Source organism: Talpa europaea, assembly GCF_964194135.1.
Source record: "Talpa europaea genome assembly, chromosome: 6".
Lineage (NCBI taxonomy): Eukaryota > Metazoa > Chordata > Mammalia > Eulipotyphla > Talpidae > Talpa > Talpa europaea.
Window position 1 is genome coordinate 95,294,506 of NC_140072.1, and position 72,089 is coordinate 95,366,594.

Consider the following 72,089-nt stretch of genomic DNA (forward strand, 5'->3'; position numbering starts at 1 on the left):
AAGATACTGCTGACTAGGTAACATACTTTAAAACAACACTGACAAACACAAGTTAAAAGAGAAGCCATTCCACTGAAATCTGTTTACAGAAGTTTATAACATGGGTGTGAATTGGCTATTCAAGCTCAGTGAGCCCTGGGTGGATCTGAAGTACAGGCTGCTGGAATCTGAATAGACACTGGACTAGGCAGAGCTGTGACATAGCCACTTAACCTTGATTATAGTGTCTTAAAGACCGCAGAGATCATGTGTTCAACTGCTTTTCCTTCTGTGTGTCTGTGGGCCACTGCTGCCTGTAGCAGAATCTGGATTAGGTTATAGCCTGTTTGTTGGTGTTTGGGTGTTGATAGTTCCAGGTACAGTCACAATCAAACTACAATTCCTAGAATAAACCTAGCTTGTATTTCTAATTGAAAGAAGATTCAGCCCTAGAATATGAATCAAAATTCAAATTTGTTTTATAAGCAATGTAACTCTTTTTTGACTAAGGATCACTGGTTGAATGGGACCTTAAATTGGAGGGATTTTTCACCCTGTATGTATTTCCCTCCCTCTATGCTTTTGCTGGGAATAAAATGGACATTTCAGTTTTATGTATAATTCTGGTAACTGATTTTTGCAACTTTCTAGAACTTTGAATAACATTTAGAGCGGTTATTTTCTTTTGTATCTTTAGTGGAACTGTATCTGTACTTCAAGTATAGTTTTAGTTGATTCTTTTTTATTTTATATATTTTTTACATCATTTTTCCTTTTTACACAATGTATGCATTTTCATCTTGGTTTGAGTCCCCGTAAAATTCCCACCACCCTTGTTTTGATCCTATTCCCCTTTCTCCCCCCCGTAGTGTGTCTCTGGTTTATAGTTGCCTGTTGATTTTGATTTTTACCTTATTATTATAATACCGTGCTCCAGCAGGGGACAGCAGCTGATCCTTAGGAGTAATGTCTGACTTGAATTATCTCTTCTGGGCTCCTGCCCTCTGAATTCCTCCTGGGAGCACACCTCCTTTGCCTCCTCACTTCCTGGAGTGTGGCTTAGTGCTCAGAAGGATTTGTTACCTGAACCACTAAGACACTTCTTGTTTTCTTAAACTCATTTCCTTATTATCTTCTTGGCATCAGTGAGGAAAGGCATATTGCATGTTGCATAAGTACAAAAAAGATTTTTTAAAAAAGCTGTACTTAGTTTTGTGACCAGAGTATTCATTGCCTGTAATTTTTTTCCCTATAATTTCATTGTTCTTCTGTTTTTTTAGCCCTTTGTTTCTGAACCTTTTTTTTAATCACAAGGAAATAATATAAAGAATTTATTCTCATTGTATGCTCTTGTATGCTCAAGGCCATTTGATTTAGAAAAATCATTCATAATCTGTTGTTCATGTGTAATGCATGGCTTTTTCATAATTTCTCACATATTTTCTCATGGTGATATCAGAAAGGAAAAACTTTCTTCCTCCCTCTTACGTTCTTTCCTTGGGGGTGTATGAATTAAACAAACACACACACACAAATATTAGTAAGAACAGGCAGATTTTTATTCATGTAAATAAATGGGAGTTCACAAAAAAAAATGTGTGACTAGAGAAAATAGAATTGGGGGCGGGGAGGTAGAGAAGAACACTTCTGGGAAAACAAGTGACTTTCAGTAAAAATAAATGGGTCTGTAGCAAAATAGATGAGAGAGAGATCATCATTTTTGTGATAACGTCTGTTTAAGTGTAGTTAAACGTCTGTTTAATCTCCTGTCAAGTGATTATTAAGTCTTTACTGGCTGGAAGAAAGAGAATCCTATCCCAAGAGAGGGGATTTTGGACAACGGGAGTTCCTTTGGGAGGCTCTGCTTTCAGGTAGATAAGAGAGCTCAGGAAAAAAAAAAAAAAAAAAAAGCCTATTCTTAAATACCTTCAGCTCAAAACAGTTTTTATTGACAACGCTACATCATGGATCCATTACGACTTGCATTGACTATAGTGTTCCAGACAGTAATTATCAGCAGATAGCAAGTTAAGTGGTGATTGCTAGAACCCATTTTCTTTTAAGCAGAGATGACTTAATATAATGGGAAAATGGGGTATAGTGGTGCAGAAATTAGACCCATATTTCAATGTCTCTGCTGTTGCTAATTGTCCATGACACTTTACTTTTGTAGGTCTCAGGTTTTCCTAATTTGAAAAATAATGGTGGTGAAGAATCTGTCAGTCCCTTCTTGCCTCCTTTGCTCTTCATCAGAATTTGCATGGTATATGGTCTTAGTGAACAGTGTAGGCACATCAGATTGGAAATTACTGAGCCTGCATTTCAGGTCTTGGGTGCCAATAATTGGCAAGAAGCAGCTTCTTGGGCCTGTTCTCATGGGCAGAGGACACAATGGTGCATCAGTTGCGCTGATTGTCTTCATTCAGGCCAGGGTGGCCTGCTGTCTGCCCTGCAGTCACATGACTTCTCTGGTTATTATACTTCTCTTTGTGCCCCTTCCTGTTTTTATTTTTATATTATTTAAAAATAACCTATAAGGATAGAAGAACTGAAGGCACCCAGGCCTGGCCCACAAGCAAGCCACTGGTGTCTGTTACATACTCTGCAACATCTTATCTTTGCTTCCTCCCTTAGATCTGTGCAACAGCCCTCGGGGCCCAGATTTGAGGGGACCGTTGAGAGAGGGGTTATCTCCAAAGGATGGTTTTCAGTGGCTTTTAAGGGCAATAATTAACTGTGACTTCTAAGGACTGTCTTGCCATTGTCTCATCCTCTTAAGGATCCATTCATTATTGCCCTGTGAACAGCTGCAGAACCAAATGCTCAGAGGTTAAGTAACCTGCTTGTGGTTACAAAGCTTGTTAGTGGCCCAGGCAGACTTATACAGAGTTGTCACCATTTCAAACCTCATGTTTTTTTCCTAGTACATTGCCTTGCCTTTGAAAATTTTTTTAGAAATAAAAAAGATTCCATTGTGTAGATATACCACATCTTATTCAGCAATCAAACTTATGTCATTTGCAGCAACATGGATGGAGCTGGAAGGGACTGTGTGTGCTCAATGAAATAAGTCCGAAGGAAAGAGAAAAATATCAGATGGTTTCACTTATAGGAGGATCACAGGGAATAAAAAACAAGGGATCAAGAAAAAAAAAGGACAAAAATAGCAGGCAAACTATAAATCCTAGACATTAGGCAGGGAAGGGCGAGGGAGAAAGACCAAAACATGGGAAGGAGGAGCACAGGGAGACTATGGTGAAGGTTCACGGGTGTCTCCATGGTGGTAATTTTATGGGGATTACACCTGAGAGTGTACTATAAATAAATATAAATTTTTAAAAAAGAAATAAAAAGCAGCTACTTTAGCACCATAAACTCTCAGAAGTGCTGTGGAATAGTTGATTCTGAAACCATGAAAGTTTAGCTGAGACTGTCCAAGCTCATACAGCCACTTAGTAACCTGAGCTACTTCTTTGAATCCCACTTCAGTGCTCTTTCTCTCTCTTCCCATCAGACTTCACTTGAGTCTCTGTTAGGCCCTAACAACCCAGACTTAATCTTCTTAAAGCACCTACTATTTTTAAATGTTGTTGAAAGGGAACACCCTAAGTAGAATTGTATAGCGTTGCACATTCATTTTTTTCTACTGACAGGCCTGCGTTTCCACTGTTATTATGTAGGTTTTGGTGACACCTACCATAGCTAAAAGTTCTTTTTATTAACTCTCAGTGGGGCTGACTTTCTTAATCCCTTATCAGAACTTCTCACTGGCCACCAAATAACACCATTTAAATTGTGGTCTTAATTCAATCTCCAACTAAAGATAGATTTACTTGCTAATCTACATTTCAATTATGTCTTTCTGTTATACAAATAACATTAAAATAAGTGAATCAAAAAGTCTTGAATCTGGGCTGAGGAAGTAGGAGGGAATATGTAATCATTATAATACCTGCCTGAGTATTGGTGCTCACCTAACTTGTTCACATTTGAAAAGGTTGTTACTGAGGAATCCTGGAGGCGGAGCTCATCCCAGGAGGAAGATCGGGCTGAGGCTCAGAGGATCACCAAGCGGAGATGGGGTTCAGCAAGAAGGTCAAGGCCTCGACCACTCTCTGACTATGGCCAGTTGGTCAGCCGAAGTTTATCTATTCCTGAAGACTCAATTGCTGTGGACCCCCAAAAAGAAGACATTGTGGATGGTGACCACCAGCCAAGCATGGCCTCTTCTGACCCTGCACACCAGAGTGCTGCCGGGGGCTACCCCAAAGGAGGCCGGAGGAGACGGCCCATCTCTGTGATAGGCGGGGTCAGCTTCTATGCAAAGAGCCAGACAGAGGAAATAGAGACTCTTCTGACTCAAGTAAGATCTGGGGTGATTTTACCCAAGCCAACAGCCCTCCAGCTTCCTGGCCTTTGTTCTCCTGCTGCAAACTAAACAGGAAGCTGCTTTCCTTTCTCTTCCCTGACGAAGATGACGCATCTGCTCTGAGCCTTTCTTCTTGACTTTGCTTGAAAACATGCATGAATCAAAACTAACCGTCTGACATTTGGATGCCTTTTACTAATCTTCTATCTTTCCTGAAATCTTGAATTGTGTGTAACTAGTTTGCTGTTTGTTCTAAATCATCTGAGATTTGAAGACGGGGGAAAGTAACAGTGCATATTTAGTGGACTTCTTGAAAGAAGGAATTCTTGAAAGTGTCATCATGGTTAAAATGTATTGGTAAGAAGAAAATAAAGTAGAAATCACTTCTTAGGGGATAAGGAAATAGTTTTTTTCCTACCATTTTTTTCAAGTTGAAGCTTTACAACTGCTTTGACAATAGATTAAAGTCTTAGTATTCTTCTTTCAGTGCCTTTTAGTAATTCAACAAGTATTTACCAAGTACCCAGAGATCACTTGGAGGATACAAAATATTCAGAAAAAGGTTGTGTTCAGAAGGTGTGTGTAATGTTTGGGGAGGCTAACACCCCATCCACCGTCAGATGTTCACAGAAATAGTATATGAGAAAGAGCCCAACTTCCATTTTTTAAACTTGCTAGCTAATACCATAAATAACCCATAAAATACTCTTGAAAGGGAATTGTCATTGGACTATATGTTTGCATTGTCCCTATAAAGCCCATCTTGTTTCCTTGCTTAGAGCAAGTGCTCAAGAACATCTTGCGATTAAGTTGAATTTTTAAGGTAAAAACAAATTAAGCAGAAGAATGCCATGAACTTTCTGTTGTAAGATGCATTTTCCTGCTAGGAAAAAATGCTGAGCTAGAGCAAACTGTAACTGTTTTAACTCAAAGCAGTATAGGGAAGATCTAAAGCACCTTATCTCATTTCAAAGCATCAAAAAGGAGTAGAGTAAGATAATTTTCTGCACTGTGAGCTAATTTAGGGAATTGGCTAGGAAGATTCTAAGAAAAGCTAAGGAAAGCATGAACCAACTTGGCATTCAGTGCAGTTATAAGAATGGTTCATAACGAAAATCAAAAAAGCATATAGGTGACTCTAAAAAGACCTACTTAAATTTGTGAAAAACCAGTCTTCTTTTCAGCAAAACTCAATTGTCACGTTAGTTTAACTGAACAAGAACCGTATTCCACAAATACTAATTGATGCCTGCCTGTGGATGAGTCAAAGGAGGCTGGAGTCCAGCAGGGCCACTAGCACTGACTGATTCCTGTCTAGGCTGCTGCTGGGAACACATCTTCTTAACCTTCTGACCCGCATCTTTGTGAGAAATCCACCACTTGCTAAATTTGCTTTTCCTCTTCAATGCTTTTCTTTCACTGGGTGTTACCTTCCAGTGTGTGTCACTGACAAATAACTTGAAATGTTATGTTATGAGCTAAGAGCCAGTGAGTTGAAATTTCTAGAATAACAGCATGAAGCATTTGACATGATTTGGAGAAACCTGTTCACATCTGTGAGTGGTTTTGAGGTGAGAATGCCGAGCCCCTAATAGCTGTATGTGTGAGGAGCTCGCAGGGCTGCCACTTCCTGGCATCTTCTTACAGCCTTTTGCTTTCCTTTTTTTAGCCGGCAGCCAGGCCACCTGTGCCAGCTCACCAGGTGCCGCCCTACAAGGCTGTTTCTGCCCGATTCCGGCCGTTCACCTTTTCCCAGAGCACCCCTATTGGACTGGACCGTGTGGGACGCCGGCGGCAAATGAGAGCATCCAACAGTGAGTCTCCTATACTCCATGTTGGGATGTGGGGGGAGGCCTCTGATAGACTGGTGTGGAGTCAGTCATTTAACTGTTTTCAGTTGATTTGCAACTTTCTGCTTGTCTCTGATCGTGGTGCTGTTTGCCTGAATATGAGGGAGGCTCTTCTCAGTAGCAGCTCATGCAGGCGTGGGCTTGTCATCAACTGTCCAGGTTGCTGTTTCGCTGTATCTGGTGACCCTAAGAGAAATTTGTCCCTCTCTTGGTGTCCATGTACCTAAGGTCCTGCAGGTGAAATCCATCTAAGCCCCAAGGTCCAGATATTTACCTTAAGTTTTCTAAGTTCTTGCTGGGTATTCACCAACATGGTTTTGAACACCAGAGAAAGGTTTATTTAATGTAGTAGATAATAATCTGTCAGTACAAGTTCTTAAAAATGAAAGTCTTCCCTTCTGCCTGTCAGTGTCACTCAGCAGTAGCACAGCCCAGCATATACACTGGATGAAAATACAAGTGAATTGAACACTTAGTGTGTGGTCATGCTACCCTGTGTGCTCTGATGAAGTAACTCATCAGCCTTATCAATATACCGGATGGACACTATTGTTTTCCTCATGTTACAGATAAGAAAGCCCATATGTAAATGGGTGAAATAACTTAATTCACTCACCTGAGAAATAGCAGAAATAGGATTTAAGTCTATAAAACCTATCAAATAGCATTTCAGTTCGGCCCATATTTTTAATCTAAAAACTATGATGATTCTCTTTTGAAAAGTAGCAGACTACTGATGATTATAACTTCAATGGCTGCATTTACTGCCTTATGTTTAAAATCAATATTGAGTGGTGACAGAGAGATGAACTGGGCCTGAGAGGTCTGGGTTCTGAGTTCTGGTTCCTGCTCTGCTGCTAGCTGACAGTACGGACAAGTTCTCCATGTGTAGGTGGTAACTGAAGCATTAAGGATGGATGGGATTTAAATAATTTTGTTTCACATAGAGCTTCCATATGATCCAGCAATTCCACTCCTAGGTCTTTACCCAAAGGACACAGAATCATCCATTCCAAAGAACACCTGCACCCCTATGTTTATAGCAGCACTATTTACAATAGCTAAGCTTTGGAAACAGCCCAAATGCCCAAAAATAGATGACTGGATCAAGAAGATGTGGTACATATATACCATGGAATATTACTCAGCATTCAAAAAAGATAAACACATGCAATTTGCAGCAACATGGATGACGCTGGAAGGGATCATGCTCAGTGAAATAAGCCAAAAAGAAAAAAGAAAAATACCGGATGGTCTCACTCATAGCAGGGATCTAGAAAACTTAAATAAGGTACCAGGAAAATGAATAACTATAAGAAAGTGAAAATCAAAATCAACAAAAACTATGAACCAGAGACACTTTTTGGGGGGTGGGGGGCGGGAGGGGAGGGATTGGGGTCAGAATAGAGGGGGGGCTGCAATTGTATGGGGAATATAAAAATAAAATTTATTATTTAAAAAAAAATAATTTTGTTTCAAAAGTCTTGAAAGGGTTGGATAGTGTCACTTGGAGAATACTTACATTTCAGGGAAACTAGGAAGGGGAAATAAAGATGGCCGGGAGAAGGGAAAGAGATCATGGTGGTGTAGAGTCACGTGGTCAAGGGAGGAATTTTTAAAGACATATTCAAAAAGTATGGTGGTTGGTCATCAAAAATGATGGCAAGGTCGCTGATGGATTCTGACGAAAAAATTGTTGTTCTCACAGGTAGTGAAAGGTCAGAGAGTTGGTGAACAGTGAAGAATGGGGAGGAACTGTTAGCACTCCGAATAGTGTTGGCATGGTTTCCAACTCACATCGTATGTTAGGAATCAAGGTTAGACTCTTCATCAAAGCGGTGAGAAGAAAATGGAAAATTAGATGCCAAGTAGACTTTGAGAAAATTTCTTGTCTGTTCAGCTGAACAGGCTGGACACCCCAGAATCAAACTGCTCAGAGGCCCACAGGTCATTAGCTCTCGTGTGTTCCTTTAGTCTCACCTTTGCGCCTGTCACTTCAGCAGGCCAGGCTTCCATGCATTCTTTTGTCAGTTACTGATCATGTTCAAGTCTTATGTTACAAACTTTCCCTATTACCATTGGAATAAAGCTGCAGTTCCTTAAGGAGGTACACAGTTTTTTTTTCCTGCAAATCTTGATTACTTTCCCTCTTTCTTTCATGTTTGCTCACCATTCATTCTTCTCTCCGTCCTCTCTATGCTTTCATACTCCCTGTGTTTTTGGTTATCTTACTCCTTTGCCTAGAATTTTCTCCCTTCCCTTTACCATGTCAACATAATTTCCATTCAAAATTCGAAACTCTTTCCCCTGATGGCAAAGTAAATTATTGTCATCCTTTTGCAAAGTAGTTAAGCCGTGTCTCATGTTCATCCTCTCTAACCCTGTCCTCAACTTCTAGTGATGTATTTTGAGAAAATTATCTAAAAGGAAAAAAACCTACCTGTATAAAATGTTCTTCATATTATTTTGATAACACAAAAGGTGAGGAATGTAAATGTTCAGTTGTAATAAAATAGGAAGTTGAATTGTTACATGAATGACTACTTCTAAACAGTTTACAACATAATTAGGAAAACCACGTAGCAATATGAAAAATAGCTGTACTTTTAAAGTGAGATAAAAGGAGGAAATAAAGCCATATGTGCTTGTCTTGCTAAGGTTGCCAAAACAAAATGCCAAAACTGGGTATCTTAACCAACAGAAACTTATTATGTCAGTTATGAAGGCTGGTAGCTGAAATCAGGGTGGCAGCATGGCTTCCCAGAGCCACGTGGGAGAATCACTGCTACCCTCTCTCTAGTTCTGGTTTCTCAGGTAACCTGTGTCTTGGCATGTAGATGTATTACCCTTGCCTCTGCCTTCACTTTAACAGGGTGTTCACACTGTCAGATTGAATTAGGACCCACCCTAATGACCTCATCTTAACTTAATCATACACTAAAACTTTATTTCCAAATAAGGTCTGAGGGTTAGGATTTCAGCATCATTTTGGAGGGCATAATTTAAGCAATGATGTGTAAATGACTGAAGCCATATACAGCGTGTATACATACCGTCAAAAACTTTTAAAAGGATGTATTAAAATGGGGCAAAAAAACTTGTGTCATTAAGGCAGTAAGACTGTAATGACACAACCCCACAACATACAAACAGTTAACAGTTTATTTCTGTAACAGTGTTTTATTTTGATTTTAGTGTTCTTTTATTGAGAAGCAACAAAAACTAACTCTGATTAGCTTAAAGAAATTTGTTGGAAGGATGTTAGGTTCTCGCAGAATTGATGGAATGTCTGGGGAACCAGGCTAGGAAATGGATGGCCATTAGGCTTGCTCCTAGGGGCAGAAAGGCATCAAGGTGAGCAGGTAGCAGGAAGATATCACAGGGACTGAGGGATGGCAAACCAACCCTATCCTTTGTCATTCACTAAGGGGTCCGATTCCCAGGATAGAGGATTCCATGCTCAAAGCTTAGGTGATAAGATCCACCTCTTGATGGCCCTGAACAGGTGGAAGGATTGGGTGCCTCCAGGGACCTCTTACTTTGTGTATTAGGGAGGCAGGAGCATGGATTTCCTGCCTACTAGATTGAATACATGGGGGAAAGACATTCTGCCAGAAGAATCCAGAAATTCTAGTAGATTTTCTATTCTACTAGAAATAGAAGTAGGTTTTTAATTTTTCTAATTTTATGTAGTTTTTACATCATTTGTCATTTTTGAACAATGTATTTTCATCTTAGTTATAGTCCCCATACAATTCCCACCCCCCCTTGTTTTTTTTTTTTTCTCCAAAGCTTTTTATTTTTTTTATTTTTTTTTTTTTATAAATTTTATTGTTATATTCCCCATACAATTGCAGCCCCCCCATTCTGACCCCAATCCCTCCCCTCCCGCCCGTCACCCCCCTAAAAGTGTCTCTGGTTCATAGTTTTTTGTTGATTTTGATTTTCACTTTCTTATAGTTATTCATTTTCCTGGTACCTTATTTAAGTTTTCTAGATTCCTGCTATGAGTGAGACCATCCGGTATTTTTCTTTTTCTTTTTGGCTTATTTCGCTGAGCATGATCCCTTCCAGCGCCATCCATGTTGCTGCAAATTGCGTGTGTTTATCTTTTTTGAATGCTGAGTAATATTCCATGGTATATATGTACCACATCTTCTTGATCCAGTCATCTATTTTTGGGCATTTGGGTTGTTTCCAAAGCTTAGCTATTGTAAACAGTGCTGCTATAAACATAGGGGTGCAGGTGTTCTTTGGAATTGATGTTTCTGTGTCCTTTGGGTAAATACCTAGGAGTGGAATTGCTGGATCATATGGAAGCTCTATGTTTAGTAGGTCCAGAAATCTCCACACAGCTCTCCACAGTGGCTGGACCAGTTTGCACTCCCACCAACAGTGCAGAAGAGTTCCTTTTTCTCCACACCCTCGCCAGCATTTGTTGTTGCTAGTTTTTTTAATATGTGCCATTCTCACTGGTGTAAGATGGTATCTCATGGTAGTTTTGATTTGCATTTCCCTGATGGCAAGTGATGTTGAACATTTTTTCATATGCCTGTTGGCCATTTGCATTTCCTCTTCAGAGAAGTTTCTTTTTAGCTCTTCTGCCCATTTTTTGACTGGATTATTTTCTTTGTTGTTGTTGAGTCTCATCAGCTCTTTGCAGATTTTTGTGATCATTCCTTTATCATTAGTGTTGGGTGCAAAAATGTTCTCCCAGTTGGTGGGGTTTCTCTTTGTTTTTGTTATTGTCTCTTTTGCTGTGCAGAAGCTCTTTAATTTGATGTAGTCCCAGCTGTTTATCTTTGCCTTCACTATCACTGCTTTGGGTGATGTGTCTGTAAAGATGTCTTTGATGTGCAGATCACGTAGTGTTTCGCCTATATTTCCTTCTATATATTTTATGGTTTCAGGTCTTATGTCTAGTTCTTTAATCCATTTTGAGTTGACTTTTGTGTATGGTGTGAGGTAGTGGTCAAGCTTCATTCTTTTGCATGTAGTGACCCAGTTTTCCCAGCACCATTTATTGAACAAACTTTCTTTGCTCCAATGCATAGTCTTTGCTCCTTTGTCAAAGATTAGTTGACCATAAATCTGTGGGTTTATTTCTGGATTTTCTATTCAATTCCATTGGTCTGTATGTCTGTTCTTGTTCCAATACCATGCAGTTTTGATGATTATGGCTTTGTAGTATAGTTTGAAGTCTGGGAGTGTAATGCCTCCATTCCCTTCTTTTTTTTTCAGGAGAGCTTTGGCTATTCCCCCCCCTTGTTTTGAACCTACTCCCCCACCCCCCTGTAGTGTGTCTGTGGTTTATAGTTGCTTGTTGATGTTGATTTTTACTTTATTATAATTAGTCCTTTTTCCTGGTCCCTTATTTAGGTTTTCTAAATTCCTGCTATGAATAAGACCATCTGGTATTTTTCTTTTTCTTTCTGGCTTATTTTACTGAGCATGATCCCTTCCAGTTCCATCCATGTTGTCGCAAATTGCATGAGTTTATCTTTTTTGACTGCTGAGTAATATTCCATTGTGTATATGTACCACATCTTCTTGATCCAGTTATGTATTTTTGGGCATTTGGGTTGTTTCTATGGCTTAGCTATTGTAAGTAGTGCTGCTGTAAACATAGAGGTGCAGGTGCCCTTTTGAATTGATGATTCTGTGTCCTTTGGGTAAATACCTAGGAGTGGAATTGCTGGATCATATGAAAGCTCCATCTTTAGCAGGTTGAGGAATCTCCACACAGCTTTCTGTAGTGGTTGGACCAGTTTGCACTCCCACCAGCAGTGCAAGAGAGTTCCTTTTCTCCACATCCTCACCAACATTTGTTGTAGTTGGTTTTTTTAATATGTGCCATTCTCACTGTGTAAGATGGTATCTCATTGTGGTTTTGATTTGCATTTCCCTGATTACAAGTGATGTTGAACATTTTTTCATATGCCTGTTGACCATTTGCATTTCCTCTTTGGAGAAGTTTCTTTTTAGCTCTGCTGCCTATTTTTTGATTGGATTATTTACTTTGTTTTTGTTGAGTCTCATCAGCTCTTTGTAGATTTTTGTGATCAGTCCTTTATTAGTGTTGTGTGCAAAAATTTTCTCCCAATTGGTGGGGTGTCTCTTTGTTTTAGTTACTGTCTCTTATGCTATACAGAAGCTCTTTAATTTGATGTAGTCCCAGCTGTTTATCTTAGCCTTCACTATCACTGCTTTGGGTGATGTATCTTTAAAGATGTTACTGAGGTGTATGTCATGTAGTGTTTCACCTCTATTTCCTTAGAAATAGAAGTAGGTTTTGGGTAGGTCCTCCATTTGTTCATTTGAATTGATTGATTCATTAATGATTACCATTTGCGAGGTGATAACAGTGGACAGAACAGTCCCTAAAATCACTTACATTCTAGTGAGGGGATAATAGATTAACAAGTAGCTATATTACATGCCAGGTTGCACTACAAAGAAAATAGAGCTGGACATTTGTTTGCAAAATAACAGTATTCTAACATGACGCACCTATCACATGAGTAGTTCAAAAACACTCATTCCTCTGGAAGACAGCCCAAAGGTTCACCAGTTTCTGCAGACATATCCAAGCCTGGGACTCTGAGTATATCCATTGCTTCTCCAGTTTTGTTGTAATCCCTTTTCAATGTTTATAACCGCAGGTAAATTTAAGCAGCACACACTTCTCCTAATGCATGTGGAGGTGTTACAAACATTCACTATTAAGGTTTCTGAGCTGACAGTGCTCCTAGCTGGTTAGAGTTGTCATGGTTCCCTTTATTTCCCTCTCTTAGCCAGCAATCAGTCAATCCACAAAATTGGTAGGAACATCAGCTATCAGCCAGACACTATTTTTACTCCTTGAGATACAGCAGAGAATAAAGCATCACAAAGAGTATAGGTTCTGGCATTTAAGCAGTTTCAGTAACTGAAATTATCTCAGGCACTAATAGAATTATCTCAGGCACTAATGATTGCTCTGGAGAAGATGAACATGGGTGATGTGGAGGAGCGTGAATTAGGAATCTGGTGGAACAGAGAGTAACCTCTTTGAGGAGGGAACACTGGCACCCAGACTTTAAAGATGAGCAGGAGGTAAGATAATGAGGTGGAAGAGGTCCCAGCAGAAGGAATATTAGATGCCCAAATTTAGGTTGGAAGTTGATGTGTGAGTGAGAGGGCCCTGGTGTCTGGGCTGAGGAAACGTAGTGGGAGAACAGAGGTTGGGCTGTGTCTAAATAGAGAGGGCACTGAGGCCATGAGAAGGAGTTAGGATTACTTTAAGTGCAATGAGAAGCCACTGCTAGCAGGGAAATGATAGATTCATACTTTAAAGAAGAAGAACAAGTTGGGGAGAGAAAAGGCAGAAGAAAGGAGACTGATATGAAGGTTATTGCATTTGTTCAGTCGAGAAGTGATGGTGGTGACTACAAAAGACTACAGAAGTCATTGGGTGCTCATTTCCCAGCGCTCAGGGAGGAGAAAATGGCCAGCTCTAATTCTGTGGGGGCAGTGCTGTGAATTCCAGGGGAAGTACTTCTCCTTCGGGCAACTAAATTCAGTTTTGACAGAGCAGAGTTACTAGAGGGGAAGAAAAGCATTTGCAAATGTGTTATTAAGAAGTCATAAGAAGGGGTCTCCCCGGGGGGTGAAGCAGGTTGAGCACAGCACTGTGAAGTTGTCTGCAGCCTCTGCAGCGCAGGTTCAATTCCAGGCTGGCCAGGGAGATTCCCACATGGCACTGCAGACCTCTCCTGCCTCGCCCGCTGCCCCCCTCAGCAGTGCTTTCGGTCCGTCTGCCTGTTCTGCTCCCCGTTCTCTTGCTGGTGAATCTTCTCACCCTCCCGCACCTCTAGCCTGTACCTCAGCCATTACATAAATAAAAAATAAATCTTAAAAAAAAGTCATAAGAAGCAACCCTTGTATTTTGCTGACCCTTTGCTTCTGGGCCCATGAGTTCTGATGGGTGATGAGCATCGCCTTATCAGGCACTGACTTAGAACACCTGGCCCATCCAGGGTGGTAGTACATGTGTCCCCATGCTTCCCTTATAACTTTGGATTCATTAGGCCATTCTGTTTGCCCCCATGCTTTTTTGCATGATGGTCAGTGAGATAACACCAGTGACACTAGTGGGCTCTTGCCTATCACTGTACTTTCCTCACTGGGGAATTCTTAGATAGAAGTAGTGTGTGAAATGCCATAGCAGCAGAGGTAAGACAGAAGGAAAACAAATCCATATCTGGAGTAAATCTCTTTTTCAGTAAGATCAGCACCTCCTCTGTTATGAAAAGGGTCCATTGTAATCAACTTTCCACAAGCAACTATCTGGTTCCTTGATGGAACCATATCATTAACTTCGTTGAGGGGACACCCTGTGGTTTAGCCTGGACTTGGCATCCATTTCTGCCACATGGCTTTTTTTTTTAACCCACTGAATAAGCATCAAGATGACTAGGAATGAAGATTAAACATTTACCAACAAAATGTTCACACAATTATTAAATGGCCTCTTTTGCAGTAGGAGTCACATAGGACACAACTAGGCACTTACATGGGACAAAGGATTTCCTCATATTCTTGACTATATTCTGCTATATCGTAATCATACTTCTTCTCCAAACCAGTCTGTTACTCATTTTGTTCTTTCCAAATCCCTTAAAGCCAAACCATTTGATCATAACATTCGTCCATACAAGTCAAAGCCTTCCTGCAGCCATCTCTCCTTTCAGTCTGAAGAACTAGATAGATCATTCTTTAGATTTTACCACTGGGGGATTTCCCTTTCCTGGGGTTCCCCATTACTAGATAAATAGTGGAATATCCCCCTTGGAAGGTGAGAACAAAGAGTTATAAAAGTAGGATACTGACATACTGACCACAGGTTACCTGGCTTCTGCATTATAAAAACCCTGAGTCTGGGACCCACTTGATTTGGGAGTGTGACAAGGGACCTTATTGTCTATTGTGGTGGTCAAGTCAGGCTTCTGCTCAGCAGATTTGGAGATTTCCTACTACATGAATCAAGTAATTCTTAAACAGAGTTACTCACAGCTTTGTTCATAGGAATGGTATAGAACATGCAGGTCAGACCAAATCCTAGAAGCTGGCCCTGCTGTCTGGGCTAAACACTCCTCATTTTTCCTGTAGCTAATGCCCCACCTTAATCTTAATCTAGAGAAATTAGCCATACATTGCTTATTAAAGTTACTGCTATTTCATCATCTGGTTTGAGAGTGATGGCCCAGAGGAGGGTGAGCGCATGACAGGACCAGGCCCCAATTTTCTGTTTCCCAGTCTTGCTTCCTTCCTTTCCATATACTAAGACCAAGCCTTTAAGTACCTCTTAGGAATAGGAAGTGCAGTTCTGGGTCCAGGTTTACATCCCATCCAAGCGCTGGAATGTCACCCAGCTTCATGCCCTATTTGTTGAATGCAAAATCTCTGGTAGATACCACCAAGTGGATAAATTTGTTTTATTCTACATTATGTTTGGTAAATGTTCTGTGTGAACCTTGTTTGGATTCTGATACCAACAAAGCAACTTTAAAAAGATCATTTTGAGGCAAGTGGGGAAATTTTCACATACAGTGACATCAAGGAATTATAGTTAATTTGTTCATTGGGATAATGGTTGTGTAGTAATTTTGAAGTCCTTATATGTTAGGGGACATACTGAAGTGTTTTTTGCAAGAAATGATATGGTGGGAAATCTTTGAAAAAAAATTCAGAATATTGATGTTGTGAATTCACGTGTTAATATCTCTACTTTTGTATTTGAAATTTTCTGTCGTAAGAATTTTTTAATAATAAAAATGCCCTCTTCCCTGATCAAGTGCTCTGAGAACCTCCAAGTCAAGAAATGCCCACAAAATATTCTCAAACTGTACGAACTTGAATATTAGCTATTACTTTTTCCCCAGAAATGAGACCTACTCCTTTTAGGTATAAGTGAGCATTCCCTTTTCAGAACTTTGCAGCACTAACTGTGCTCTTTTCTACCACTATTACTTCTCTCTTGCCTTATATTTGCATTTGTATTTGTCCTATCTTTTTACTAGCTCACATTCAGTGAAAGGTGACGTGGAGCACTCCATGGTAATGTTTATAGACCGTGTGGCTGTGGTACTTAAAATGAATCCTGATAGTGAAACAATAGAATCGAGATAGTGAATCACTTATAATTACTTTTATGAAGTTCATGGATGAGAAGCTACCTGCCAGACCATAAAGTCCTGATTGATTAACTGTTGATTGTATTTGTATTCCTTCCCTTACCCTGGGTCTTAGCAAGCATGCCTGCACTGTGAAAACTCTGAAGGAATTATCTTTGCTGCCTTTTGCTTTCTTCTATGAAACTTTCTTTTATATCAAAGGCAATGTGTTCCATACCAGCCTACTTGTGCTCCTAATTTTTCCATTCTTACTCTGGGTTCCTTTTATGGTTTTCAAAATTCTTTCATATTATCTACTCATTCTTCTCTTTCTATTTATTTATCCCATCCCTGGAGTCCATATTAGTCTGCTAGTATGATATAAACCAAGTGATTATCTTAATTTTGTCCTAGAAAGGAGAACATCCAGTTTTCATACTTGAGTGCAATCTTTATGAGTCAGAAGCAAAGAACCACAGCATGCCTATACACTGAAATCAGTAAATTTGGGTTTACCATTAAAAATATACAGTTAAGTCTGCAATGGCATTGATAGGTTCTTGGAAACTGTGACATTAAACAAAAGGACATGTATTAGAAACCAGTTACTTGAATGATGTTGTTTTGTTCAAAGTCATCTGGGATTCTTTGTTTCCTCATCAATTTTGTAATGAAACAATGTTATTTGAGGACTTACCATATATCAGTTACACTTTTAAAAGTCTGTTTAGTACTATATTTGAGCATTTTGTAATAATGCCAGACAAGAGAGGAGAGAAAAGGGCAAGGCTAGGTAATAATAATTGCTAAATATGAAAAATAGAAAATTTTCTGAAGATATAAATATGATGAGTGGACTTGATTAGACATTTTGAGTCTTTTTAAAAATTTTCTAAATTATTCAAATAATTGCTTAATTTGATTTGTAAAATATTTATATCTCTCTATGGCTTACATAGTCACTTTTTGCAGGCGAGAATGAAGAATCAAATAAAGCCAGTCTAGCTCTCTAGTGAGCTAGGCCAGGATTTCACAGTCTTCAGCAGAATGATGTAATAATTTAAGTTGCTAGTGACAGTGTTGTAAATCTTAACTACCTAGTCACTTTTTCATTAGGAAACAATAAAAAACTAGTCATTAAAGGCAATGTGTGAGTGTCACCCCACCTGCAATTAATATTGCTTCCCCTGTACATATCCATGTGGAGAAACCTGTCCATGCTTTTGCCAGGTCAGGAGATGAAGACTAGAGCACATCCTAGTTAGCGCTTGGTAACCTCAGTCAACACACCTTTTCAGGTGGACCCATTGGCTTTTACAATTTTGATTAACAGCGGCAAGCGGCCATAGGCATTGGCTCCTGCCCACTGTCTTAACGTCTGGACAGCCACCTCCAGGGCTTCTCCACGCAGAGGTGAGTGCTGGTCTTTTCAGGAGCAGGGAGTCTTGGGGTGCCTAGTGGGCAGTGTGCTGGGGTGTACCTCGCGGGAACACCAGACGCCCAAGTTGCTAGAGCCAGTGATAAGGCAAAAGGTCTAAGAGGAAACACGCAACAGGGTATTCTCTTAGGGGACTCTAGATGGACACTTCATCTCTTCCAAGCCCAGCACTCCAGGGCCGCCACCGGCCCGGGCGGTGACCCGCAGGGGAGCGGTTGCTGGGAGCGGCCTCTGCCCGCGTGCCCCACCGTGCGCTGGAGCGCTGCCCGCCAACGGCCGCCCCGCAGCAGCTACAGGAACATCTTGCTTTCATCAGGTAACTGCTTCTTACACCGATTTAAGGTTGGTTTTTCTAACGAAAAAGACAGTGTATGGAGACACTTTCCACTGTTGTTAATTCCCCGTAGTTTCAAAATATAATTTTGGGGGGTGGGGGAGGGGGTGGTGACTCGGGGGTGATATTTTTTTCCAGTCTCCAGCTCCTGTTGCTTCAGTTTGATTTTATACTGTAATATATGCATTGTCCAGAAACAGGAAAAAAATTCCTCATGTATGTATTAACTTGCCCCACTTAGGAGCTAATATGTGTTGTAAAAGTGAGTTTATTCAACTCTATTATGAAGTTAATAAACTTATTATACAGAAATTGTATAGAACTTGCCATTAGGACTTAATGGAGCGGTGGTGTTTTTAGGAAATGTCCACAATCCTCTAAAACCTTTCTGAGTTGAGTTTTAAATATGCTCTTGGTTTAGCAGATATAGAATATTCCCAATTATAAGTGAGGCACTATGTAGGTGGCGATGAGGAAGCCAGAGACTCTTCTCATAAAACTTTGAATATGGTACAGTGCCTTGCAACAATATATGGGTTAGGTGTAAATGGAAAGCATGTAAATCAGAATCAGAGACTTCCTGGAGAAAAAGACATCAAAGCCAAGATTTGAAGGATGGGTGGGGAGTTAGATGAAATTGTTCATAAGGATGGGTGATTTCAGGAGGAGGAAACAACATAAAAAAATGGTGGAAGCTAGAAAAAGGAGAGTACATTTGAGAAACCCATTGGTTGAAACCCATTAAGCTGTCTGATGTTGAAAAACTAGGGATCAGAGTAGCCCAACAGAAACACTGTTAGCCCACACACACAGGCTTACCAGATCAAGATGGCCTCCAAGGGCAGAGTGAGGCCTTGTCACTCAAGCTCAGTGTTGCCTGCTTTAGTGACTGCTCACTGAATGAGCTGCATTCTTATCAGGAGCCAAGGGCATGACCCCAAATCTGTTTTTGACAGATGTAGTTATTATAATTAATGAAACATTTAGATTTATAAACAAATGAAATGTAATAAGAGACTGAAAAGCAACTCATGTCTATGAAAACTGAATGAAATACTTTAGAGAGACTCAATGATAAAAGTGAACTGCTTTTTCAACTTTTTTTTTTTTTTTTGGTACTATTAGATGAGAATTGACAGCTGTAGAAATGATAAAATTTGGAAATCTGTACTCAGAATGCTTCGCATGTGTGTCTGGTTATTACTGGACTGTACTTTAAAGAAGCCAGAACTGGAAGTTACAGATGGCATATTTTGGGGGTGGCCTGTGCAATAAACAATGCAGAGTTCCAGTCATATGAAGTATTTGAAGACCTCTGCTCCTAATACATAGCTGTTGTACCTTTCTGTGATTTAAATTGAAATGTTTATCATACGAATGCATTGTCCACTGTGGACTTTTAGGCATCCTGGTCAGCCCTAGTAGTCACAGCTGGATTAAATGAAGGAAGGGGTTGAAGTGTTGAGAGGCTAGACGAGATATCAGACTACTATGGATATTATGAAGGAGTCTGCCCTTTCAAGATCTCCTGTTAAGGAATTTAGACTTCATTCTGGGGACAACTAGGAGCTACTCATGGGTTGTAAGTGGAGCGGTAACCAGATTTGCATTTTAGAGAGATCTTTAGCTAGATTGTAGACCTGCCTAGAGAATTTTGTTGCTTAATCAAGTGGACAGGAACTAGGAACAGTAGTGCTGAAGATGTGAAAACTTGAGGATCAAGCTAATTATCTGGATGTCTTGGGCACCAACACCTAGATGGAAGGCTTAGGAGGAAGGACCACAAATGGATTTTGTTCCCTTCCATGCATATTGAGTTGGGGTGCAGATGGAACTTCTACATGGAAATGTCATCATGACACCCTTGATCTTAAGGGTCTGATATTGAAGAGGGAAACACAAACTAGAGGTTAAGATTTGGGATTAATCAGCTACCGGATGGTTGTTCTTAAAACTATAGGAAGAAATGCTATCATCCAGGGTATGTGTGAAAACTGAGAAAAGGACCACCACTACTTAGGGACCATAAATAAAATGAAACTCCCATGGAAAATGAATGGCCAGATAGTTAAGTGGTGTCCCAGATGTCACAGGAAGCCCCACAGGATAGAGTGGTCAACAATGTTAGATTTGACCAGAGTTAATTTGGGGACTGAAAAATATCCTTTGGCTTTAGTAACAAGAAGCTTATTGAACTTGACAAAGCGGTTTCAGTTCACTGGTTGGGAAGAGCCAGAATCTAGTGGGAGAGTAACTGCCAGGGAGGCAGTTGTGAGGAAAATCAAGATGTGAAATTTTAGCGTGAAGATAATTTATCAGTTTTACTTATCTGTGTTGGTTTTCTTTTTTTTTAATTAAAGATTTATTTATGCATACAAGAACTGGGATACAGGCCAGAGGTGCAGGGGGTGAGAGGATCCACCAGAGACAGAGTGGGGAACAGAACAGGCAGACCGACTGAAATACACTGCTGAGGGGAGTAGCAGGGAAGCCAGGAGAGATCTGCACCATGTGGGTAGCTCCATGGCTGGCTGGGGATCGAACTCATGCTGCAGAGGATGCAGATAGCTTCATAGTGCTGTGCTTAACCCCTTGTGCCACCAGGGAGGCCCTGTGTTGGTGGTCTGATTTTATAGCTGAGGCTTTACCGTAAATGCCAGTACTAATTAAAAACAATTTGTTTTGCTCTCATATTAAAAAAAAAAATGTTTTGGCTTTATAGTAGATGAAACTCATTGATATGTTTATTTTTATAAAATATTTTTAACAAAATGTTAATTATATATCAGAAAACTCTGTTCCTTGATTTAAAGTTGATATAATAGCCCAACATTTAGGAAGAAGAAAATTTAAACTCTTGCAATGAAACTAATAAATTTATTACAATGCTTAGTTTTCACTTAGTCAAAACAAGGTATTTTTCCCTTTTGGCCTAATTTTTATTTTAAAAAACCCTACTTCTAATTTGTGGCACACAAAAAAATTCAGCCCACTGATAATTTGGTTACAAGCAGATCACAATATATTTTTTTTCCTACCTGTGAAAGAGAGAAGAAAGCATGAGGAATTATTGGTAACTAGAACTAATGATTCACAAAAGGAAGGGGACTCATCTATTTATTCTGGCACTGTTCTAATTGTTTTCCTGAAAGTTAATTTTCTTACTAAAAAAAAAGATAATTGAATCTGAATCCTGTTCACTAACTATATGACCTTGGAAAAGTTACTTAACCTCACATTTTAATGCCCTATTAATAATAGGGACTGTGTGAGAACGACCTGGAACACAGCAAGCACACAGTAAACTAGCAGCTTATTATTACAAAGATTGAAAGGGAAGCATTAATTTTGCAGTGACAAGGATGAACAGTTGGCCAGAGTTCCTCTGACTTACTGATTTAACTACACCAACCAGTGGCTTTGCCTTAGACAAGTCACTTAATGTAATGAGTAAAGCCCTGGAGCACCAGGAGTCTATATGGAACAGTATTGTTTATTGTACAAGTGTAGATTAAACAAATTGAAAATACATGAGAAATCATGTTATTAGGGAAATTAGAAACTCGACTAAATCTTTTCTGTTCATTCTCTTGCCCCAAAATTTCAGGCATTATCTAATGATTTTCCAAAGTACCCAACAGGCACTAAATTATTTTGTTAAAAGGTAAGAAAGAAAAGCAGTAGCAGATGATGGGGGTGTGTATATGTGTAAGGACTTTGAAATTGCTTTAAGGACATCAAAAAGCCTTTTTGTCTGATCTCTTACTGTTGGGATTATCTCTTTCTGGGTCTATTTTTCAGAAGTTTTCTTTCAATACAGAATCAGAAAATAAAAAATCAGATCTCATTTGCTTAGCACCTATTGAGAGCAATAGCACGCCCGCAGTTCTCAGGAAAGGTGGGTTGAGGCATTCATTGGTGACAAAGACTGATGATTGTTAGGTATGAATGCACGTGTGTTGTCTAGTTTCTTTTGCTTTTTCCTACCGTGCTTTATAGTCTTAATACCAAGGAACCTTGGGTGTTGGATGTATTTACTTTTGAAATGAGAAGATTCAGTTAGTTTGCCTTGAGTAAAACTTTTCCTGACTGATAACACTGTGCACAGTAAAATTACTCTCTTCTGATCATGCCCTGGGACTGTGGATTCCAGTCAGAAGAATGAAGAAATTATGAAAGGGAACAAATTTTGTAGACATGGACTAGACTGTTTGAAACAATGTTTCCTGCAAGGCTAAGAGAGTGTATTAGTTCCAATGGCAGTTTTCTTAGCTGGCATTTTATGCCTATCACTGCCTATAATCAAGATTTTTAAAGAGGAACATACTGTTCTAGTTCCTGTTTCAGAAAAACACTGTAAGTATTTAACACTTTTCCAGCAAACTCTTGAGATTATCTTCTAACAGTTAAAATCTTCTCCTTTCTAAAACTTGTGTTTGTCCAGATTTTTCTAAGCTTGACAGCTAAGAGGTAAAAAGTCTTTAAAATATCAGGTGTCTAAAACTAAGTTTCAGAAATTGGATTTTAAAAGGAAAGGAAAGTATTAAAAGTCAGAAAAAAGGAGAAGAGATCTAAACATCTAAGTGTATGCTGTACACATTGCTGGTCTTACAGACGAGGAAGTCAGGGTTTAAAAATACTCTTATCACTTACTTGATCAACTAAGTAAATTTTAAGTCATAGGTAGTGGAGCTGACATTCTAACCAGACTGACATGAGCACAGATTGTGTCTCACTTTTTATCACCCACGTGCTATGCCTTTCTATCATAAAATACAAATTATGTATGTGCACAAAAGTATACCTGTTTGGCAATTTTTACACCATGCCCTCATGAAACTAATGTTCTATATCAATTATATCCTAGTTTTTTTAAAAAAGATCACACCCTGATAATTGTCTTTTATTAAACTAAGAAGTAAAATTCATCTAGTATAATGATTTTGCTTGTTATTTTGAAACATGATCAGTATGAAGGATTTGAAGAAAAGTTAGAGATAAAATATATTGACCTTTAAAGAGTGGAAAATCCACATGTGCTTACAGAGGACAGGAAAAGTGGCAGCCTTAAAATTGATGGCATCTTATCTTTTTAAAATTAATTTTATTTTTGTTTCTAAAGTAATCTGAAAGTTTTGGCCAGTGCGCAGGATGAGTTTCATTTGGAGCCATTTTGGATAGGAGGGGGCATGGAGTAGGAGTAAATGACAGAAAATTTCATTCAAACCACTGAGAGCACATTTCACATGCTCTCTGTGTTCAGTGTTCAGTCCACATTACCCATTTGAGAAGCCAAAATTCTAAAGTTACAAAGAGATACTTTTTCGTTCCCTCTGTGTGCAAGGTGCTTCTCATCTGCTTCTTCTAACTGGGCTCCATTTCCTGTGTGCACTCTGTAAGTAGGTCCTCCCCTTCTGTGGTAAGTAGTCTGACTGCTGCTGAATGTTTCAGTTAAGACTTAGGTTGAGCTGCCTTAGCTATGCTGAACAGGCAGCATGCTGAAGTATTGCCCGCAACTGTATGTGCTAGAAAATGTCATGTTAGATGTTATTTAAATGCCTGTGTTATATTTTTCATGCCTCTGGGAACTCACTTAATCTGTGACCTGTAGATGAATAATCCATTCAGAATAGAAGGATCACTCAATACTCATTTATGCAAATGGTCTAGGGAATACTGGTATGAAAAACTGATAGCAAATGTAGCAGAGCATTTCCTGTTAAGGAACCCCCCACTCAGCTTTAGGAACATTAGCCAGCTATCAACCACAGGGAACAGAGAACTAATGTGCATAGTTCTTTGCTGTGTTACTCTTCATTCTGGGTGGTCATTGCTCATATGAAGTTTGGATTAAGGCTCAGTCCAGCCAGAGATGAGGGACTCCCTGGTTCTTGGCTGATGTGGTTTCTATCTTTGAGGGCATTTTTGTAAAACTGACCGTGGTGCTGTGCGAAAGAATAGCATTATTTTCTCTTCTGGTACCTTCTTCGTAATGGCACTCTATCCAGAAGCTAACTGGGACATCAAGTAACTGGGATAATCCTGGATTAAGGGCATCTCTGTACTATACAGGGAGGTTGCTGCTTTGGTGAGGCAGCAGCAGCTAGAAACTTTGGTTGCTAGCAAATAAACAATGCTGGTACTCTTTCTGCACAAAATAGAAGGTGGTCAGTCATATAAAACATTACCGTATTGTACTTAAAATAAGAAGAAATGAGAAATTGGGAGCTGAGTGGAACCTTAGTGGCCTCCTAATCAACCTCAAGAAACAATCCTGGGGCCTCCCCGGTGGCGCAGCGGTTAAGCGCTGGGTTGCAAAGCTGCCCGCAGCCTCTGCAGCGCCGGTTCGATCCCCAGCTGCTCCCCAGCCACCAGAGGAAGGTCCCACATGGCGCTCAGACCTCTCCTGCCACCCGCTGCTCCCCTCAGCAGTGTACTTCGTTCCTTCTGCCTGCTCTGCTCTCCACTCTGGCTCTGGTGAATTCTCTCACCCTCCCCGCACTCTGACTGTACCCAGTCAGAGTATAAATAAATAAATCTTTAAAAAAAAAATGAAAACAAAAGAAAAGAAAAGAAACAATCCTGACGAGGTCAAGTTATGACCACTGGTTTGCGTTTGTGGCGTCGCTACTAACTTCCCCAATAGTTTCATGGCATTTCTTTTCTACGTGTATGTATGTAAATATAATCTGAATTTTAGGGTTACTTTTTTGAAAATAATTTTAATTTCTGTATCTACAAAATAAAATTAATCGGAACATCCTATGTTTTCAACTTTTATCCTCTCAGATGTCTAAATGTTTGATATTAATACATGATTTGGAATTCTCTGCTCTCCTTGTGGGACTAATGCCTTTGCTTAATAAGCCTTTCAGTGTTGCCAGTAATCAGTGTTTGTAACTTCCCAGTCCTGAGCATGTGGTGTAGTGGTTTCTTATCTAAGGAGAATAGATTAACATGTGGGGGGGATGGAATAAGGTTTAAGATTTCTGTCAACTATGCTGAAGATTTTAGTTGCAGTATTCTTTATTGATCTGGTAAATAGAGGAACTAATCACTAAAACGTTTTTAAAAACTTAAAAGTCAAACCGCTGTAGGGTCTTCCAGAAATGTTTCATAAGGGTTGCTGGATCTGTATCTTTTGGAAGATCCTTCATTAAAATTCAGGTTTTGTTTATTTTCTTTTTTCCTTTTTATCTTTATTTTGTTTTGAGTGTGCAGCAAAGTCAGTTTATTTAGTGAATGCCTTTGGTTTACGATCCTAAAATCCCAAGGAAATTAATCTGGTGCTGACCCTATTTCTGACCCTATTTCTGGATTTAGAAAAAGTCCTTGGGAAACAACTATTCTTTGTACCCGCTACCAATGAAAATGAAAGTGACCAAATAGACTGTTAAGACAATATTAAAGAAATGTAGCAAAAAGATTTTTTTCTTTTAAAATCTTTTAATTTAACTCAACTTTAAGAAAATGAAAACACTCTGGATTTTATTTGCCTCCTGGTGGGATTTCTGTTTTGTTAAACAAAATTCCCACCAGAATTAATTACTACTTTTCACTGCTTTGTATGTTTCACCTCTTCATTTTACCCATTTGTTCCATGGTCTTCTTTAGTTTGAATTGATGGGAAAAGTGTGTTAGCCTTCAAGATGTTGCTTCAAAGCAAAGTTTCTTGAATTGCTTCGAACAACATTTCTCAAACATGAATTTCCATTGGAATGCTCTCAATTTTGTTCAAACCTAGGTGTTGAGTCCACAGTTCTGGGTGGGATTGGAGACTTCCCTTCTTACCAGCAACCAGGTCATGCTAGTGCTGCCGGCCCGTGGGCCATAGAGTAACAAGGCCCTTAAGACACTTTCTGTGAGGTAGTAATATATAGCACTGTAAACAGAAAGTTTTGTGGTCATGTAAGATCGGGAAATTCTGTGTTAAACAAGGCTATCCAGATGTCGTTATTTGTCCTTCTTTGAGCCTGTGGTTACTAATATATCCTGGGGATTTCTAAAAGTTAGGTAGCAGTGTTTGTTTTTGTTGTGTTTTTTTTTTTTTTTTAACTATTCATGGACCATATTAAGCAGCTAGTACTAAACAGTTGGAAATACTAAGGAAAGTTTACCTTATAGAGAATGATCTGCTTTGGAAAAAAATTTCAAGATGTTATTCAAGTCCATTATTTAATTAAATATCTACCACCTTTATCCAGAAAAGATATGACCCTAGTGAATGAATTATGCGTTAATCATTTAAAACTTGTGAGTTTTACAACTATGAACCAGAGACACTCTATAGGGGGTGGGGGGCGGGGAGGGGAGGGATTGGGGTCAAAATAAGGGGGTTGCAATTGTATGGGGAATATAAAAATAAAATTTATAATAATTAATTAATTAATTAAAAATAAAACTTGTGAGTTTTAAACATCAAAAATATCTTTAAATGAAAGAGTTGAAGCCAACCTGGTTTTATGGATCTGTGTGCCCACACATGAATGGGCATACATGTATGCTTGTGGATTATTGATGCCATGAGTTCCTCAGGAAACTTTCCTTAGCTGGATTTAAGGGTGGGATACCCAAGTCAATAGAAATAGTCACAAATTTTCAAAGGTAAAAAGAGCCTGTCATACAGCATATTGCCATTTACAATATAGTAGCACCCTGTCAGTTTGGGCATTGTAACTGATCATATAAACGACTATTGAGTCTGTGCTGTGAATTCTATGGGAACTAGCACACTGTTACTGACCTCAGTTGTTTCAGAGTAGATTAATGCCTAGTAAAGTAACATATTGCTCTAAACATTTTATGATACATGCTAAATCACCCAATGAGGATTATTGGTACCCTACTAACCCCCACTCTACAGATGGAAAACTGGGCTACCTACAGATTTGTAATCTTTCCCTAATGTATCTCTGCTAGAGGAGACTGCGAATCCAGGCTCTCTGACGTCAAAGCCCATTACAGTAAAGCATTCACTCGCTATCTGGCACTATTATTATTTAACCAGCATTTATTGAGGGGTTACCATGTGATCACTACTTTGCATGTACTGTCTCATTGTTCATGAAGTTAAAAAGGCAATGTTTTCCTGTTACAAGGACATGGAAGGAAGCATACTGTTAGCAATTGTTGTTTCACCATATAAAAGCCTTGCTTGTTGTAGATAACTTGGAAAAAATGGGAAAGTGTTGAGGAAATAAATAAACCATATGTCATCTAGGGAAATTGTTTTTTTACTTTTCTTCACTTTAGATAATATGTACTTTATATAAGGAAAATTTTACATACTACTTTCGTATAGTGAAATGTATACTTATTTATTTTTAAATAAAAGCCGTCTTTTAAAGTGATTTACAGATAGCACAATGCTGTAACAGTTAACATAATGCTATATAATAACTCAAATTTTTGTCATGCCATAGTGTAAAATACCAACTCCTTTTTTGAACTCTGTGAACTCTGCTATTTCTCCTGTAAAACAGATAGCTTTTTAAAAGCTTTCTGAAAGTCTAACTCAAGCTTTGGGGTTGTAATTAAAAGTAGTGAATGCATTTTCTACCGCCTTCATTGAAGGCTCTTGATCACACCTGAGACACCGGGTTTGGTATGTGTTGGTTTTGCCTTAGTTTAGAATTTCCTCCCTGCTGTCCACTGTGATGTGTGGGGCTGCTAACCTCAGCTGCACTGAACTGTGAGTGAGCTGTCAGTATCTGAGCAGGCTCCGCGGGAGTGCACACAGCGCCCCAGCAGTGAATAAGCGATTTCTGCAGTTTCCGTCACTGAGAGCCTGTGAGACGCTCTGTGATGCTCAGTCACACCCCAGTCCGCCTCTGAACGTGGCTGCTTTTTAAAGAGAAGGATGGTAGCTAGAAGGGAAATAGCAAGATTTTGGAGCCTGGAAAGCCTTCACATGGGTATGTGTGCAGAGAATAAATTATTCTCTCTTGGCAATGCTGGTTATTTGACTCTTTGCTTTTCAAGTTGCACTGCTGTCTCTAAACAGCTTCTTGTCAAATGTAAATACATATATGACAGCTCATTTTTCCTAGTGTAGTGTCCTAAGGGTTGTGGTCATAGTATATTAAAGAAATTGGCTTTTATTTATGGTGCAGCAGTTAGTATGAAATAGAAAATAATAAGAATCAAGCACGGGCTATCTGTTAGGAGTCACGGATCTGGTTTTTATTGTGCTGGTATTTGCTTCTATTACATGAAATTCCTTTATGCAAGGGTTTATTGTTGGGGTGTATAAAATTGTTCCTTGCTAATATGGGGTGTGTAAGGTTTCAGGATAGTAACTGATTTTTGAGAAATGCTATGTACTGTTTTTAAAGTGGCATTTACCCAGTGTTCACTTTTTGCACGGTTATTCATCTCATTCTTTTCACCATTTTTGTGAGTATTGTCAACCAGACAAGTTCCCATTTAAATGTGGAAGAGTTGCAATATAAATTGTTATCCGTAAAGTCTTAAAAATAAGAGAAAAGACACTTTGAATTTTTGCTGACTCCTGCGCATGGATACAATTGGGTGCTTTTGCAAAGTCTTGTTTCTGTGTTTACCTTAAGTCAGTGCCAGTAACTCACTGAAATGAATGAGAATTGTAGATAGACAGCTTAGAGGGCCGCCTTGGGCCTCCCTGGAGCCTCCCTGGAGCCACGCAGTTTGTGTTGGTGCTTCTTGCTTGTTTGATTGGTTTTCTGTGCTGGCTGAAAGCAGACAGGGATGTGGTTAAGACTTCTATATCTGGATTTAAAAAAACAAGACCAGCTTGTACTTTGTCTCAGTAATGAAACTTTGAAAAAAGAGAAAAAAGTTGTCTGGTGATTTGTGCACCAGACATGCATTCACAAACCTAGGACCTGCGTGTCTACATGAGGCATGGTGGTCCCAGTGTTCAACAGGGTGGGAGCTACAGTGGAGTGTGGAGGAGTGTTGGCTCTCTCCTGAGCTCCCATGGATGTATCGTCAAGTTTATCACAGCCAGGCAGGCAGAGTCCCAAGAGGGAGAGCAGAGGCGGGGGGGTGGTGGTAATGGTAGCTCCGTTGTCCTGCGGCTCCTCCCTCCACATTCCTCCACTTTCGGGCTTGGTTCCTGGTCCTTCCCACACACGCGCAAAGGCCATGGGGAGGTCTGAGCCAGCCTCAGCTCTGGGTTGAACGCTGTCCACGTAACGAAAGAGACCCAACATATCACTTCTTCTGTCCATGATGTCCCATTCGGGCTTCCAGCTCCAGCCCTACCGTCACTGGTCACTCCGTGTCCTTTGCACCGGCTGTGAAGAGAAAGAAGCAGTTCTCAGTGCCTCCTTGGCTGGCAATACTGTTGGATCTGCTCTCTTCCTTCCCTGAACATTCACTGATGTCCCAAAGACTGTGTGTGACAACTAGAAATGGCAGCACAGGCAGTACTCAATCAACTTTAACTGATACACAGCCTAAAGTATAGAACCTGCTAAGTGGTGGGCTCTGTTTTAAGATCTTTGACTGGGCAAGATCAGAGAGAAGGGGTTTGGTGCCCTGAGTGACCGACAGCAGGGTGTGGGGGCGGGGAGGGTGGTTGTCAGGTGTGGTTCTGTGGGTGTGAGCTCAGTGACCAAGAAAGAGGCAGGTTCACATTGGACCGGACAGATCTGGGTTTGAATTCCAGCCTGCCAATTGGGAACAGTTAATTAACCTCTCTGAGCCACAATTTCCTCCTCTATAAATGGACAGTAATAATTCCAGAATGCTTATGAGGCTCAATGAGATGATTTACAAGTGCTTAGCGTAGTGCCTGGTATATGCTTAAGTTCACTGCAGGGATGTGGTGACACCAGAGGATTCCCTCCCATTCCGCCCCTGACCAGAAGGGTTCCTGCTCAGAGTTGTATAGCCAGCCATCAAGGCAGCTGGAAACTGCTAGGGAGCATCCAAATAAAGGACAGAGACCCAGTACATAGGCCATAGGTGGCAGCTGGAATGGTCAGGGGAAATCCATGGTCAGAGCCACAAAACCAAGGCAGAACAGCAACTTGCTGAGAAAACAGACTGCACAGGATGATCCAAAGGTAGAACCTGAGGACTCTCGACAAGTCACTAAATCCCAGGTCTGAGTTGGTCAGGGGACAGAGGACAAGCTTCTGGAATAGATGGGAGTTGAGCTGTTGGTCAGGGACTTTGGTCATTCTGCTCCAGGGGAGGGTGGAGACAGGAGGGCCTCCTAGCCTAGCCCCCCCGACGCCCACAGACTTTTATGTGAATGCTACAGGTGTATATGACACAGCTGTAGGTAATGAGTTAGCTTTAATATGAAAGAAGAGAAAATTATTTGGAAGTAGCTTAAAATGAAACTTTTATTAAGCCGTCGGTAGGAACAAAAGCTACTTTTAGGAGTTTAGTGTAAATAAAGTTCAGTCACCTGCTCCTCTCACTGCAGAAGTCAAAAGTAGCCCCAAGTTAAACAGAGAAGTAAAATCTCCATTCAGAAGACCCTTAGACATTATAAAAGATTATTGATGAAGACCTACATGTCCATTTCTAGGTACCCTTTTTAGGATCTTATCAATGTATTTAAAGGATTAAAAATATATAGAAAATAGTTTGAATGTCTAGATTTGGCATTATCTTGACTTCTTTGACAGTAACAATTAAAAATTCTAGAATATAAGATGTTTTGTACTTAAATTCAATCAGCTATCATTGACAAACATGTTCTTTGTCCCTGAGAAAGTGTGATAATGACAGATTGTTTCTGCAGAGGAGAACTTCAGTCTGGGAGCCTATCACCAGGATGTGAGAGCTTGAAGGCCATTAATTTTATTGGGTGGGATAGTTGCCCCAGGTGGAGAGACCAGAATTGACCAAAGAATTTTCTCCTTTTTTTTCAAGTATGGGGAACATGCAAAAGGCTAAAGCAGAGATTGTCAATCAGCGAGATCAGACTCTTGCCCTCCAACTTGTGACAGGCTTCATGGACAGGCAGATTTTGTACATTCAGACAAAATCTGAGCGTGAAAGTTTAAAGTACATTTAGCCTTCGGTTCCAGCAGTTCCCACATTTAGCCAAGTGTCAGAATCACTTGGGGAATTTTTGAAAATACATTCTTAGCATATATCCCAAGCTTGCCTGCCCGATCTCTGGAACCTGGTCCAGTGGTCCTTTGTGATTGGATGCCATCAGCCCCAGATGTTTGGGCACCACTGCAGAGGTACAGCACATTTTGCCATTGTAGGTCACCCCGCTGTGGGCCAGTTTCATTTCCTCTGTCCATCTCCACGCCTTGAGAGACACTGTTGGTGACCATAGTGTGGGCCCAAACCTGCGTATAGTTCTGAACACAAGCTGCCTGCCTGCCTCTGTTTGTGTTAACATTTTTAAGATGGGAAGTGAATGGCTTATCTCACTCCTGAGGAAGTCTGACTGATTCGCAGGAGGTTTTCTAAAATGTTTTGAACAGATTATTCTGAAGGTGGGAATTTCCCTGAAGTCACTCAGGTTTTTAACAAGGGGAAATCCCCACAGAGGCTACAGTGGCTGGGAAAGGAGTGGGGCTCACTGGGGAGCCAGTGTCGGTGATTGCCCAGCCCATCGTGAAGATGGTGACACCTTCCCGGCAAGGGCCTGACTGTGAAACACACTGCGTTACTAAACACCTTCCTTTTATTTAACAAAACATTCAACAGCCACCCTGTCACCTGCCCCTCACCACCTGTGAGACAGGTAAGAAAGGTGGCATTTTTTTTCCTTTACCAGTGAGAAAACAAGGCTCAGAGAGGTTGATTCTAAGGTGGCCTAACTGGGACCCTAAGCAAAATTTTTGAACAGCTGGTTCAGGGCTTTTCAAATTCTTGGATTCTGATCACCAGCCCTTCACTGCAAAAATAAGCCAGACTGAAAGGAGGCTTGTTGTATGTTAACATACAAGCAACATACAACAAGCATATAATACTCCCACCAGGATGTGTACTATTTTATTTCGGTGTATGCAAATAAATTTCCTATGGGGAGTCCATGTGTTTTGGCATGTGTTACAAGATAGTTGTCCATTGTTGTTGAGGTCTGATATTTCTTGTCGTTAAAACTCACCTTTAGAATCAGTTGTCAGGTTTCTTCCCTCCACAAATGTAAAGTCTAAGTTCAATCAGAAGACTATCTGTTCCTCTCTAGAGAAGTGTGAAAACTAATATCGGCCTTATAAAAAACTTACATTGAGTTTGTGACAGTTTCTGCTGATTTTTTTTTTTTTAAAAAGCCATCTCCTCTATAGATAAGTTGTTTCCAGTTCTAAAGCTGTGTCTGGCCAGGCCTGGCCATGTGGACTGGGAGTGACCTCCGCTAATAGCTGCAGCTGGAGAGTTGATCTATTCACCCTGGACATAAAGATTTGGAGAGGATAAGAATTCAGAACCTGCATCTTAAAATATGACTGTAGAAGGAGCATGGCTGGTAAAGGGATAGATGAGCCACAGGAGGAAGGTGGCCCCCGTACAATGCCCAGGACGACAGCCTTCCCAGAAGGATGTCAACTGTGATGATTAAACAAGAATACTGCAAATTCATTTTGTATGTATTTGGAATATTTGTACATATTTATTCTATGGAAATACATATTTATTCTATGGAAAAGGTACGCTGTCTCCAAAATGTCCCTAGCCAGAGGTATGTGCTGAAAAACCAGTGTGCAGAGCTTTTGGATGATAGAGGGTATCTTATTTATTTGACTGCAGCTTTAAGAAGTGCTATGGAGGGCCTCCCCGGTGGCGCAGCGGTTGAGCGCTGGGTTGCGAAGCTCCCCACGGCCTCTGCGGCGCCAGTTCGATCCCCGGCTGCTCCCAGGCCACAGGAGGAGGGTCCCACATGGTGCACAGACTTCTCCTGCCACCCACTGCTCCCCTCAGCAGTGCACTTCAGTCCTTCTGCCTGCTCTGCTCCCTGCTCTGGCTCTGGTGAATTCTCTCACCCTCCCGCGCTTCTGACTGTACCCAGTGCATGTATAAACAAACAAATAAATAAATACATGGAAAAAAAAAGATTTATTTAAAAAAAAAAAGTGCTATGGAAAGAGAACACATTCTATTGGCTCTCATTATCGTATCTAGGAGTTTGGAATTTTAAAAGTGATTTCAATTCACAACAGTCTTTGCTCCATATAGATAGATATGCAGATATATATATATATATATATATATATATAAAATAGATTATATAATATATATATATATATAAAATAGATTATTCCACCTTAAAAAGAAAGAGGATTCCGATGTCTGCATGGACTTCCAGGGCATTGTGTTATGTAAAATAAGCCTGTTAGCAATGAAATATCTGAAGTATCAAAATCAAGGAAACACAGTAGAAAGGCTATTGCCAAGGAATGGGAGGAGGAAAGAGGGAGGATTAGGATGTAATGGATATAAAGTTTCAGTTTTGAAAGATGGAAGCTTTCTGGAGATAGGCTACACAATAACATGAATATACTTAACTCTTCTGAAATGTGTGCTTTGACCTTGTCAAAGCAGTTAATGTTATTTCTTTTTTCACAGAGAGAGAAATTAAATTTACTCTTTATTTTTGCTATATTCATTTAATACTGCCAAAGCATGTTTTGAAAATTAAATGTAGTTCTACATCATGCAAAATTCCCTTAAATAAGAAGTCAGCATTGTTCATCTCAATGTATAGCCTTAAAGATTTGAGGTCATTGAGGCTAAGTAATATTACAGTTACTTAGTGGGCAAGTGGTCATGCGTGTGAAGAGCCTGTGGTGGTTTACAGAGGTGGCACTCAGGCCTGTGGTTTGGGCGATCGTGGTGAGGTCTACCCAGCACAGGTGGAGTGTGGCTTTGACACTCCTGAGGAGGAAGCTTGTGTTAGTGGCGCATAGTCGGATTACAGAAGGCCTCGAAATACTGCAGAAGAATTCTGTCATGTGCACTAGATAACTACTATGTAGTTTCTTGTGGAAAGGATGAAACCACTATTTTAAGTAATTTAAGTAAGTACCATGGGGTGTCTTGGAGGGGTATGTGGGGCAGGAGGCAAGAAGACTTGCTGGGAACATGCACTAGGTAGAGGCAGGGCTGAATGTGGAATGTGAGGCAGGAAGAGCTAGCACTGTGTAGTCCAGCTAACCATCAGGCTTCTGGAATGCTTAGTTCCCCACCCATAAACAATTTACAGTTGAGTTGAAAAGCATTTATTGGGTGCCTTCTGTGCCAGGTCTTATGCTCAGCACTGGGAACACTTAGAAATATGCTGTCCCTTCCCTAAAGGGAGTTCTAAGAAGGGGAACATATATGTAAAAATAGTGAGTGTAGGGGAACAATAGAAAACTGCTAAGCACAGATAGGGCATCAGAATACAGCATTAAAACCCCTCCCATCTAAACACCAGATAGGGAAAAACCCCACTCCATAAAATGCATGTAGATTATATATAGGACAGGAACACAACGAGTCATCAATTTAGGGGGCATTTCAAAGTCATGGACGCGGACAAGGTTGGGAAGGAAAGGATAAAATAAAAAAAAACCCAATCAGATATCTGCAGACCCAGCTGGGAATAGGGATCAAGAGTTAGGGAAAAAAGGTGACCAGTAGGAATAGGGGATCAGTAAACAATCTACTGTCCAGAATGATGTGGAAATACTAAATTTTGGGTATTGATCTATTTTTATCATTCAAGAAATTTTTTAATATTAAAGTAGTTTTGTCTTATCCCCAATAACAAGGTAACTCTGGACGACACAGCAACATCCAGTGGGGGTCTGGTAAGGAGACTTCTACTTTCCTCTTCTGTAAATTGGGGGAACTAATACCTGCTATGGTGCATCCCTCCTGTGGATTATATGAGCTGATAACCCCAACCCACCCCCACAAGCACATACACAGAAGTGCCAGGCACATTATCAGAGCCCTATGAAATAATGCTGAGCTTCTGTAATGTTTTTCAGTTTAAAGTGCTTATTTCATCGTTTCATTTGAGACCCACAGAAACCTAATAATACTTATATGTTGAGAATTTACAAACAACCCTGTAAGATGGATATTTATTAGCCACCTTTAATGTGTTAAAAAAAAAAAAAAAACTAAGAAGGGAACTTTACCAAGGAGCTACAATAAAATAAAATATAAAACAAAAAATGTGCTGCACTTTTATTTGAGGGAGATCTGTCTGACCCCCAGGCTCTGCTCTCAGTCTTCTGTATTTCTGTCCCTCCCCCCTCATCCAGCCAGCAGATGTGTACCGAGTGTGCGGGAGAGCCAGGAAGGGGTCTGGGTACTAGGAATAGAGTTAAGAATAATGCAGACTGAAGCCATTGCCTCAGTGAAGCTTACCTGTGGGAGGCAGAGAATAAACAAAATAGACTGTGGTAATGCTGTGGAGAAAAATAAAGAGGAAAGTGGGGGTAGAGTTGTCAGTTTTCAATGGGATGGTCAAGGAAGGGCTTACTGAGAGTGTGTGCTTGGGGCCGAGGGTTAGGAGGCATAAGAAGCAACCTGCCCTCAGGAGCAGGCACCTGGCATGTAAAGCCAGAAGCCACCTGGGTCTGGGCTGAGTGAGTGGGAGACAGAGTCTGTCAGTGGGGAGAAGGGGGTGTTCTTCAATGACCAGGCTTTGTCCCCTGTGGATGATTTGGAGCTGCGGAGAGACATGATCTAAGTTTGAATTGATATTGGGGCTGTGATAGGAAGACTGGTGAGGGACTGCTGGAAAGACCAGGTCCAGGATGCCTCCACGGGAGAGTCAGGATTCACTGATGAATTGAACATGGGATAAAAGAGGCAAAAGAAAACCAGTGATCTCTGAATAAACTTGCAAAGTGACTCCCTTTTTGCAGATGGGTAAAGTGAGGTGGGAAGAGGAGAAGTGACTTAAGTGACTTTACTCCAAGGTCATGGAGCTGGAAAATTAGTAAAACTAGGACATCAGCACAAATATTTTATACCAAATTCCCTAGATGGTCCTTTGTGCACATTACATTGCTCCCTCCCTAGAACTCCTGACACACCTCACTTACTTAACCCTCCAGAAGGCCAGGTTGGCAGACTCCAGAATGTAGAACCAACCATCTTTGCTCCTACAGTGCCCATTGATGATGGTCCAGCTCATCCATAACATTGGAACATTCACTGTTGCAATCTTTCTCGTGAGGCACCTCAGCCAGAGCTATTTCTCTATTTATGACAGCAACTCCAAGACCATCCAGTATGTGAAAGACTACATCTATTTCCAGAGAATTCTAATGGAATCCTTTTTTTATTTTCTTTTTTTATTAGACTCGTGTAAATTGTGCGTTTGTACATTATTATACTGGCTTTTCCTCCCTTTGCTGATTTTCATAATAGCAACCAGATCAAGTGGTAAAGAATTTTTCCTGGGAAAACACTGGTGATTGGGTCTTTGAAGGGAAAAAGTGTTATTTTTCAGAGCTTTGCTGGGGAAGGAGGCGGAAATACTGTTGTTTTACTGAGCTTCACTTCTTTTGGCTCAGCCACAGCTGAAATATGATAAGGAGAAATGCCATAGGTGCCAGGCTGTGCCAGATCAGTACTTGCTGAAATGTGAAGATTCCTGCCACTTTGGGACCCCTGAAACACCAAGGATTTGTATATGTTCTCACCAGGAACGCCAGAACATTTCAGCTGTTAACTAGTTCTGTTGGGTACAGTGGACTCAGAAGCTGCTCTAACACTGGTTAGAGAAACTTGGTGTTGCTTCCTTTGAAGTTTAATAAGAAAAATTCCTGCATGTGCAAAAAATTTATATTTGCTTCCTCAAGACTGCACCCCACTCACACACACACAAGGTAAGGGCACCAGATTAGGAGGACACCGCGCTGTCTGCATGTTAGCACACTGGCCACAACCTCAGGAGGCGGAAATCACCACAAGCCATCTACCTCATATACAGGCTCGAGCAACTCCCCAGGCAGGATGGCCTGACCCCCTCAAGACCCATATCTCCCAGCATTGGGCCACAGTTGCACTGCCAGCCTGCACTCCCAAGGAAGCTCCCCTGAGAGAGGGCCCTGATTGGTGGTATCACACTCTATTGGAGACACACTCTCCCCTGCACATCCACCGGCCTGCAGTACCCTGACCACGTGCTACCTCCCTTCCTCCATGAATCGGTTACAAGCTGAGGCTTAGCAGGTAGCATAGGGTCTGGAGAGCTTTTCTCTGCGGCTTAAACTTTGTGGTCAGGTCCAGGAACATCCCTCCCCTGCAATCCCTTGTCTGAGGGAGCTCATGTTCATTTTCACCTCTGAAGACAGAGGCCCAGTTTTCCTGAATAGACTGGGTATGGGAATAGGAGGAAGCCAGGGACACCATGTATCAGTGCCCAGGACCCACTGTCCTGCCAGACCTCCAACTCAGCCTTGTCAGTTCACCGCACATTCACTAACTTTCCCCCTGTGCAGTCCACCATCCCAGGTGGTGGGGAAGATGACCTTTTTACCTACCTGGGAGAAATCTGCAGGCAGATGGTATGGCTCACCACACAAGTGCCACTGTAAGAGTAAGCCTGCTCCACAGGGCTCACTCAGAGTCTTTGAAGGGAAGTCACTGCAGAGGGGCCACCCCAGGCCTCTGAAAAGCATATGTAAAGCATGGCCAGCTTTATCCAGGGCTCAGCTTGGAAGACAGGCTTCAGGGGCGGAGGTGGGCCTGCCTGTGCAGACTTGCTCCCAAACTCCCCAGCACCTTACTTCACGTGCTCTGGTAGCTCTGTGGTTTTGTTTACCTGTCTTGACTGACTTCATCATTCATAATCATTTCTGCTTAGTGAGGAAAACTTAATCCAGTGCATGAAATATGATCATATAGCTTCTTTTCTCAGTGTTTATTACTGCCACCAACCTGACACCCACCCATAGCCTTCATTGTTTTAGGCTCTGTTTACAGAATGTGTTGTCTTTAAAAAGTTACCACAACAGCTTGGCTGAAGTGACGAAAGGAGGGGAGGAGCACTGTGGACAGCAGGGCTGGGGCCATGGTCTAGACTATAGGTGTGTTTGTCTGAATAGCAGCTGTCCGCATGGGGTGGCCTGTGAATATAATATGCACATCAGATTGTGAAGACTTAGCATAAAATAGAGACTAGGAAACATCTCATTTTTTTTCAAAGTTAAATTTAGAAAGTAGACCTGTCTTCTGTGGGTGATGTTATTACAAATTGAGCTTTATAAATCCTTGAAAATAGCAAGGGCAGACAGCACTCTCCCCCTGCCATCTCTAGCCAACCCTTTATCCTTACGACCGCACTGAATTAACTTTTTTGTTACTTCTTAGTAGCACTCCAAAAGAACAATCCCATTGCTTTTTCTAGTCCTTGAGCCCCCACCCCCATCCCAGCCCTCAGTATCCTCCACATTTCCTTTCTAATCTAATCTCTTTTTTTTGAAGATTTATTTTTATTTATTTGTGTCTACAAGAACTGGGGTGTAGGCCAGAGGTGCAGGGAGGGGGGCGGTTGGAGGATTCACCAGAGACAGAGTGGGGAACAGAACAGGCAGATTGACTGAAATACACTGCTGAGGGGAGCAGCGGGTGAGGCAGGAGAGGTCTGCTGCGCCACGTGGGTAGCTCCCTGGTTCGGGATTGAACTGGGGCACTTGGGTTGTTTCCTTAGTTTAGCTACAGTAAATAATGCTGCAGTAAACATGGAAGTGCAAGCTTCCTTTCAAATTCATGTTTTTGAATTTTTTTGGATTGATGCCTTGGAGTGGAAGTACTGGGTCGAATGGGAGACACAACCATACTGCTTTCCCTCAAGGCTGGACCAGTTTGCATTCCCGCCGGCAGTGTAGGAGGGTTCCCTTTTCTCCGCATCCTCACCAGCACTTGTTTCTGGTCTTTTCAGGGTAGGCCATCCTCACAGGTGTGAGGTGGGATCTCATTGTGGTTTTGATTACATTTGTCTAATAGTAAGTGATGGTGAACATTTCTTCATGTGCCTGCTGGACGTTTAAATGTCTTCTTTGGAGAAGTATCTGTTTAGTTCATTTGCTGATTTTTGGATTGGGTTATTTGCTTTGTTTTTTGTAGAACTTTATGAGTTCTTTGTATATCTTTGATGTCAGTCCTTTCTCAGATGTATGGTGTGTCAATATTTTCTCCCATTCGGTAAAGCAAAAGATCTCTTTTGGTAAAAATTCTGTAGAATTCTTAGTTCTGATTATGTGAGTTTCAATCCATATGTGTGTTTGTGTGTGTGTGTGTGTGTGTGTGTGTGTACACAGACCAATTAGAAAGAATGACTATATATTTTGACTTACTATATTGTAGGGATTATTTGATTTAAATTGTATTAATGCCTTACAAGTCAAAGATGGAAATAGATCACTTTTTAAAAAATGATTATATTTTTCATTTTCTTTTATTCTTCATATCTAGCAACACATTCCTTAGAAACATTGTAATTTATATTTGCATTTTTGATATTCAGCTAAGTTGCAACAGTTCACCCAATATCCTAACTCATAAAGTAACACTGTGTTTGACATTGACAATGTTCTGAAATGTCCCTTACTCTTTTAATGTTTACTGAACTACTCCTGTTCTTCTTAACATCCATTGCATCCATTGCTACCTTTAAATTAGTAATAGATCACAGACATTTTCTAATGATTACTTTCCCATGGGGATGTGATCTCAAAGGTTAATTAGTTTGTCATTATAAATTTTTTGTAAGCTGTGCCTTCTAAACTATAACATCACTTTCTCTTCTTCTTTTTTTTTTTTTTCAGTTTCATCAGATGGCGGTACTGAATCTTCTGCCTTAGTGGATGACAACGGCAGTGAGGAGGACTATAGTTATGAAGACCTTTGTCAGGCCAACCCCAGATACCTCCAGCCAGGCGGGGAGCAGCTGGCCATCAACGAGGTACTGGACTCCCTCATAACAGTGGTGAAATATTGGATCCCTGATTTTCAGGGTCCAGTGTCACTTTAGACTTTGCTCTCTAGTATACTCTAAAACATAGAGCTCTAATTCGAAAAACAGACTCTAGTTGGTTTTTGTAGCATTTTCAGAGACAATATATGTTAAGTTTTTCAGGTAGCTGAAGATCATCCCATTAAGTAGTATAAACAGCAGTTTAATGTGTGGGTCCTTCCCTTCAGTTTATGAAATGCTCTCCCACCCATTAGCTCCTGCAAACCTCGTAAGTGATTTAAGAGACCAGTGTTATTGTCCACAATTTTAATAAGAGGGTTGTGTAACTTTTTAGTAAATGATAGCTGGAATTAACCATTTATTTCTCACTACAAATCTGGTGTGCTTTCTACCAGTCTGTATCTTCAGCCCTTTCTATGGAAGTCTTTCTAAAAGGTCCTGCTAGTGTTTGGTGTTCTTGAACAGTGTATATGGAATATAACTTCTAGTGAGTTAGTGTACCATTCATACCACCATCTTTTGCTCTGGAATATGATTCTGTCCCTGGTTGCTGAGGAGACCTGCAATCAATCTTCTGCCCCATGGCCAACAAACCAATGAGCAGTTTCTGTTCTTTACCTTTTTAATTAATGGTTAATATCCAGGGATCTTGCTGTGTTCTCCTTAATTGTATTAACCTTTAAAGTTAGATACAAAGCTTATTCAGATTGTAAATAATGAAGAGTAAGTTCTGACAAAGCTGTGAGGGCCTTGCAGTAAAGCGTGTCTATATGGCACAACTTACCTCGATGGAGCTTATATCTAAGATACCTAATTTGGGGGCTCAAAAACCATATTTGGGGTGAATAGTCCAGATATTCATATTTGCTAGTGAACTGACCTACAGATAAATGAGCTATTTATACATTATTTAAAAAGTGGTTTAAGGTTTAAGAGCCTGTAGAAGAGGCCTGCCAGGTTTTGTTTTCCCTACGAGTTTTTTTGTTCATTTTGTGTAACAGTCAAGTAAAGAACAAAAACCATCAGTGTATACAAGCAAGAACCAGAAGATGAGCATGTCATCCTGAAAAAGCACAGAATGTCTCCCTTACTGCTCTGCCCACCTGGTTTTTGCACTAAGAATGATTACCCGTCTCCATTTCAGCTGATCAGCGATGGCAGCGTGGTCTGTGCTGAAGCCCTGTGGGACCATGTGACGATGGATGATCAAGAACTGGGCTTCAAGGCAGGAGATGTCATCCAAGTTCTAGAAGCCTCTAACAAGGACTGGTGGTGGGGCCGGAATGAGGATAAGGAAGCCTGGTTCCCTGCGAGCTTTGTCAGAGTACGTGTGTGTCACCTTTCATTTTTCCAAGTATCTCTGGGGGAACAGTAGAGTTGTTTCAGCTAATACTTACTCTATAGTAACTTAGTTATTTGTAATTTAATCAGGCCTCTTAGAAATTAGACTGGGCTACAGGAAAACTTTTAACAGAGATAAACTAGGTGTTTGGCATTGCTGCTGGCATAGTGTGACTCTGCTGATACAGGCTAGAGCCAGGCTGCCCTCCTAACTGGCTCCAAGAAGTGGAAACCAGGGACACTTCCCCCACCTTCCCCCAAATCATCTGTCCCCGTGTCTGCTCCCTGCAGTTGCGAGTCAATCAGGAAGAGCTCTCAGAGAATTCCAGCAGCACCCAGGATGAGGAGCAGGAGGATGCTGACAAGACCCGCCACAAACACTCTGAGAGCAAACACCAGATGAGGACCAACGTCATCCAGGAGATCATGAATACTGAGCGGGTGTACATTAAGCACCTCAAAGACATTTGTGAGGTGAGCCATGGGACCCGAGACCTTACTTAAACACTTAAATGTCTCGTTGGTGAGCAGAAACCTCTCTGACCTGCTGTTGCAGTCACCTTACATTTTAGAACACCATGCAACCCTGTCTTTTAGGACTTAACTCCTGAGATTATTCAATGGTTAACTTTCGGAGAAGGCCACCCTTTCAGTAACCCACTTAACTTTACAAGGAATCAAAGGTTTGTGACCGTGCACACCTAACTGCATCTAATTGCTGCTGACTCACGGATGAAAATAAATTGTTTAGGCCAGACAGAAAAAGTTGGCTTTATCTAATTGTACTCCAAGCTCATTCTACAGTGTCAGAGTAGTGTACTTTACAGTAAATTTTATTTCACACAATTTTTATTTTTATGGATTTTGTATGCTCGTTACACTGAACTTGTTGTCTGCTCATCTGATGATTCCTGCTGTCCTGGCTGTGAGTGCAGATCTCTGTACTCTCAGTCCAACTGTGACAAGTCATTCCCAAGACCAGCTAAAGCAAGACAACTGCCCATTCTTTTACAGGATAAGTGGGCCAGATAAAGACATAACAATGATATTCAGCATATTTGTGCTAATAACCACCTTATCCTGTATACATAAGTGGTTAAGAGAATTTCTCTAAAGTGGTATTTTAGAAAAATAAGAGTCATTGCTAATAGTTGCTGAGCACTGCCTACACCCCATCCCTTTAACGAATTATCTTATCAAAGACAACACTCTCACTAGGCAGATCCTGTGCCCTGTTACAGATGAGGAAGCAGGCATGGAGAAATTCAGTGTTATGGTTGGGTTTCAGACCAGAAAGTCTGCCCCAGGGACCTGTACTCTAAACTTTCACACTGTCTTTCTGTTAAAATCCATACCCAGTAGTCAGTGGTGTGTATTTAAGTCCAATCTGTTTAATTATGTGGTGCTAATTGGGAATAACTATTACACGTTTATGTCCTTTCTTTCATATGTCATTAACTCCTCCCAAACCATAGTATCATCACACTCTAGTTAGTGCAGGTCTGGGATTAAAGATTGATGCTGTACTCTGCAGTGCCGGTTTGATCCCCAGCTGCTGGCGAGGGTCCCACATGGTGCGCAGACCTCTTCTGCTGTGCCCGCTGCTCCCCTCAGCAATGTATTTCGTCACTCTGCCTGTTCTGTTCCCCGCTCTGGCTCTGGTGAATTCTCTTACCCTCCCGCGCTTCTGACTGTACCCAGTGCTTGTATAAATGAATAAATAAAAATTAAAAAAAAAGATTTATGCTGTATAGAGAGAGTAGGGGATGGTGGGCTGCTTCGGTAAGATGCTCCTGGCCCTTTGCCACAACAGAGAATAAAGCTGCATGAGCTATTCAGCAAGTAATGGCATTTTGTATTGGACAAGTCCTCTCGTGGAATTAGGGATAGGAGAATAATTATCTTAGAGTTTAGAAAGAGTGTAATAATACTGATTTTTGAACTCCAATATCTGAACCAAGCAATTTGATTCATGAATATAAACTGTAAACGCTTTTGAATTATAAATCTGACCACACATACCTTTTCTTGTTCCTTTTGTTTCGAAAATATATGTGTATAGTATAGTCATAGAGGTGTGATTATACCATCAGGGACCCAGGATGGTTAAAGTAATTTTCTCTAAAATATTCCAATGTAAGAAGTGCCTTTGGGTCCTCAAAACTGTATTATTCAAATAAATAATTTCTTAGTTAACTTTGAAAAATGTTCTGTTTTCCAGGGTTATATTCGACAGTGTCGTAAGCACACAGGAATGTTCACTGTTGCACAACTAACCACCATTTTTGGAAACATTGAAGATATTTACAAATTCCAAAGAAAGTTTCTGAAAGACCTTGAGAAGCAGTACAATAAAGAGGAACCTCATTTAAGTGAAATAGGATCCTGCTTTCTTCAACATGTATGTCACCCATTACTTCTTTATTAATAAGACCTGGTTAAATAATTTTGAAATGTGTCTTTCCTGAAAAGAGGAGTCATTTTTTTGTTTTGTTTTCTTTCTTTCTTTGCTGCATTCAGTGGAGATACCACTTGTAAATTAAGTTGATTAGTTTATATGGTTAGCATTTACCAAAATACTCAAAGTCTGTTTTTTCATTATCTTCCCACTTTCATGCAGTTTAGAGTTAAGGTTGCATTTGGAGTAATTTCAGATAATTTCTATTAATTGTCTAGTATATGTTAAGCACTGTTTGCAGGACTTTTTTTATTAGCTCCTAGACCGGTTATTTTCACATGTTTTACAGATCAGGCAACAAAGCCCCAGAGAGTGACTCAGTGGGTGATTTGGTGGTGGGTGCACCACAATGGTGACACTGGAGTGGGGAGAGGTCCTGTACTTCCAAAATACCAACAATTATGTAAACCAATGTTACCTCAATTTATAAAATTAGTAATTACTAAATAAAAAATAATTCCGATAGAGATGTGCAGCTCTGGGGCTCGTGACCCCTGCACCTTAGTACAATACAGTCTGTGATGATGGTGTGAACCTATCATCATGTAAACTGATGACCATCATCACCATTTAATATTAAAAGATGTCAGAGGATAAAGATTTTTTTTTTATTCTCAGCCAAAATGGTCAGGGAATAGCGACAGTAATAATAGTAATCACAGTCAGAGCCACACCACCTCCATAGTAGCGCCTGCTGTGTGTAGGTCCCAGTAACTTTATTCAGAGATGGAAAAGCAGGTTGGGTTGATTTTAAATAGCTGAGAATGAAGCTGTGGTATAAATAAACGTGGGAAGGTTGACCCTAGGAGCGCAGTGGGCCTGGTAGGCAGACCAGTTTGGCCAACACAGGTTCACACAGAGGAGTCAGAAACCTTGGAGGTCAGCTAAGCAGAGGGTATGGCGTGATGGAGACAAAGCCTCAGCATGGAGCCTCTTTCTATGGAGAGCAGAGGAGGGCAGCGTAGGGACAGAGGTGCCCTATGGCTGCTGCTAGGGAGGGAGGGGATGTGCTCCTGAGTGAGGGTCACGGCAGAGGACAAGTAGACTGAGGAATTTATTAAAATGGGGTCTTTGAGGTCAGATGGTAAAGACTGGTCATAAGGAACAAAGAAAAACCAGTCAACCCACCTGTAGGGTTGTGAGTCTCAAGGAAAGGTCCATTATAAAAGTCTGTTTTCCTGGGAAATAGGAGTTTTCTCATAGACGCATTTGACTTTGAGCTCAAAGCCAAGTATAAACTGTGGAGCAGGACGTGGCTGGCAGGAATGCAGCCCTGGGTAGGGTGCAGGGAGGAAAGGTTCGGGGTGAGGAGGAGAGGCCCTGGGGCTCAACCTTGAAAGGCTGTGTGCAGGCAGGCACAGGGGGAGGTGGGGGGGGACTGGGAGAGGGCCGCTGCGAGTCCAAGGAAAGGCTGACCTCATGGGAGACCCGCAGGACAGCAGCAACCTGGCCGTGAGAGAAAGGCTTTCAGCTGGAGGTGGGAAGTGACTGGCCTGGGAGCTAGGTGGTGGGATGTGGAGGAGAAGTGCTGTGGTGAGGAGGAGGCGGCTCTCAACGGCCATCTCTTGGCCGTAGTTGAAAATTCTATCAGAGAGAGTAGAGAGGGTAAGGACCTGACAGGTGGTCAGGTAAGCACTGTCCCTTTCTCTAAGAACAGAGCTGGGGCGAGGACAGTGCTCCTCCCTGGAGAAGCCCTCCCGAGCACGTGCAAGGTCATTGTGAATGGGACCAGCACGCTGAGTCCTAGAGCAATCTCTACCTCCACCCGCAACAGATGACCCCCAGAAAACCCCCCGCAGAGGCTGCAGCTGGCCCCTTCCTACAGAGGAGTTATGGGACTGTTCAGTCCAGGCATGAAAGTCATTGCTGAACACCTTGGCACCACGTGCCAACTCACTTCTGTCCAGAAACGGCCCCTCAGATTGGGCTGGGTGTAGTCTCCCTTGCCATGGCTCAGGGCCCCCCCACAGCCTGACAAGTCTATGCTTTCCCCTTTCCAGCAAGAGGGCTTTGCGATCTACTCCGAGTACTGTAACAACCACCCGGGCGCCTGCGCAGAGCTGGCCAACCTGATGAAGCAAGGCCGGTACCGACACTTCTTTGAAGCCTGCCGACTGCTCCAGCAGATGATTGACATTGCCATTGATGGTTTCCTGCTCACACCAGTGCAGAAGATTTGCAAATACCCCCTGCAACTGGCCGAGCTGCTCAAGTACACCACACCGGAACACAGGTGAGGGCGGCCAGCGGAGTGCAAGTACTGCACCTGCGCTCGCTGAGGCTCCCGAGTTGGTGGCTCAGCAGTGGGGGCGGGCTGGGGTGAGGGGCCTGAACCCACCAGGGCTCTATGGAAGAAGTTTTCATATTGTTTGATGATTTAAATCAGATCATTGAAGGGGCCCTAGAACAGCCATTTCTTCTAGAGACATTAAAAAATAATAATTCTTTAATTGTGTCATGAGCAGTTTTTAGAGTAGGCTGGTATGAGCATGGTTTCAGAAATATCTTCCTTGCTGTCTCAAGTTGTTTCACAGCAGCTCACCATGAGAGCAGTGTTTACTGCAACAAAAGCTACTTTACAGAAGGGGTGAGATGGTCCCCAAATGTGAGCCGTAGCAGAGTAGGATGTCCAGGGCCCGAAGGAGAGTGCAGGGGGCAGATTGGAAGGCACGTCTCACTGAAACGTGCCGCTTGCAGCCCTTTCTTAACCAGCCTGGCAGCTCCCTCTGTCTCCATCATCCTTCTTCACTCGCTTTGAGCAGGCCTCTGGTCATGGTTACCCACACTCTTAGAGGCTTGCTTTGGCCCTAAGCTCTTACAGGAGAGCCGAGAAATTATCCATCGCTTCCTTAATAGCAACCTTGCTGTGTGGTCGTATGTAAGAGAGACCACTGTAGTGCAGCCATCCCAGACCGGGCAGATTCACTGTCGATTTGGGCAGATGGGTAAAGGAATCTTGGAGCCCTCAGTAGACTTTGCAGGAGCCCTCAGTAGACTTTGCCGGGAGGCAGCCAAGCAACTGAACCTTCCAGCTCCCCAGGAATCTCCACGCGCTAGCTCTCCTCTTTGTCGTACATCTCATCTCCTCACAGCGATGCCCGTTTATCCCTCGCTCCATGGTCCAGGCGCCTGTATTATTTTATGTGTGCATGCCCCATGCTTGCTCCCAAGTGCCTTGTGCACCAAGACCATATCGTGTGGGCAGTGAAAACCTGGGAGGAAAGCATGAACACAGGTGACAGCCACAGAAGCTGGTGGTGGGAAGCAGAGAAAAGAGTCTGAACCACTCCATTGTCCCTACAACCACCCATTCAGTACTCATGTGGGAAATGTCACTGTAGCAGGACCCAGCTGTGGGCGCCTTTAGGTGGCCCATGACTGGTTCATTGCTTATGTTCTCACCAGCACATTTGGGATGCCAGTGGAGACAAAACTATTCATCAAGCAAGTTTTTAGCATAAAGCTTTCTGGTTTTTAGATGAGAATCTGTGACATGTGTGACACTGATGTAAAGCTTTTCACTATACCTGTAGCCCCAGAAGAAAGGACAGTCTTGAAGTGTTCTAGTGAAAGAGGGAGAGGAAAAAGATTATGCGCAGAGGAGATTTGCTGTGGTAAATTAAGAACCACAACAGTCCTGGCTTTTTTTTTTTTTAAGATTTATTTTATTTATTTATACAAGCACTGGGTACAGTCAGAAGCACAGGAGGATGAGAGGATTCACCAGAGCCAGAGTGGGGAACAGAACAGGCAGAGTGACAAAATACACTGCTGAGGGGAGCAGGGGGCGCGGTAGGAGAGGTCTGTGTGCCATGTGGGACCCTTGCCCAGCAGCTGGGGATTGCTCCACCGCTGTGGCACCAGGGGAGGCCCAACAGTTCTGGGTTTTAATAGCTAACAGTTGCCCTGAGATCAGTCAAATTATCCATGGCTGTGCCTGGCCCTGCAGGGTGGGGGGAACAGGTCATTCTTTTGTCCTTCTGCCACTGGACTCCTGTGGAGAGACAGGGTTTGAAAATGAATCTTTTTAACAATTAAAGGAGAAAAAAATGGGCCTCCCTGGTGGCGCAGCATGTCGGGCGCAGCACTGAGAAGCTGCAGCCTCTGCAGTGTGGATTCAATTCCCGGCCGGCCAGGGAGATTCCCAAATGGTGAGGCAGATCTCTCCTGCCTCGTCCGCTGCTCCCCTCAGCAGTGTTTTCTGTTCATCTGCCTGTTCTGCTCCTACTCTGTCTCTGGTGAGTTCTCTCACCTTCCCGCGCTCTGGCCTGAACCCCAGTTCTTATATAAATATAATAAATCTTTAAAAAAAAAATAGAAGATAGAGAAAAAGAGCAAGTTTGCTGAACCGTAATCCTTGGGTAGAGGTGTTAGTTTAAGGAATTATTATTAGAGGACCTCCCTGGTGGCGCAAGGGTGACGCAACCTCTGAAGCTGTCCACAGCCACTGCAGCATGAGTTCGAGCCCCTGCTAGGTAGCACATGGTGCAGCAGACCTCTCCTGTCTCGCCTGCTGCTTCCCTCAGCAGTGTATTTCAGTCATTCTGCCTGTTCTGTTCCCCACTCTGTCTCTGGTGAGTCCACTTAGCCCCCACACCTCTGGCCTATACCCCAGTTCCTATATGCATAAATAAATAAATCTTTTTAAAAAAATTGTGATTAGAAAAATAAGAGAAAGGAGTTCACTGAAGTAGATAAGAGGAAAAGATTTTTTCTAATGGAAAAATTAGAAAATTGCAAAGTCAAGAAAGCCATAAAGTTGAAGAACTATTTAAAAAGAATAAAAAGGCATCATGATGAGGAAGCAGAGAAAATAAATAAGATAATTAAGAAGCAAAGACATCTTGCAAAATATGAGCGGGCATGTGAGTCCATTCCAAGAAGGGGAAGCTATGCTGGAAGCCACGCAACCAATACCAGTTGAATTTTCTCTTTTAATGCCAATTCAAAAAAAACACTCTTAAGGAAGTGACAAAAAGCCCATTTCCTTATCTTAAACAAACAAACAAAAAAAGAAGCACGCTGATTCTTTCTGGAACTGTACAGAAAGACTTGGCACAGCAGACCGCTTCTGTCTCTGGTGAATCCTCTCACCTCGCCCCCCAAACCTCTGGCCTGCACCCCAGCTCTTATATGCATAAATAAATAAATCTTTAAAAAAAAAACTTGAGGGAAAAAATACAATAGTTTTGTACACTTATTTCATTGCTGGAGTAATGGGGATTGCTCCCACTATTTAGGCAACAGCCCTGTATCATAATTGTTCTTCCTGTCTGCTCTGCTTCTAAGTATGAATTGGTCTTTCTTAGAACAGAGGGTCCACCTTGTGGGGAAATGCCCAGGAGCTTCCCAGAAGCTGAGTGTCATTGTGTGTAGTAAACAGACAATAGAATCTGCTTGCTGATCTGCAAAAGGACTTGTTATTCAGCCCAACTGAGATCCAAAGGCTCTTTCCGGTAACACACAGTAAAGTGCTGTAATTGAAGAAATAAAGCTCCATGAGTGAATGATTGGTTTACATGTCCCCAAATTATTAATACTGAACAAAACTCCCAATGTCAAGCTTTCTGACACAGACGTGCTCTGTTCTAGCCTCTGGAGATCTGAACCATAGTTTCCATTTTCCAATACCTTCAGAGGTACTGGGAAGAGGGCTTGGGAAGAGGAGGCTACTGTCTATAGCATATAGGAAGCCCCAGAGATGAGAATGTGTTGTTGGGGTAATTGCATTAGCATTTATGTAACGCACCCATGTCAGGCTTATATGGCTTATGTCCTCTCATGTCCTTTTGTGAATAATGTAAAATGATACTCAGAGCATATAATTACTCCTGAAAATGGTTAGTGATTATTAAAATATAAAGCAAAACTAGCTTTGTGAGCATTAAAGATATGTTCTTCTTTATTAATGAAAATAATCCATTGTCACTATGACTAAAACTTATTTCTTGTGGCATTTGCTTTCATTCATTGTGATTTCTGGGAAATGAATGAAAACAGTCTTGTTCCAAAGAATTCTTTACTGCATTCAGTCAGCTCCCTTATCCTCCCAGACTATAGCCTATTCATGGAGGAACAAGAAATTGGAAACAATGGCTGTTTTTAAATGCCACTTTGTCTAGACTGTTAAGATACAAATCAGGATGGAGTGTACTCTTTTGTTACACTCCATCTTCAAGTTGCAATTATATGGTTAAAATTAACTTCATACTTTGCAGTGATTACAACAATATAAAAGCAGCATACGAAGCCATGAAGAATGTAGCCTGTTTGATCAACGAGCGCAAACGCAAGCTGGAAAGCATAGACAAGATAGCAAGGTGGCAGGTGTCCATTGTAGGCTGGGAGGTAAGTGGGAACCCATTGTAGGCTGGGAGGTAAGTGGGAACCCCCCCATTCCACCATCTATGTGTTCCAGTGCCTCTTGTGCCCAGCCCCACCTCTGGTCTAGTTGGATGATATACTTCAATGTCTACGGTTGATACTTTATTTTCTTAGCTTTAATGGTGTATATATTTTGAGACATATTGTTGGATTTAACCTTACTCCACCTGCACCCAAAAATAAACTGTTATTTATTATCTAGACTCTATCTCTATTGCTAGAAAGTAAGCTCCATAACAGCAACTAGAAAACAATGAAAATACAGGTCATAATATTGTAGAAGCATATCACTGCCTACATTTAAATCTGTATGACTTAGGCAAGATTATTTGTTTTTATTTTTATTTTTATCTCTGTCTTGGAAAGAAACTGTTATCTCTCTTACCTCTTAGAGCTGTTATATTAAATAAGACAATTCAAATTCAGTGCTTGATATGGCTTATAATGGTAGTTTAGAACGTGCGAGTGCATGTGTGTGCACACACACTTAAATACTTATAAAAACAATAATAATGACAAGCAGTGTTTGTATTGTGTTTACCACGTGCCTCATACTGGCTTAAGGCATTTACATTTATAAACTCACTTAAACCGTTCAGTGCTCCTATGAGGTAGGAACTATAAGTAGCTATTTTTAACAGAGGGGGAACCTAGAGCACAAAAGGTCACATAACTTGTCCTAGGTCACATAGCTCAGCAGTGGCCAAACCACATTCAATCTAAGCAGCCAGCCTAGCTTCAGATTACATGCAGGTAACCTGTACACTCCATGACTGTTACTAAGAAAAATTAGCTGCTCAGATTGCTTTCAAACCAAGCAACATTCGGGGCCTCCCCGGTGGCGCAGCAGTTGAGCGCTGGGTTGCGAAGCTGTCCACAGCCTCTGAAGAGCTGGTTCGATCCCCGGCTGCTCCCCGGCCACCGGAGGAGGGTCCCACATGGTGCGCAGACCTCTCCTGCCGCCCGCTGCTCCCCTCAGCAGTGTACTTCGGTCCTTCTGCCTACTCTGCTCCCTGCTCTGGCTCTGGTGAATTCTCTCACCCTCCCGCGCTTCTGACTGTACCCAGTGCTTGTATAAATAAATAAATCTTTAAAAATAAATAAATAAACCAAGCAACATTCATACAACATCACATTACTTGGTCAAAACTCACTCTCCCCAAGGATTAAAAAAGTTTGGGTAGGGAAGTTATATTTTTAACTAAAGTAGGTTATAGTGGTGAAAGTTGGAAAATATTTGTTTCAAACTCTTATGGACTTTAGGAGCCTGGATGAGAGTCCTCAGAGATGAGAGTTTCTTATTTTGTAAGTGAAGTATCTAGGGCATAGAATTGCTCTTGGCAAATAAATAGAATTATTTTCCAGTCAGGATCTTTTGCCTCCAATAATTGTTGTATGTGTCTAGGCTCAACAGAGAATAAAATCTTATACATTAAAGGCCAGTGTCATACCAGATACCATAAAGTCACATTGGTCAGACTACATCTACATATTGTGAAAGTATATTTTCCTTCTTCTTTTGGGCTCTGACATTTAGGGAATAGTTTATTGTTAGAAGTTCACCTGTTCTTGCTGTATATTTGCCATCTGGCCTTTTGTTGCCAAGACCCTCATAGAGTATTACTCCAAGTAACTGCTACATAATTAAGTCAAAAGCAAAGCATCCATAATGCTCTATTCCTCTTCATAGAATGCCCCTTCCCTGTTTCCTCATTTTCTATTGCTCAGTCTTGGCCAGCTGCCATTTCCGCTCTCAACAGGATTCTATTAATCCAGCATGCTTTTCACCAGACCTCTCTGATAAGGAAGACACTTTAAATAAAAATAGAGGGACTATAATATTTTTCCCATTGAGTAGGAAAAAAGGAATTCCATACACAAGGAGACTAATAAACAAGTTTTAATGGGCTTGAGGTTCTGCCTATCTGTAAATGGGCCTCATGTAATTGGAAAACCCAAAACCATTCTGGACCCCTTCCTCATCCCTGATTCTAAAGGAATCAGAATGGGGCCATCTGAAAATGTGTTTTTGTCCTTCTAGGGGATGGATATTTTAGATCGAAGTTCAGAATTGATCCATTCTGGGGAACTGACCAAAATCACTAAGCAGGGCAAGAGCCAGCAGCGGACCTTCTTCCTGTTCGACCACCAGCTTGTGTCCTGCAAGAAGGACTTGTTGCGTCGGGACATGCTCTATTACAGGGGTCGCACAGACATGGACCAGATGGAGCTTGTGGACCTGGAGGATGGACGTGACAAGGACTGGAACCTCAACGTGAAGAATGCATTCAAACTTATCAGCAAGACCACCGATGAGGTTCATCTGTTTTGTGCCAAAAAGCAGGAAGACAAGGCGCGGTGGCTGCAAGCCTGTGGGGATGAGAGGAGGAGGGTGCAGGAGGACCAGGAAATGGGTGAGCAGCCCTGGGTGCTGCAGAGTCACTTCCCTCTGCCTCCCAGCTCAATCTCCGGCCTTGGAGGCCAACTCTTCCACGAGCCCGTTCCCCAAAGAGTTAAATGTCTCCTTTGGGAAAAGAAAAAGGATTTGCATGGGAAAATGCTTCTAAACTTGATTACAGGGCAGAATATGACAGATGCAGTTATCCAAGGCAATAATTTTCATTTCGTGCTTTCACTTCCTGCCAGATACCCTGTTGCACATATATAGAATTTGTCATATTTTGTCCCTGGATGTGGATACTGTGGTTATGTCCAATTTATACACAAGGAAATTGACGCATCGGTCGCTTCCCTATTCTTACAACAGGCCAAGCAGCATTGAAAACTAGCTCAATGTGTGCCCAGCACTGAACCATAGTCAGGTGACCCTTGTCTATGCCATGAGAAATTTCAGATGATCTGTGGGCTTCCTTTTCAACTGTGCCTTTATTTTTTATTTTATTTTTATTTCTGGTTTGTTTGGGTTTTTTTAGCTGTGGTTTGAAATCACTTTACATTGACCTTGCTGCCACAGTTGATTCAGACCCAGTGGCTCCCCATGCACATTTCCCTGTGTCTCTCTTCCATGAAGCTAAGGCCCATGTACTCTTTCCTTCAGCTGAGGTAGTACATCTTCATATTCAGTGTTGACCTTCTGTTCACCTCCCTGAAAGACTGATGCTGCCCAGCCTGGTACCTGGAATGACAGCACCGCCCAAGGTCCAATTTTTCCCAGACATGTTAGGGTTTTTGAGCACAAACTGTTGAATAGAGGTCAGGATGCCACAGGGACTGCGGGCCCCCTATAGATGAGGTGGAATGAGAGGTACTCATCTTTGCAACCCACGAGTGCCAGGCCTTGAAGGTTTTCTGGTGTAAGCTGGAGGAGAAGCCCTTCCCATTCCCCAACCACTCCTTTGGGGGAAACTGGAATGGAAGCAGAGGGTACTTTATCAATTAATGTGACCATTACCCAGCCCCAGCCTTGGCTACAGATTTTGCTCTTGATCCCAAGGAGATTTCTTGGGATCATATATTTCAATAGGAGGGGATTTATCAATCAGTCAAGGTAACTTGCCACCAGAAGCAGGATCTCCTCAGAAATATTCCACAGGTGGACACTGGCCCATACCTCACCAGTAATCACACCACTCATAGGTGATCCCTTATGCCAGGCAGAAGTGTCTTTTATACAAAGAAGAAAACTGATTTCCAACAACTTCCATATGTCTGTGCTACTTGTTCTCTCAGGCCCCTTTAGAATAAGACTCATCTCTATCATACCAAGAATTCTTCAGATATTTGCAGATGACATTTATTAAAAGTGTAAAATCACAGGACTATAAAATCCTGATTTTACCTACTGCCTAATACTGTCTTAAGGCAGGTCCTGAAATCATTTGTAAGTCAGAATGTTCCTGTTTCCCCTCAGATATAACTGAGTATTACAAGGGACATTCTAAACACTTCTTAATTCTATTCCTCGTTAACAACAGAAAGGAGGGACCTGCTTTTATACTTTGCAGTACAATGCTCCCTAGAGCTAGTTCTCAGGTGTGCATGAATGAATGGTGCATTCCTGAATCCATTAAGTATGAACTGAGTAAGATGGAATAAAATAGGAACGACCCAGACCTGGCGTGTCAGTCTAGTGTTAAATACATCATGTTTAGGAGATTCTGAATGTGAGGGTGGGGACAAGTCAAAAGGCTGATGTGGGTTTAGGCGCAATAGAATCCAAGGGGCCAGAATATGGAGCCCAAAGAATTCTCCAGGACCCATTAGGGACAGATACCAAGGATGTTGAGAAGCCAAGGCCAGATGTAGAGTGTGCAAAGGTAGATAGTGAAACCTTGCAAGTGACCCCCGCAGTAAGCAGAGGAGGGAGAGCCCAGATCTCCTTCCATGCTGTGGAGAACCTACACCCTGGTGTGGCTCCAACATGGCTGCCTTAGCTCTCCTCCTGCCCAGCCTGCAAGACCAGGGCTTATCTGATCTCTAGCTACTTGTTTAACCCACTCACCCAGTACATTCAGATAGTATCACTGTGCTACAGAATTTTACAGTCTATGGGCTGTAGTGCACAACACATAGTTGGCGAGTTGGCATATAGAATCCAGTTACTGTTACTCAGATATTAGCACGGTAGAATCAAAATTTAGCTTTCACAGCAGGCAAGTGAATATCCCCTCTGATACTTTTGATTTGTCCTCTTCTCCCAGGACATCCTTCTTTAGTGTTGTAATTAGTAACACTATAGGAACATTTACCTGGGAATGTCTGGATTTACATCAGGCAATGTCTGCGTGTCATTCTTATAGCACCCCATTTCTCTCTTTAAAATGGCCGCATATGAGGGGCCACATATGAGGGGTCTAATGTGCACACAGATTTTCCACGATAACAGATCATACAAATAGTCTAGTCCAACAGGAATGAAATAGTAAGGATTTGTATTCTAAAATTATTTAGATTGACTTTCTATTCAAAGAGGGAGTTGCTTGATGACCTTCTTAGCCTTCTTGTTATTTCTCCTTTCCCCACTTTTCAACCTATTTTAATTCCTTGAGGATTAAGGGCCTTGTTTCAGAATGCCTCAGTGTTAATCTGGGCCGTGGTACAAATTTTATTCTAAAATGTTTTCACTTGTTTTGAATATATATCACTTGTTTTTCTAAATCCAGGAATGGAAATTTCAGAAAATCAGAAGAAACTGGCCATGTTGAATGCTCAAAAGGCAGGACATGGAAAGTCAAAAGGTAAGTTTTGGAGAAAGTTTTGTCTTAATGTGTGTTGGTACTGAAGTTAAAAGCAGGGGAAATACCCAAAGTTGTATGATCAACAAAGGAGAGAAGTTTGGGTAAAACTCAGAATGGTGGATTCTAAAGCAATGGATGGTTGAAAGTAATCAGCATTTGCTTTAGAATGGGCTTCTGGATTTGCGTATTTCTTCATGTGAGCTTATAAAATGAGTTTTGAATTTCATAAGCATTTCCAGGCCTCCTTGGCCCTGCCCACAACCTCTCTCTGCATCACCCTTCTGAGAAAATAATGATATTATTCATCAGGCCCACCTGCTCACCAATCTGAGGCAAACAAGTATCTCTTGCATCTTTTTGGCATGGGGGGAGGAAATTTCCATCCCCGAACTGCTTGCCAGCTGTAAGTAAGCTTCATTCTAGTTTCACTCACACAAAAATAGATCTAAAAGTTTTCTACATCAATCAATGAGTTAAACAAAAAGGCACAGACACATTAGCTTATTTAGAGCAGGGATTTTCTACCTTCCCAGTATATTAAAATTAACTGGGCTACTGTTTAAAAATAATGCCTAGGCCACATACCGAGGGGTCTAATGTGCACACAGATTTTTCACAATATAGATCATACAAGTAGTCTGGCCCAAATGGAATGAAATAGTAAGGATTTGTATTCTAAAAATATGTTCTTAGAAAGTTTATTCAGATTGACTTTCTATTCCAAGAGGGAGTTGCTTGATGAAATTTATCCCACTCAGTATTTTTCTAATTAAAAATGCAAAAATAAGAATCATTCAAGCCCAGGACTATGAACTGCCATCAACCACTGGACAGCCAAGAAAGTTTCATTACCAAAACTCCTGCTCCCCCCACATAGATGCAGAATTTACCCCAAACTGTAAATATCTTTAAGTCAGAAAAACCCAATTTATCTATTTTTTATCTCTCTACTGTTTTTTTTTTTTAAGATTTATTTATGCATACAAGAACTGGGGTACAGGCCAGAGGTGTGGGAGGTGAGAAGATTTACCAGAGACACAGTGGGAAGCAGAACAGGCAATTGACTGAAATACACTGATGAGGGGAGCAGTGGGCGAGTCAGGAGAGGCCTGCTGCACTATATGGGTAACTCCTCCCGGGCAGGCTGGTGATCGAACTCGTGCTGCAGTGGCTGAGGACAGCTTCATAGGTTGCATGTTAACCCCCTGCACCACCAAGGAGGCCCCTCTCTACTTTTAATGGCAGTGAGTAGTAAATATCAGTTTGTCAGGTTTATTAGTTTCTGGCCATATCATCCAAGAGTGACTGGATAAGTATCAAGGTACCTGAAGAATAAGAATATAGTGAAAACTGGGGTTTATGGGCCATCGTTGTGTTGGGTGTGTCCCATGGATTATGTTATGTCACCCTCCCTGGAGGGTCAGGAGAATTTTATAGCAGATGAAGGTGGATGCTAAATCAAGTCCTGGCTCCTTCTCATCCCACACTCTCTCATCATATCCTGCTGACTCACAATCAGCTGTGATCTTGCCACTCATTTTAATAAGCCTTTTTCATCGACTCTGCACAAATATAAATGTTTACGCTGATAAAAATTTTGATTGAAGCAATTAGGTTGAGGAGCACTGTTCTAGGTCATTACTTACAGTCACTCATTTAATTCATTCAGGAACCCTGTAGATACTGTCACCCCATTTTAGAGATCAGGTTGCTGAGATCCAGAGAAATCAAATCATTTCCCAAGTAATTACAGCCAGTAAGCACAGAGTGGGATGTGGACCAAGGTGTATGAGCTTCAGACTTTCATTGAAAGAGTTTTATTATTTCTCATCCCAAGTTCTAGCTAATTCTACCACTGACTGCTGTGTGACCATAGGTGATATACATAACTTCTCTGCATTTTGCTTTCCTTTCCATCACACTCCTGTAATGGTGGCTTCCCTGGAAGGTTCAATGAGGTAGTTTGTCACTGTGAGATAGTATGTCATACTGTTCCATAGGCAGTATCTGAACATGTGTTGCTTGTGACAGCTAGTATTGGGATTGAGAATGAGCTAAGAACTGCACATCTTAGTACTTCTTTTGTCCTTCTTGAATAACAAATGACCCTCAGTTCGTGTTTCATCTCTCTCCCCTCTCATGTCAGGCTACAGTGGATTCCCTGTGGCCCCGCCGCACCAGAGCTTGCACCCACTTCACCAGCGCCATGTCACCGTGCCCACCAGCGTCCCTCAGCAGCAAGTGTTTGCCCTGGCAGAACCCAAGAGGAAGCCTTCGTTATTCTGGCACACCTTCAATAAGCTCACCCCTTTCAAGAAATGAAATGGGATCTGGGCATTTCTGTTGAGGTGGAGAACCATTTTTGTTTCTTCATTGCTAAAAGTGAGGAAGCTACATTGGACCCAGTGCTGAAAACTTCTTTCTGGGGTCAATGCCAGTCTTCAGAGACCCAGTGCCACCTTGGTTGGAGAAGGTCATCATTTATGTCTCTAATGTGTCCAAGAATCCTCTGTCACCTGGGCCAAGATGGCTAGACCTAGGAACCAGTGCTGTCTTCTGAAGTGAATGCTGAGCGTTGACCCCAGTGCCCATGACTGGTGCTAAGCACGCTCTCTGCTGCAGCACAAACCAAGCACCTCAAGATTTTCAGTTCCCAAGGAAGGGCTAGAGCAGAGTGTCACTTTTGCATCTGATTTTGATGGGAATGGTGCACCAGCGTTGGTACAATGCTGCCTCTGGATAGCATGCAAGCTGTCCCTTCTTCTGATGCCATAACAGTTGTCAAATGGTCATGCAGACTTCACCCTGCAAGCTTCCTCCCTCTACAGGCTAGAGGGGAAAGCAGGATGAATTCATCATGTGGCAGCTGGTCTGTAAAGCAGAGTGACTTAAGCATTCAAAGATAGGACTGTTTTCAAGTGAGGGAGTGAAAAATCCTGCTGCCATTTGGATTTGCCTTCTGAAGTAAGGAACTGGCCTGCCGGTGTGCAGCACCTAACTCTACAAGCAGAAATCACATCCACTTGCACATCATAACCTAAGAAGTTGGATCCATATGTATCCTTTTTCAGTGTAACAAGCCATTTGCTTTAATTTTATGATAAAGTGGATATGAGCATGCACCCACTGAAAGTCATTCTTCAGGAGATCCTTGTGCTTCTTCCAACGATGGGTTCTGATGTCTCACCAATTAAGCAGCACATGCATTTGATCAAGCATGAGGCTCAAAGCAATCCAACTTCCCCAGGATTTGAGGCCAACTTATTTCATAAACCTAAAACAGTAGTGCTAACTGTGCCATTATTAGCATGTCAGCAGGTTTCTGGAGACTCATTTGTTACAAAAGAGACCTTAATAAAAAATATGTTTAGACTCAGAGATAGCAGTCCTTTTAAACGAAGACCATGTGGGCTAATACCTGTAGATAGTAATCTCCTTATCTTTGTCTACATTGTAAATTTTTGGTGAAAATAACTTTTAAATATGTCTAGAGAAGACAGGCTTTGCAAGAGAGATAGCATTTTAATTTACACAGTGCACTGGAAGGAGTTATTGTATTACACAACATGTGGTTTTCTATTTAAAGCTCTCTTTCTCGTATGCTACTCTCCAAGTTCTTTTTTCTAATAAGCCAATGCTGAGAATAAACAAACCTGTAATGTCAAAAGACCAAGGTATAATCTGAGTCTCTGGTGTGTGAGTCCACCATTCCCCTCCATCTCCCGCCCCATTCCCAGAACTGTTCCTGGAGGTGACGACATGCATCAAGGAGACATAATTGGACTTGAAAGCGTCGTATAAAAAATTTGTTGGGAAATCTTATCTGTTGGTCATCCTGCTCTTCTGCCTTGCTTTGCTCACTTATAGACAATATTGCTGGCAAGTTGTGCAGCCCTGTGGCTGAAAACCAGGGCTTGCCTGTGGACCTTCATACCAAGTGTCCTGGGATGGTGGTTGCTTCTGTGAGGAAGCATCTCAGGAGGTGCTATAGCTTTGTGTGTATAGTCGCGCGCGTGTGTGTATGTGTGTGTGCGTGTGCCTGTGCGTGTGTTTGAATAGACATCTCAAGTGCAGTTGCATTTATATAACTGACGTTTTTACTAACAAAATATGATATATATTTGAAAACTAAATATGCTTTACGTGGACCCCCTCAGCAATAACTGTAGAGTCTCTGTGCTAAAGAGTTATTTGTATATACAGCAATTTTGAGCACGTCTTTGGGTTTTTTTATTTTGTAAATATAAGAGAATTACTGTGAGGAAGTAAAGAGAATCATTTGCTTGGATGAATTCAGTTCAAGTAAAGGATCACTCAAAGACTTCCATTTTCTAATATTTACTAATGAGCATGAATAAATGCCTGAAGTTCTGTGATCAGTCCCGATTTTCCCAACAGAGCTCTAACTTCTAGTCCCCGCCTCTCCCTCCCTCCATGGACTTCCAGCAGAATTGCAAGAAGCTCAGATACCAGGGCATGCCTAAGTGCCAGGCTGTCCTGGTCAATGTGAGAGCCACTTCATCAGATATCTGCCATGGGTGGATCCTGGCCGGATGCTCAGGTGATTTTGAAAGCTGTTAAAATAGTTTGAGAGAGGATGTCCTTCCACATCTTTATATTCCTTACTTGAGTTTTATTACCCAATGCCTGAGTTCTGTAAAGAATAGGTGACTCAGTATCCTAATTTTAGGGTTGCCAAACTTCCATCTTGATGAAAATCACATTTTCCGCTGGCAAAGAAAAAAAGGAGAGACAAAAGAGCTTCCTATATGGAATATAAATGAATAGTTTCATTGAGAATCTCACTTTTTCTTTCTTTTGAACCCTACATTGCATAATTTGGCCCCCCAAAAATGACATAACATATGTATGAATTTCACTTATTCTATCATTCTTGCTTTAGAATTTGCCACCTTTGCTCATTCAACTCTGTTCACTGTTCATCTCTGTTCAACAGAAAGAATTAGAAATGTTCTGGTGTCAAAGCAACCTTGTTAATTTTGATCGTACCTAAAATAACCTTGTGGTAGTTTATAAGTATTTGAGAATATTTGTAAATCTTGGAAAAAATATCCTTCTTTGTCTTTGGGCTCCAAACTAGAAAAAGAGTGGCTGCATTTTGCCATTACTTGTCCTGGGCTACCATCAGCATAGTGTGTTTTTAGCAGATCTGATCTTTATCCTAGTAGATCTGATCTTGTAATTGAAAACATTTCCCTCCCAAGCTCCATGCTATTTCTGAATATTTTTGTCCCTTTTTAACTAAACCAGACAAGGACTAACTCCATGCCTATTCATAAAGTCTCTCAATTCTAAGTTGCTATTATCTAGACACAAAGCCAAAGTTTGTTCAATTCAAAATTTGGTTCACAGTAGAAATCTTTTGTGAAAGTCATGATCTGCATATCATACTGAAAAATTCTACAAACCCAAATTGCTGATATGCCATAACACAAATCAACATAGAAACAGATGCATCTCTCATAGGACAGTGCCAACACATGTGAATAAATATCTCAGTGGCTCACAGGCCACAGATGCTGGACACAAATCAATTAGGTCACACTGCTCAAAAACACTGGTCCCTAAAATAGGCTTAGCCGACAAGTTGCTCTCCTTGCTAAAATTTCACTTGGCTAAATGCTATTGTCCTCAAGATGAATGTAGTGAAAGTGAAGTTCCAAAGATTTTGAAAAATAACAAGTAGAAATCATCTGACCTTGGGGGAGGGAAAAAAAAGCTGAAGTGCTTGTGTAAATCCTGGAGAAATACCCTTCTTTGTCTTTGGCCTCCAAACCAGAAATATATACTTAGCTCAAAACACATTATTATCTGTAGTTATTTCGCCAGCATCGACAATTGTATTTAGCAAATATTTTGATTTTTTAATAATTGGTTTTTGTCGAGGTGTTAACATCAATTATGTTTAACTTCCTACTTTGCAAGGCTTTTGGTAACCTTTTCCTTAAATGTATCAACATCAAGATGATGTTACCTGCTTTAAGTCAAGTGACAGCTTCCAAACTGATGAATTAGCTGCTCACAGCCAATGTTGTGCAAGATTGCTGTAACTTGATATGTATTTTGTTGAATGAAGTTTTTGTAAAAAAAATTACTGCAATGTTATTTGAAAATTTTCTTGTAAATGCTGTGAATTTATATTTGTTGTTTTGTATCTGTATATTAAAATTAATTTGCCAAACTGGTTCTACTAATGCATCTGAGTAGTAAAATAAGATTTTTTTTTTCTTTAATGGAGCATGATCTGGAATTACAGTTTCTGGAATTACAATTCATTTCCTGCCTACTTGTTGATAAACTTTTCCATGACATTTATTCCATTAGTGGATAAAACCACTGAATAGGTGTGGGGAAAAGTAGGCTTGGGGTTAACAGAGGGGCCGCTTGACTTGAAATCAGCCACTAGACTAAACAAACATTAAAGTAAGACTGATAAAACAAAAACTCTTTTAAATTTGAAGTCCTGGGCCTCCCCGGTGGCGCAGCGGTTGAGCGCTGGGTTGCGAAGCTGCCCGCGGCCTCCTCCGCAGCGCTGGTTCGATCGCCGGCTGCTCCCCGGCCACCGGAGGAGGGTCCCACATGGCGCGCAGACCTCTCCTGCCGCCCGCTGCTCCCCTCAGCAGTGTACTTCGGTCCTTCTGCCTGCTCTGCTCCCTGCTCTGGCTCTGGTGAATTCTCTCACCCTCCCGCGCTTCTGACTGTACCCAGTGCATGTATAAACAAAACAAACAAACAAACAAATAAATAAATAAATAAAAACATGCCTCCATTAAAAAAAAAAAATAAATAAATTTGAAGTCCTATTTTGTAGCAGAGCTTTTATTACTGATGATGGAAGGCAGATGAAGAGACCACACCTTTAGACACCTTCACTTCTTAAGGCCACTGGCCTGTTGCAAGGGAGGGAGACCCTGCTAGTGGCCTGGGGTAGCTTTTGGGGGCCAGGGTTGATGTGAATTTCCTTTTCTAATTAGCTTAGAAAAGCTAAGTAAATAGCCCATTGTTTGTTGTGACTATAATCAGAAAAGGTTCCTTTATAGGCTGCCAAGCAACTAATTTCCACTCCTAACATCCACCTACTTCCCAAACTGACACTTCACCCCTGCCCCCACCCCAACGCTGGAGCTGGACAGAAAAAGGGTTTAGCTTAGGGGTGGGAAGAGTATTAAAGGATGACTTCCTCAGACCCATAAGGGAGTAGAAATCAAGGGCAATGAATGGCAAGTTGCAGAAGAATTGTGGAGGGATGACATGATGGTAGTCATCTACCCCTGCGCTGGACTCAGTTGAAATGTGTGAATCCTGTGGAGGAGCATCTGGTCAAAGAGGGCAAACACCTAATGTTATAATTAAATTTCAGTGTGAGCTATGCAACAATGGAGTGTGCACAAGTGCTAATCGGACTAACGGGAATGGAGTCTCTTCCTCTGGCATAGGGGCAGGAAGGCCCAAACAGTTTTTCGGGTTAACCAGTACAGCCAAGCTGGGTGTGTTGCTGGGATGAAAATACGGTATGAGTTGTGTGAGACACCAAAATGGGAAGCAGAAGCTGGATCTCAGTGGACCTGTGAACCATGATTAGGTGCTAGGGTTTCACATTTATCAAGAAAGTTTAAGGTAAGGAATGTGGCAGCCAAATTTTCCTTGGCGCTCATTCCAGGGACAAAAATAAAGGGTGGATTTAAAACGAGAAGCAGGGCCTCCCTGGTGGCACAGCGGGTTGAGTGCAGCACTGTGAAGCTGTCCACAGCCTCTAACACAGGTTCAATTCCCCAGGGAGATTCCCACCTGGCACAGCAGACCTCTCCTGCCTGGCCTGCCACTACCCTCCCACGCCTCTGGCCTGTACCCCAGCTTTTGTATAAAAAATAAATAAAATAAATAAATCTTAAAATAAAAAAGAGAAACAGGCAAACTGTCCAATGAAGAGATAGCGGGAAAGGAAGGGAGTCTTAATGAGAAGGATGCTCAGCCATGACTGCAGGTCTGTTTGTCAACCAGATGTTGGGGGGAGGTTTCCAAGTTTTGCGAGTGGGTAGGATACGAGTACCATCACCCAGTACAGAAAATTATTACTGGGAGGGCAGGACTTTCATGTTTAGATTGGCGATCTGGTCTGTCCGGTGGGTAGTGAAATTGAGTCTAAAACTGAGGGTAGGGCCTCCCCGGTGGCGCAGCGGTTGAGCGCTGGGTTGCGAAGCTGCCCGCGGCCTCTGCGGCGCCGGTTCGATCCCCGGCTGCTCCCCGGCCACCAGAGGAGGGTCCCGCATGGCGCGCAGACCTCTCCTGCCGCCCGCTGCTCCCCTCAGCAGTGTACTTCGGTCCCTCTGCCTGCTCTGCTCCCCGCTCTGGCTCTGGTGAATTCTCTCACCCTCCCGCGCTTCTGACTGTACCCAGTGCATGTATAAACAAAACAAACAAACAAACAAACAAATAAATAAAACATGCCTCTATAAAAATAAAAAATAAAATAAAACTGAGGGTAGAGGCCAGGACTTGAAACAGACGGAAGAAGGTCAACTTGTGGCACAATTTAAACCATGAAACGGGCCAGTGCGCAGGCAGCTGCAGGAGAGCAGGCAGCTGCAGGAGAATGTTGTTTGGATAACACCTCCAAAGAATAAACAGAATGAGGATGAGAAGGGGGAAGAAGCCTGGGATTTAGAAGAAAGCGGTGAAGATGAAATGGGTGGAAAGAGCGAAACCAGAAGAAAAAGATAACTAACTGTGCAAATGCTGAGAAAAGAATTTCTGGATAGGTGTAGGGTTCAAGAGGTAAGGTCAGGGTAGTGAGTGGGCAAGAGAAACCAGCTTAATGTATGTGATCTAATTAAATATGTGATGCTGGTATGGAGTTTGCTATATACAACTGAGAAACCAGTCATTGTGAAAGCAAAGGACTGTTACATCTGTGGAACTTAACCCTTCACTCATGTACCCCATTCTCCCAGTGACCTCTCTCTTGATTCTTGGAAATAGTGTTAGGTATGTTTGTCCTCTTGATGTTATTCTTTCCTTTTTTAAAAAAAAGTATTTATTTATTTATTTATACAAGAACCGGGGTACAGGCCAGATGCGCGGGAGGGTGAGAGGATTCACCAGAGACAGAGCGGGGAACAGAACAGGCAGATTGACCAAAAATACACAGCTGAGGGGACCAGTGGGCACGACAGAAGAGGTCTGCCGTGCCATGTGGGGCCCTTGCCAGCCTGCCGGGATCGAACTGGCGCTACAGAGGCTGTGGGCAGCTTCACAGCGCTGCGCTCAACCACTTGTGCTACCAGGGGAGACCCTTGAAGTTATTCTTAATTCGAGATCAATGTTAACAGACACAGGGAAAATTTATGAGTCTGTAATCATATGGCATTTAGAAAAGAATTTCATGGTGTTTTAGTTGGGGGGTGTGTGAGTGTGTGTGTGTGTCTATAAATGAGAATTAGATCCTTATGCACATAAGTGCATAAAATGAACTTCACGGAAATTTGAATGATCTATTGAATAGTTAAGTGATTGCAGTTTTAATGGTCTGGAATGTGAATTAGCTCTGGCTCTATTAAGCTTCAGTTTTTTCCTGTTGCCCCATAACTGACCCAAGGTCACCTGGGAGAGGCAGATCATTTTAAAGAAAGTAAATCTGCAATGGGGATTCCTTCCTCCTAACTCCACTTGAATGTGTGCCTCACTACCTAACTCACAGGTAGTTAAGTTCTCTAAACAAAATGGAGGTGGGAAAAGATGCTACCTGACTCAAGTGTTGCTGCCATTTTTGAATGTCTTCCAAGACATCTTGTGCCTTACTCTGTTCCCTCCCCTTCCTGCTGTTTTGCAGATACATCCACTAGGGAATTGTAGGGCAGGAAGCAGTGATTTTATTTAGTTTGCCCTTGATTTCTGGTTTGCACAACACCTGGTTGCAGCCCGCAGCCCTGGAGGTCAGGTAAGTACATTAGGAAATGATTTCTTTAAGTTCAATCTAAGGATTAAGACCTTAAAACAGTTCTTATATTACCAATGTGTGATGATCCTGCTTAATTATTTGCAAAGGAGGCAAGTTTTGGTAGGAAAGAAGTAAGCTGATTCCAAAATCCATCCTTGAGGAAGACACTAAATGGGAGATAAAGCAGATTTTGTCAGAACTATGAAGCTAGCTGGGTGGAAGAGTAAAACCATAGCATAAGTCAGAAGAATAGCGGACTTTTCTAGGGAGCTTTCTGCAGAAACTTGTGTATTATTTGGCACAATTTTTATGTGTACATTTTTATATTTGTGGCTAGATTGATTTACACAATATAGATTAAAAGCCAGCCCCTCAACATATGTTGAAGAAGAAATTCACAAAGTATTCAATGTGCAGAGTCTGTGGGCAACTTAGAAAATTTTAGATTCTTAGTCAAAATTTGGGAGGAGTCTTGGGGTGAATATCCTTGCATTTTATGGACAAGGTAGTGTGGCTCAGAGGGTTGGAGAACCAATAAAGATTGCTCAGCTGGGTTCTGGCAAGTTTATACTTAATCTTAATGTTTGAGAAGTAAGAATCTTGATGAGAAGAAACCCTTAACTTTGGCTATGATTTAGGAACAATATGTCCTCAGAAAAAATAATCAGGAGAGGCATTGAGTCACCTTTTATCAAGAAATTCAGTAGTGAAGGAGAAATATATGTCAGTAACAGGAGAAATGTGAAGACTACATATATGTAATTTTTTGAAAAGGAAAAACTCCCATAAACCCACCATTCTAAAGTATCTGTGTTTACTAGGATACCTGCTTCTAATTTTTGTCAATATGCATATATATAATAAGAATACTTATGTCAGTAAGGCCCATTCAAGGATACATTTATAAAATACAGGGAATGTTAGTTTACTTTATAAAAATTCAGCACAACATAAATCTTTTACATATTTCTCCATGACCTTCATAATTATTTCAGTGGTTTCATAACATTCTACTAACTACTTATTTTTGCTATTATAAACAACTCTATGGTTATAATAGCTTTGGCACAAAAATTTTGGATTATTAAGAATATTAAGGATAAGATTATTGGGTCAAAGATAACGGACTTATTTTAACTTTCCAAAAGTTTATGCAGATTGATGTCACCCAGATGTGAAATCTGGGTTCTGACCTGATGACAATGGTTTTTGTTTTTTTTTAAGTCCTAAGGTATCGACCATGATACATTCACTAGTCAACACACCTACCTTTAACCTGCTGTTCCATGTTTAATACCGAGTACTGGAAATACAATGAGGAAAGCACAGTCAGACGGGGAGCCAGATTTTTTTAGTCATAAGCACATGTATCCCTCCTCCTATGACAAGTACCAGAAAGGATGATGACATGGTGCCATGTGCCCCATCTTGGGGAGTTTTGAACTACTCAGGAACGTTCTAGAATCCCAAGTATTCACATTCCTTCAAGATCTTGCTTGTGTAACCATCTTTGTTTAAAGTACTTTGCCTAATTAACAACTCCTCTCCCTCAAATTCAGCCCTTCCTCACCACCCAGCATTGTCTTAGTTCCTGATGACACTGGAAAGCAAATCAGTAAGTTGAAGGGGGGATACTCCAAACTATCTCTCAAACTGTGTACTCTTTGGTATGTGGCTGAGTGCCCTTCCTCAGTGTCCTCTCCTAAAAACAAAAGTGTAGTTACAAAGCATACATCTAGTCAAAGAATACATCTAGCCATAGTAGGGACTTTTGAAACATTTCACTTTTTAATTTTTATAATATATATAAAATTATCATTTTAGCCACTTTTAAGTAAACAGTTCAATTGGCAAGTGTCCACATTTTTTTTGCATCATCACCACCACCCATCTCCAGAATTTCATCAGCCAAAATTCAAACTCTGTATTTAATACTAGTCCCTACTCCTGCTCCCTGCAACCACCATTGTACTTTCTGTTCCTATGAATTTACTGTTCTAGATACCTTATATAAGTAGAATCATGCAGTATTTGTGTTTTTGTATCTAGCCTGTTTTACTTGGCTCATTTCAAGCTTCATTTATGTTTTAGTATGTGTCAGAATTTCCTTCCTTTTTAGGGATTAATAATATTCCATTATATGGATATCACATTTTGTTATTCGTTTATGTGTCAATGGACATGTGGTCTTTTCCAGCATTTTGCTACTGTGAATAATGCTGCTATCAACATGGTATAGATATATCTGTTGGAATCTCTGCTTTCAGTTATTTTGAGTATATACGCAGAAGTGGGGTTGCTGGATCTACTTTCTATTTATAATGTGCTTTCATGCACAGTGTGATCAAATTTGGTCTTTATAGCAGCCCTGCAACTTAAGTAAGCTTTGATCTCTTCTCTGCCTCCAAAAAGTGGTTTACCCAAAAGTGAAACAATAAATGGGAGTATCCAAAGCTGGAGCTCAGCTTTCTCCTTGATTCCTGACCATTAAGAGTGATCTCAATCACATGTGTCCCTTTAAGGACAGTGTCCTTCTGACTGTAAGCAGCTTGGTCTGTCACCAGCTTCCATCCTTAACAATTCTTAACCATTCTATACAACTCTGACTATGTGGGTCCATTTTCCAGAGGCTGTGTCTGTGGTTACAGTGACATAGGTTTCTCCTTTTGGTCTCTATCTCATATTCAATTCAGCTCCATCATCTGAATTATGAGGATCTATTGGCTCTTGCTTGCCACTGGAGTCTGCATGGGAAATGTGAAACCACAGGACACATGCAGGCAAGGGCACCCTGGCATCCCTGGGAATCCTGGTCACAACGGTTTGCCTGGAAGAGATGGACGAGATGGTGTAAAAGGCGACAAAGGGGATGCAGGTATTCACCACCTGATGGACTCCACCTGCCCTTTGCTAAGCCCTTGCATTCCTTTTGTTCATGCACCCATCACCTTTGGGGTTATTGACTACCTGCTTACCCCTAATTTATCCATTTACCCATAGCCCAGCAAACACTTAGGGAAAGACTGCTCCATGCTAGAATCTGGGCTCAATGCTGGGATGCAGCACAGGACAAGACATCATGGACCTTCTCATTTACTGCAGATTCTTGTTTGCCATTCTCTCTAACATTATGGCGTCATTTTCAAGGATGTATGCTGTGATAGATCTTTTAGTCCCAGGCAACAGTTAGCAGTATAGCTAAGAGCTAACACCTTTTCATGCTGTGAGGCAGGCGATGCAGAGAGACTAAGAATGCAAAAAGGTGCAGTCATGCAGCTGCTACTCAGATATCTATGCTATATGTTGGGACCTGGCCCAAGCTTTGGGGGTTGAAGCATAGAATCCAGCTTCTGGAAATGATATTTGCAAAAATCTAGATAGATGAGTCATTTCTTTAAAAAAAAATTATTTATTTATTTATACAAGAACTGGGTACAGGCCAGATGCACAGGAGGGTGAGAGGATTCACCAGAGACAGAGTGGGCAACAGAACAGGCAGACTGACGAAATACACTGCTGAGGGGAGCAGCGGGTGAGACAGGAGAAGTCTGCTGCGCCATGTGGGACCCTCGCTGGCTGGCTGGGATCGAACCGGTGCTGCAGAGACTGTGGACAGCTTCACAGCGTGGTGCTCAACTGCCTGCGCCGCCAGGGGAGGCCCAGATGAGTGATTTCTATAACGCCAGCCCATAGGGATGTTGTCTCTGAACCCTGTACAGAATGCAGGATCACACACCTAAGACAGAAGCCAAATGATCTGTCCGGGCGCAGGAAGGAAACATCAACAGTTCTGCTGACATTTTAAGAAGTAAATATAGGTGAAGACAAAAATTGACCTTTAAAAATATATATTTTACATTTTTAAAGGATAGGGTTTACTAGGAAAGAGAGAGAAAAAGAGAGACCTCCATAGTCACCGGCAGTCAGGAGAGCTGCCTTTTAAAATATCTAATATGTGGGTTAACATGGTTGGCTAACCCATTTGCAGATGGACATGTGTCATTTGGGGCCTGAATAGGGTCCCATGGGAAAAGTGAACGTCCCACACAGTGAGCAGTCTACCAAGGAGCCCTCACATACTTCAGTGAGTAGTGATGTAATATGTGTGCCTGGGCCAGTGAGTTTTTAAATTATGCTGTCAAACTATCACCAACAGATAAGGGGCTAAAATATTCCTGCAAAGAAATTCAAGATTGAAGGTGAACTTGATAATGCAATCCTTGCAGAATTACAAGAAAGCAATAGAGCTATCATTTCTGTTCTTAGTGTAAAATTTTCAATAATACGGGGCCTCCCCAGTGGCGCAGCAGTTGAGCGCTGGATTGCGAAGCTGCCCTCAGCCTCTGCAGCGCTGGTTCGATCCCTGGCCACCAGGTGAGGGTCTCACATGGCGCAGACCTCTCCTGCCGCCCTCTGCTCCCCTCGGCAGTGTACTTTGGTCCTTCTGCCTGCTCTGCTCCCCGCTCTGACTCTGGTGAATTCTCTCACCCTCCCGCACTTCTGACTGTACCCAGTGCTTGTATAAATAAATAAATAAATCTTTAAAAAAATTTTCAATAATACGTCACTTGGGAAAAAAATGAAGAACTAGTCAGGCCTGATAACTGCCAAAAATTTAGAAATTATTCAGACTTTTGGCACTTTGTGCATCTACTCTAGGCACAGGTCTTGCCTGTTTCTTCACAATTCCTTCAATAGTCACTTCTACTCTGAAGAAGAGGTGCAAGAAAATATTACTTATTGGGTGTTATTAAAATATGACCTTGGTGATTTCTAGAAAGATGACACAATGCTGAGTTTTCTGTTGGGAGGTGCTTTTTGGCCTAGAACTGCACAATGCACTCTGCCTAATTGCCTCTGAATGCTCTGTAGTTACTTCACATGTTCTCTTAGTTTTGGGGTCCCCTTGTGTTGTCAGGCAGTATTCGTGGGCAGAAATCTTACAAAATATCTTGAGCCTGGCTCCTCTGGTGTTATCCACCTGGTCTGTAAAAAACTCAATACCTGTGCCCTGCCTGACTTTGGAAGTTTGTCATATTCCCAGCACAGCTGATATCTTCCTTCAATTTTTTTTTTTTATTGAACACTGGTTGCAGATTTATAATTTGATATCTGTGTATATTGCATGATGACCCCACCAAAAATCTAGTTCCCATTCAACACCATGCAATCTACTCCCTTTATCTGATTTACTCACTCCAATTCCTTCCCCTCTAGTAACTACCATTTTGTGTTCATAATCTAAGAGTTTTGTTTTCTTTTGTTTGTTCATTTGCTTTGTCTATTTCCCACAAATGAGTAAAATTTATGGTGTTTGTTCTCCTTCTGGATTATTTCACTAAGAATAATTCCTTCTTGGTCCAACCATGTTAGCACAAATGGCAAAATTTCATCTTTTTTTTATTTGCATACCTGAGTGATATACCATTGTGTATTTATGCCCCATCTTCACCCATTTGTGTGTTGATAAGCACTCAGGGTGTGTCCAGCTCTTGGCTTGTAAATTGGGCACAGCTGTCCTCATTGCTCTGTCATCTGAGCAGCGGCAGCTGGCCCAACACACGCTGCCTAGTTAAAAGCCAGGCACCAGTCACCACAATCTCAAACTCCCAAGGTCACATTCTAGCTTTCTCTAAAAATCTCTGGGCAGGGGCCTCCCCAGTGGCTCAAGGGGGTTAAGTCTGAGCACTATGAAGCTATGGGCAGCCACTGCAGCATGAGTCCCATCCCCAGCAAGGGAGCTAAACTACATGGCACAGCAGACCTCTCCTGTCTGGCCTGCTGTCCCCTCAGTATATTTCAGCTAAGTAGCCTTTTCTGCTCCCCACTCTGTCTCTGGTGAATCCTCTCACAGCCCTTCCCTGCACCTCTGGTCTACACCCCAGCTCTTGTATGTACAAATAAATATTTACAAAAAATAAAATAAAATAAAATAAAAAATAAAAATTTCTGAGCGTACTTTGCTTTGGTCCCAAGCCAGTGTTCCTACAGCTTAGCTCTGGTCAAGGGGTTGTGGTGAGATGGGGTGATAGTCTTTCTTGTTAGCATCTCCCCTGCAGTGTGTACATTTTATTTCCAAATATATGAATACTAATTCAAATCTTTTATTATAAAATCTTTTAGATGTACAAAAGGAAATAGGTATAGATATATAGGTATATGATTAAGAAATAGATTAAAAAAAAAAAAAGAAATGCTTGTATCCAGCACTAAACCTCCGCTTCTCACCTGTTGAGTGGCTTTCCATTTTTTCCTTAATGGTATCCATTCTTTAAAGTTTTTCTTCATATTTCTTCAAAACACATACAATTTAGATATGGTTTATATGTACTGTAAAATATGTTTTTTAGAAGGGTAGTCAATCATATTTATCGCACTAAAAATTTGCTTGATCTTTATTTTACCTTTTTTTTAAGATTTATTTATTTATGCATACAAGTACTGGGGTACAGGCCAGAGGTGTGGGGCGTGAGAGGATTCACCGGAGACAGAGTGGGGAATAGAACAGGCAGACTGACTGAAGTACGCTGCTGAGGGGTGCAGCAGGCAAGACAGGAGAGGTCTGCTACGCCATGTGGGTTGCTCCCCGACTGGCCGGCAATCGAACTCGTGCTTCGGTGACTGCGGACAGCTTCATAGGTTGTGCCTTAACCCTTGTACCACCAGGGAGAGCCTTTATCTTACCTTTTCTAATGTATTTGTGTCTGTTTTATATTGAACACATTTTTACTGCATATAATCTA

General features: G+C 41.5%; 2 protein-coding genes across 4 annotated transcripts in view; both read left to right on the forward strand.

Moving 5' to 3' along the window:
- Nucleotides 1–27,983: 27,983 nt before the first annotated feature.
- On the forward strand, nucleotides 27,984–57,710 carry SPATA13 (spermatogenesis associated 13; the record flags this gene model as incomplete). 3 transcript variants are annotated; one of them, XM_084235232.1, is made up of 10 exons in its annotated part: nucleotides 27,984–28,038; nucleotides 39,859–39,995; nucleotides 41,152–41,331; nucleotides 41,640–41,822; nucleotides 43,570–43,749; nucleotides 45,807–46,039; nucleotides 50,025–50,154; nucleotides 52,232–52,604; nucleotides 55,314–55,388; nucleotides 57,535–57,710. In XM_084235232.1, the coding sequence occupies 10 exons, from the start codon at nucleotides 27,984–27,986 to the stop codon at nucleotides 57,708–57,710; spliced, it is 1,722 nt and encodes a 573-aa protein (XP_084091358.1). The 3 variants fall into 3 exon arrangements, with proteins under 3 accessions (XP_084091358.1, XP_084091359.1, XP_084091360.1); XM_084235233.1 differs by lacking the exon at nucleotides 43,570–43,749; XM_084235234.1 differs by lacking the exon at nucleotides 41,640–41,822.
- A 10,316-nt stretch (nucleotides 57,711–68,026) lies between these two features.
- LOC311172473 (complement C1q and tumor necrosis factor-related protein 9A) overlaps nucleotides 68,027–72,089 on the forward strand; it is a gene marked incomplete at its 3' end in the record, with an annotated part of 7,141 nt that continues 3,078 nt past the window's right edge. The window contains exon 1 of the mRNA XM_084235958.1: nucleotides 68,027–68,221. Coding sequence (XP_084092084.1) covers nucleotides 68,056–68,221 — 166 coding nt within the window. The 5' untranslated portion in view covers nucleotides 68,027–68,055. The remainder of the gene's footprint in view (nucleotides 68,222–72,089) is intronic.